Raw genomic sequence first — 61677 nt, 5'->3', positions numbered from 1 at the left:
GGTGTGTTTGAAATGTTTGAAATATGTGTGTTTGTGTGTCTGTCCATGTGTGTGTGTGTGTGTGTGTGTGTGTCTGTGTGTTGTAGCCCGCAGGGACCTGAACGTGGTGTCCAATCAGAAACGACTCGACTACCTGAACAACCTTGCTACAGGTGTCATCTTTGTCACCACGGTGGTTAACTTCTTCGTCAGCTTCTTCGGATCCAAGAGGACTGGCTTCTTTCGCTGGCTGCTGGCTCGACTCCACTTCTGACACACACACGCACACACACACACACATATAAAAATACATTTATACAATTGCATGCATTGACACAGCAAGTTCACCTGTTCACAGACTTAAACACATTTATTCAAAGTAAGGTTGTTGAAAGTTGAGACAAACAATTCAAATATTACATTTTATTTATTACTTTGGCTTTGAAAAGTTTTGTTTAAATGCTGACTTCAGTTTGTAATCTGACTAAAATATCTCACTTTAACCAACTGAACATCTCTGTGAATATGCATTACTATATATGCTGCAGTAACATGCTTTAATAGTCACTTATAAAATTGTGCATTTGTTCCATTATGTATATTTCAAACTGTTTTACACTTTGCATGTATTCCCTACTTGTTTGGTAATAGGTAGAATTATGAAAACCAATTGTTTTATAGAATTCATTTTCAAAACTTGCTTGACAAAGGAAATGTTTTTGAGGTTCAATTTGCCTCTAATATGTACAAACACATTCTCCTCCAGAAAGCTGAATAAATGTAGTGATTTAACAGATGCTTGTTTCATGTCCACTGTCTTTTTTTTGTACATGTGTGTCCATGCATGTGAGTTTGAAGGAAGGGAATCCATTGAAATGTTCTCCATTGCAACTAGAGGTATTGTATCTCTGCAGTGTGTCAGAACTAAGTGTAGTTTGAACCTCTCTCTTTCTCTACTGTGTGTGTATGTGTGTGTGTGTGTGTGTGTGTGTGTGTGTGTGTGTGTGTGCGTGTGTGTGTGTGTGTGTGCGTGCGTGTGCGTGTGTGTATGTGTGTCACACAGGTCGTCGGGACCTGAATAACTCTGCCCTGCATAAGCGTCTGGACTACCTGAACAATGTAACAAGCATCATAGTCTTCGTCACCACAGTCCTCAACCTCTTCATCAGTACCTTCGCCATGCAGAGCAATGGATACTTCCCATGGCTCATGATGCGCATTCACTGACACACACACACACAAACACACACACACACACACACACACACACACACACACACACACACACACACACACACACCTCTATGATATCTGCAGTAACACATAGATACACTCACCATAGCTCATAAGATACATATGTACATACATACATACATAAAGTCTTTTTACATAAAATCTTAACTAAGTATGCATCATTTTTAACAAAGTTATTGTACAGTAACTACATGCCTCATTTTATGATTAAATTACTACATAGCTTGTTCAAAATATATTCTCCATTGTGTTGGACTCTGGTAGAACAACCCAACTTTTCCTTCATCCTGAATTCCCTTTTCCCCCCCACACTTTGCAGTAATCAGTTAATGGTGCCATCTAGTGAAAGAAGTCAGGATTGCAGGAGCAGCCTTCAACTAACAGTCTCATTCAATAGCTGCTCACTTAAACACACAAAACCAACAAATACATTAAGTAAAGGAGGATCATGACTTATTGTTATGATTCAAAATGTCAGATTCATATGGAGAAAGTTTCTCACAATATTTTAGACTTGTTTTCACATTGACTAACTATACAGCAAATAAAGAGAAAGTAGAGAGAGGTAGGCTATCTATCAGGTAATACAACACGGTATCAGTTTTATATCAGTTTTGTACTATGCCCTTCATCTGTCTCTTATCTCTGCCCCTTATTTGGTTTGGTTGATTCTCCATAATTAAGCAATCACCAAAAGAGTCTATGGAGGACAAGAAATATGAACTGTGAGAGTCGATCAGTGTTGAAAGAGCAGCCTGCAAAATATTCATGCAGTCTATAACATTTACTGTAATGATTGATGCAGAATAGTGCTATTATTACATTGTGTGTAATGTTCAGCAGTAGGCCTACAGAGATTAATGACATAATGTAAAATGACATGTAATATAAAAAATGCCATAACAATAAAGAAAATGTCTAAAAACATGTATACCACAAAAAAACTGTTGTGCTTTTAATGACTGCTTCTTTGTGTTGTTGATTGAATAAAGGAAATATATATTTATATATATATAATAATTTAGTATTTTTCATTAAAAGAAAAAAAGTCTGATGGAGATGCCGTCTCCATGGTAACCATGATTAAAGGACACTTACAGACAAGGAAGTTCAGTGAAAACTACAATCTCCATGTCGTCTCCATGGCGACGTTAGTAACACTACCGACCAAATATGCACAGGTGCACAATATTAAAGGAAAGTTTTTCCTGTCATTACTACGTATGTTGAGCATCTTTAATAAAAGCAAATACTATATCACAAGTTTTGGAGCAGAAGTGGAATAATAATAATAATTGTTTACTTGTATACTGGCACTGTGAAACTTCAGGACCAAAAAAAGAAAAAGAAAAAAGAAAGGAAAACGTTGTGAATGTGGGCGGAGTTTGAAATGCACACCGCAGTGAGGGGTAAACCACCATTGAAGGCAAGGCAGACTTTATAAAGAAGTGTCCCACGACGTGTGCATGATAAGCTGCAGGAGTGACACACACCAACACACACAAAAAATGTCCCACAAAAAGTCTTCAGTGGTGACAGGTGACGTGGAGAGCCTGCGGAGGAGATCCGCGGCTGATAATCAAGGTGAGACCAAACTTTTTTTTTTATGAAGTCGCACCTTCTGTTTTTGTTTTTAATCCCACACCATCAAAAATGTTTACTGGAGTCTGTATGTGTGCTTCTTGGCATTTTTCTTTTTAAGTTTTTCGCGTGCTCATCAAAATCACCTGTGGAGCAGAGCCTCCCAATGTTTACTGAACTTTGTGCTTAAGAGATAAAATAGTCTTTCTTTTTGGCAATCTAAGCTCCATAGAAAGCTGTCTAGTCTCAGTAGGCTATTATTATTATTATTATTACTGTTTGTTTGTAAAAATGATTATAAATGTCTAAACGTCACAAAGGTGCCTTCATGACAGGTAACAGGTAGATGAGGAATGTGACATTTTAGTGGATGATCACAACTTTGCAATTGTGCTGTAGTTTATCCTTTCACTCAGCCTGCTAGTGTTGTGGTTGGTCTCATGAGGAAGAAAGCTCAGTAAAGATAAAGACAGTTTGACATCATCTCACAACAACAATAATGAGCGGGGAAGCAGCATACTGTGCTTCATTCCCCAGCCAAGTTCTTTCATTTCCCTCATAGTTTAGTGGGAATGCTGCAAGATTTTGGAAAATTGCTGCAAGATTTTGGAAAAGTTGTTAGCAGGAGGCTTCAGGGAAGATTTTTAATGTGCAAGTCCTTTTTTAAAAATCAGTCTTTAACTTGTACTGTCTATCTTTTATCAGACATAGAGACAGTTAAGACAGGAGTAGAAAAAGTTTCTCATCCACATCATAACCAGTTGGACTATATTCAGTATGAACGGCATGCTTCTATTTTTAATTTCAAAGCAAGAGAATCTGCGAAGTGATCTCTCTGTTGCAATGCATTGATAATGTGATCAGTCTTGGCAGGCAGCAGTGGACAGAATGGGGGGGAGAGGGGACACTGCATGACTCTCAGGAGGTTTTTGTTAGTCACACAGATTTATATGCGACAGCTGGAGGGCGTTGGCCCTAGGCTTGATTCTTTACTGTAAGGATTGTTAATTTTCCATTTGTATCATGTCAAAATCTTGCTTGGTGTACTCCATAAGTCTGTTCTCCGTGATGTTTTCTCATTCAGACAACTATGCAGATCCTGAGCAGCATCACCGGTTTCCAAGGCGACATTCCCATACTGATAGGCTCTGTGTTGGCTCGCAGCATCCAGAACTAGGCACAGCAGAGACGCCTTCCCCAGATGCTTCTTCCCACCACTTTTGCCAGTATACACCCAAATGTTTCCTCACTGTGCACAGAGGTGAGGAAGAGAGGCCTCACACAACCAAGTATCCTATATAGATGCAAAGATATTGATGAAACCACATCTTGGCATGTGGAAGAGTTTTCTAACAGTTGTAACCCACACAGGAGCCCATGGCACCTCAGCACGGTCAACTCCATCAATATATGCAGAGGAGGGTTGGGAGGAAGGCGCTTCTAAGACCACAATCAGAGCTGAGAATGAGGTGGAAGCCCACAGGGAGGCCAACAACTACAGGGTAATAATTTCTCTCCTACACATAATCAGTATCTGCTGATTTAAACTTTTTAAACGCTTGACTTGATTTGAAATTTGAGAATTATTCTAATATTTGACTGAGAACGAAACACTTTGTTGATTTAACATGTTTTTAATCCAGAAATACATTGTTTTCCCCCCAGTTTGGCTTCAGAAAATGGAAGGCCAATCTAACTGAAAAGCCTATTGAAGACAGATCAGACATCGTCAAGGAGCTCTACTCTGATCTGAGCATCGTTAAGCCTCAACAAGGTCTTTTTCTCTTCAGTTCAGTTTAATAGTAAAAAAGTGCATGCAGTTTCTGGAAAGCAATAACCTTTTTTGTGTGTCAATTTTGTCTTTCTTTTAGGCTCCATTATCACATTCGGGAACATAATTTATGTGTTTTTATTTGGATGGTGGGTCTCTTTAATCTACATCATCATGTGTCCTTTGATGTTTCTTACAATCTTCGGTGCCCCTTATGGTTTGTATTCTGTACTGTGCACACCCACACCACTCAGTGTTGTAGTCTTTCCTCTGAAATGTAGTTTTTTTGCTTCATTTTTTTTAGGCAGACTTTGCTTAAAAATGGCTTGGTACTTCATTTGGCCATTTGGGAAGTCAGTAGAGAAGGTAAACTTTTATTATTTCAAGTGTCCTAACTTTAGCATTATGTGTATCAGGATTCCAAAAGTCATGTTCTTCAGATGTCACCAAGAGGCAAATATTATCCATATCATGTTGTAATCTCTTTTTTTTTTCAGGCTGGTGACGTAGTGAAGAGATCCATTGTGAAGCCCCCAAAATGTGAGGTAATACCTGAAGAGAGGGACTCTGAAGACAATAACGATCTTGTCAGGAATAAGGACTGTGCGCCCCTTCTGATGTCTTCCCCCATCCCTGTTGAGATCCCTGTCCCAGAGCTACCAGCCAGAAATATTTCAAAGCACTGGGTGAGGAAATGAGAATCATTCAATCACTTACTGCAATGCAAAAGTGTGGTCATATTTATGGGTCAATGACGTGACTATGACATTTTCAGTCTAGCTGCATTTTTTTCAGTTAGAAAAAGGTTTAAATTGATTTAAAAAAAAATACCAAATATATATGTAGTACCTTTCCTTTATATGAAATCACTTTAACTTTTCAAAAACCACAAGTTATTAGTAATTTTTCTGTTATTTAAAGTGACAAAATATCATGTGGTGCGACCAATAAAACCAATAACTGTATTAAATATCACTTTTAATATTAATCACTGATACAGTATGCTTAACTGAATTGTATTTTTAAATTTTTTCAATCATTTTTAAGCAATTTACAGGAAAAATAAGTCTTACATACATTTAAGAAGGCAACTGTGACATTATAGAAACATAAATATGAGATTATTATTTACAAAAACTTAAAGGACATGCAAATACTTTGTTTCTAAACACTTAAATTCATTTATTTTAAGATAGATCACGGTCGCACCACATGACTTTTTTATTCAGTTCTAATTCATCGAGATGGAAAAACACATAAAACACCTAATTTACTATTTTAATATGTATTTATGTGTACTCAACCTTTCTTAATGTTTGAATTACTGCAATAGATATTCCCATATTTATTATTTTTAAATAAATCCTTATACGTCATTGACCCTTATACAGTATTTGATATGAATGATTTCATGTGTATACCTGTGTGCTCTGTCCTGTTGTTCCTGGTTACTCTCCTTCTCTATAGTGTCGCATAAGCACTTTTATTTGGCTGTTACTGGGCTATCCTGTCCTGGCTATGGTCCATGCCCTGGCCTGTGCACTCTCCTGGCTGCTGGTCTTCACTATTCCTGTATCCAAGATGAATGCTCGCACGCTGAGCATTGTTCTGCTCATGGCACCAGAGGATGTTCAGATACACACACTAGAAAAGGTAAAGGGGGCATTTTGTGAAATTACAGAAATGGTTTGTAAATGTCAAAATAAGGAGGAAAAGCATTTTTTCCCCCTTTCCTTTCCCTTACTGGTCATGCTTGTCGAAAAAACACCAACCACAAGTTTTTTAATACTACATAGTTTTCATCGCCTCCTTATTAGTTATGGTATTAGCTATGGCGGCATTTATCTGAAGTGCTCCATTTGTTCATGTGACTAATGGCTCTAACTTGCAGTGTGTAAATGGTCGTTCTGATTAATGTATCCTCTATGACTTTTTCCTTTTTAAAGGGTCAGTTCAGACAATTTACAAAACATAGTTCTCACTATTTGCAAAGGTTTTGAGATATCCGGCTCTAATAGTGTGGACAGTTTTTATTTGGACTTTGATATAAAATAGTTCCTCATGAAAATGACCAGAGTAACCGGGTCATTATTTAATGTAAAACCATATTGCTGATAAGGTTGCCATGTGTAGTTCATAAATGAAATTGACAAGGCTGGAAGATATCTAAAAACCTCTGCACAACCACACTATGTGCCTGACTCAATACCACTAGAGCGAAGTGGAGAAATGTTTTTTTTCTTCTGTTGATTTGTGTAAACTAGCCCTTTAAACCTTGTCTGTTATGTACTTTTACATTTAATAAATAGATGTGTTACTTGAAGTGTGTTTTATGTTGTCTTTTGCAGGCGCGTGGCTGTGAGACCAGAGTAATCTTGTGCTGTTACCAAGCTTTCAATGTGTATTACTACAAGTACACTATCCAAGGAATCAACATTTTTGCTCTCAGTATCCTTTTTATGTTGTTGGAGTTATGGGCATGAAAATTACAAAGAGCTATAAAGCAAAAAGCTCTAGTCTAATTATATATCAAAAATATATACATCCATCACATCTATCATTTCCAGTTTGCAATGGTAGCTTCTGTGCTATCACCTGAAGCTGCTGCAGTAACCAGCAGTCCACTGTCTGTTCATTGGTTCTCCTTAAATCTATGTTCCCTGCAGACCTGCTTCCCTTGGTATTAATGACTCTTATTATCGGCTATACTGACCACGAACACAATCACCTCAGTTCAGAAACAAAGTTTGTCATGGCCATCATCTCCATCATTCCTCTGTCCTACTATATTGGCATGGGCATAGCCAGGTACATTTTATTAGCATTTGTGTCATTGGTCAGTAGATGAATGATAATGAAATGTGAATTTACAGACAGAATTCCCACGTATTCCAGTGTGTATTAATACAAAAGGAGACATTCTGAAAAAAAAATACATTACATTGTATTTTAAAAGATAAAATAAATGGATGTTTAATCAATAACCGTATATGTCCCCTCAGTTTTTCTGCACAGAGTAACTTTGCAGTGGGAGCGGTGGTAAACGCAACTTTTGGCTCCATCACAGAGATGACGTTCTACATCACAGCACTGCTGCAGGGACAGCGTGCTGGTACCAAATGTTATGAAGAAATTGTCAAAGCGGCCCTCACCGGGACCTTGCTGGGTTGTATACTGTTCATACCTGTGAGTGTATAAGAAGTTCACAGTGCAGCATTATAATTATTTCTGTGTGTGAAATTGCATTTTATTCCCTGAGTTGTGTGTTTTCTCTGAATTCTTGTTTCCTGACGTGTTGTGGCTGCAGGAGAGCAGAGAGCCAGACGCTGATCTCAAAAGTTCAGTTTTCACTATGAGATTCAAGTCGGAAATGGGAAGTCAGATGCTCGTACTAATGCACCTACCTCTTGTTGTTTGTGTCAACCGCAAAGGGTATCTGCATGATCATCGGGGGCATAAAACACAGAGAGCAACGATTTAACAGTCGTTCGGCCGGAGTGAGCTCTGCTTTGCTCTTCATATCAATAGGAGGTATGTATTGCAACATTTTCTCAAACAACAACAATCTCCTGGCAAATTCATAAAGCTCTAAACTTAACGTTATATTGTCCCCAGGTGTGTTTGCTCCCACGCTCTTCTCAAAGACCTTTGGTAATCTGGTATGTGAGAGCTGCACCAATATTCCCGGCAATACCAGCGTGCCCTTCATCTGCAAGGATTGTCACTATGACACGGTGGGTAGCTTCTTCCACTTATATGTGTTGCAATGTGCTTGCAGAGCATAGAGTAAGCAACAAAGCAGCTTTGAGCAAGCTGAAGACCACTATCACTAATTCTAATTCGAAGGGGCCAGTAGTGTAATTCATATCAGGCAGTGCTTTCTCTGTGCTCCATGGCTTTAATGTTTTATATTAACAGATTTTAGATGCTCCCACCATGAAGAATTAAATCTTTATGGGTCCCACAGCTGCTAAATTCAGAGGTTTTGACAGGGAAACATGTTTAATTGCTGTTGTCTTAACCTTATTTTAGATCATATTTAAAACTTTGCTTGTATGGTTTTAATTTTCACCTTGATTCTTTGTTCTTAACAGAGTCAAACTGACCCACATTTGATTCTGTCCCATATTGAGTAAGTCCAGGTGCTACACATGTGATTTTTTTTTACTTTGCAACACTTTTCCAAAGCAATCAGGTCAGCAAAATACATCAAAGGATTAAAATAGTGTTCTGACTAATTATGTGATTTTTAAAAAAAAATGTTATTCCAGAGCACTGGTGTACACTATTTCTGTGCTGCTACCTGCTGCATACCTGATAGGCCTCATCTTCACACTGAAGACCCACTCCCACATCTATGACATCCATATCAGCGATGGCCAAGGGGGCCATGCACACGGTCAGTACGCTAAAGAGGGTACCAGCACCTACCACTCTACTGGTGAGCTCCCCACGGGCCTTCCACCTGCCAAGTCGAGCGTTAATGTCACCACCATTGACACAAGCCACGTTGCAACAGGTGTGTGGTGTGCATGTAGTCTTCCTTTGAATCATTTGGGTGGAGGAATGAGATATTAACGTGAAGCACGGACTGCCTGTTGCCTGCCTTACTAACCTGTTTGTGCATGTCAGTCACAGAAGGAACATACTGAGGTAAAGTTGCGCCTGTGCATGCCACTACTCTAAAGCATGAAGGGAGAAGTTTGATCCTGACGTATATGAAAGGAGAGAAAAACTTCCCTCAGCAGAGAAGAAGGTAAGTCATAAATAGTAAATTTGTTCCTGCTGATCAGCTTGAAGTGTTTCTTACCAGCAGGTCATCATGTAGTCCACTGGTCTCGTTGGAGGGCTCTTGGAGTGCTGATTGTTGCCACAGTGCTGATGGCCTGCTGCGCCGACCTCAGCACTGAGAACATCGAGCCAATTCTGAACAACTCCTCCATCTCCCAGGTATTCAAAATACGAAAATGCCTCTCAGATTCACACTTAGTTTCAGATGAATTCATGTTAAAATGGACTGCCTTGATAGAAATGCAGTCCTTATAGAGCCTCAATGTAACTGTGACAAAACACCTAGGGGGGCTAGTCTCAGGTTTATAATGTATTTTTGGCTTTTTCATGTCTTTGTCTGTGTGTTTCTTTGTACCTACTGCTATCCTCCTTTCACACAGTACTTCATCGGTGTCACAGTGTTGGCTATGGTGCCTGAGCTTCCTGAGATTGTCAACGGGATCCTGTTTGCAGTGCAGAACAATATCAGCCTGAGGTACGAGCACACTGTTCCGTCGTAGTATAATTTTAACTCCCTGTGATGAACCACCTGAATGTGGCTTCAGAATTCATGAAGTGTTTTAACATAAATTGATACATAGGATGAATTGAGGTTTTGTAAAGATGAGTATTAATGACATTTCAACTTGTAGATTTTTACTGTTTGCAGTCTTGAAGTGGGCAGTTGTATAGCTGTGCAGGTCTGCATGATTCAAATTCCACTGCTCATCCTCTTCAATGCCTTCTATGTAAGTAAAAAAGGTTTGCTCGGTTTTTGTAGACTTTTTCTTCTTGTGTAATGAAATTGTTTTACATCATGACTTTATGCAAACTCTTTTTCTTCAGGATGTCGGATTCGTGCTTGTGTTCAGTGACATTCATCTCTGGGCCAGCATCTTCAGTGTCATTTTGGTCAACTACATCTTCATGGATGGAAAATGTGACTATTTTCAGGGTAAGTCATAACTAAAAAGATATCTCCTCTGCAGTAAAGGGCATTATCACATCCAAGGCATCAACAGAGAATCTTAAAACCAGTCAAATGTATGTTTATCCCTCTAAAACCTTATTAGTCTGACTGATAACGTCCTACTAGAAAAATGGTAGAGTGTGAATTCACATGTAAATTTCTGTATATAATCATTGTGTTTTGTTTGCAGGCACGGCTCTGGTGGTGGTTTACCTCATCCTTTTGTCGCTTTACTACTTCGCTCCACCGCCACGTTCTTGTTGATCTGCTTGTCAAGAAAAATCTCAAAGCTCCAAAACCCTGATGCTGCCTTACAAATACACAAATCCTGCATCATCACTGTCACAAGTGGGAATACAGAACAACTGGATTGAGATTAGAAATGCCACAGTGGAGCTGTAAATATTGAATCTGAATGGTGTTTTGTGTGCTTGAAAATGGTTTCACAGTTCAAAGTAAAACTTTGATGATCTTTAAAATTACTCTTGCATTTAAATGTAACATTGTGCTATTTATTTTTGGCTGTGAGTCATTGTCATATGTAGTTAATATTACACATAATAAATGCATCAATTTACAAACTGTCTGTCAGATAAGGCCATCTCTTAACCAATGTTGCACTTTTTTTATATACACCACCATGATTTAGATTTGACTTTTCTTTGCGGCTACATACTCTATCATGTTCATTATCAGCATTTTGGCACCTTTTTTGTCAAATGTCAATAAGCATGCGTGGTATTATCATCCTGAGAGGACAAATGGGAACAGAAATCCAATAGCTCTTGTATGCAGCACATTTCATGCAGTAGTCATTTTAAAACAGAAAAAAAAAAATTTGGTTTTCCTTTTGTTACGTGTCATGCTAGACTATTAGTCAAGCAAAGGAAAAAGGGGAACGGAGAACTATTTACAGAATACTTTATTGACAGAACTCCAACACAACATTCACACAAGCCTATTGTACAACATTTTAGTTGTTACCTTTTTAAAACTACGTTGCAAAGTAAAGGTTTGATGACATTGATATAAAAAGCAGGTGATGGCATCATGCACCAAGTAGTTTGTTATGCAGAACAAAAAAGGGGCAAGGTAAAGAAGTGCAGGCAAATCCATGCATTTGTGGGAAGCATCAAACCATCAGACAACAGCTAATCTAAACCACAAGTATAAGGTTTCACCTAAGCTGTCATCATAACCCAGTTTAAGTGCAACATTATTTGGCATCAGTTAAATAATTTGATTAAAAGACGACCTTTATTCAAGACATCACCTTGACATGTTGAATAAGTGCTTTTAGGGTTAATACCAAAAAGACTCAATGTTGAACCCTGTCCTGAATCTACTGTCTGGCCGCTCACAGGAACAAAATACATAGTTTCTGCATCCTTGAAACAGGATACAAAATTGCAATTTTTGCCACCAACATGAGTTATAATATGTAATGGCTGGATTGTTCAAAGTGATTAAAATGCTCACTTACATAAACCTTTACTGTCTAAACATGCAAAGATTATTAGTTTTTGCCTATATTTCTTTAACCGCATTAAAAGTTTGAAAAAGGCACTGCAGTATGTTTGTGTGAGCCTGCTACTGAAGCAACTCCCCGTGCAAAACGATTTCAATGTCATCAACAGAGAGGGAGTAAAAGTCTGAACAGAATTAAGTCTTTATTCGAATAAAAGCATTTTTAAATTAATTTTTAAAGAGCACCAAATTCACAGTGATATGTTGCATGGTTTGGTTTACAAATGAAAACTGTGAGCAAACAGGATGGATGTGAAATTATTCCTTTTTAGAAAACTTATTGATGCATTTTGATCTTTGAGGATACCCACCTTTCTTGTTTTGTTTTTTTTTTGCAGAGAATTCTCAAGACTAGGTTGTAACATAATGTATGATGGAAAATACAGGAAATACAAAGGCTCAGACACAGGCAAAAATCAGCATTTAACATTTCTTTCACATCAATAGAAGGCATACAGTATTTGTGTATGTTTGAGTCAATTCACCACAAATCACATTTAGTTTTTCCTTGGCTCCAGGCAGACACTGGTCTCCATTAATTTGCAACTTGGAAAGACTTAAAATAGGTCATTCCTAAAAGTTAACACCATGTCTACTTTTATTTATGTAATCCAAGAATAATGCAACTTCAACAATAAATAAAACCCAGACAAACTAAAACTTGGTTGGGACTACCAAACTCAAGCAAATTTCAAGCTTCTGGAAGTAGATTTTTATACCGTGAAACTCCTAAGGTTGGAAAACAGTACAATATGCTTTGGAAAATGGTCAACAATGATTTAAATGATGTGATTTGTAGTAAATTGGCAAAAATGTGCAAAAACACTGGTACTACCTTTCAGCAAAAAACTAATTTCTGCCACTTTTGTAGACTAAAAACCATCACTATGGTTATCGTCGCTTATAGGATCTGTTTAAAAAAAATAATTAAATGCTGACAAATATGCAAGACAAAGTGTGCAAACAGCAACAACAGGTGATGAGAATACCTCAAGAAAACGGTTTGTCCTTCAAATAAATATGCATGCAGTCTTCCTTTGCACAGAATTCTTAAAAGTAGTGAAGAAGGCTATTTCTTTTTTTAAAAATTAGGAGAAGGGAGTCTTTGAAAACATGACATGGCAAAATAAAGTATTTCCAGCTGTCAGAAGGGCGAGAAGCTGACATCATACTTAGTTTGACACAAAGGCAACATGTAAGGAACGATGGTGGCGGAGAGGGGAGGAGCGTTGAGTAAAATCCATAAAACATCCCGCATTTATTTTCTGTATGTGTCAGAACTCTAACTGCAAAAAAAAAAAAAAAGGACTAAAACAACAAAAAGGCATCCCATTGTTTTTGGTTTTAAGGCGGGGCTACGTTAGGCGGGGTGGTGGGTGGTTGGGTGGGGGGGGCATTTTCCCGAGAATTTTTCTGTGGAATAATTTCTGTGCTCTGTCAGACCTCATCTCCTCTCGTTCCAAGCCCAGCCCTTCCCATCCATTCATCTGTCTGTCCTCCACTGTGTTGCCTATTTCAAGCGTTCAATGAGTTCCTGTGTGAGGCCCAGGTTGAGTAGCTGCATGGTGGAGAGTGATGTCAGGTGGGGAAAGGCCTTGAGGAGCCTCTCCCAGCACAGCTCCAGCAGACTGGGCACCGCCAGCCAGATCTTAAACAGAGAGCCAGTTCTCTTGTTCTCGTGGATGTTCACTACACCACCGTGAATGTACATGCAGCCAGCCTAGGGAAGGTTAGAGAGACATATACAGATCATTTAAAGTTTGCTTCAGAAATTAACAGGGTAAAAGTGCCATTTTTTAATTTCACCATTTTCAGGTTGTTTTTTTTCTATGCCTTCATTGTGCCTTTAATTGAGCGCTTTCTAGGTCAGAACTAACCATGCAATAGGTAGAAAATATTGGTGCCATGCAGTAGAATAAAATGATAAAAATACAGCTCTACAATGCAACATCTGTGTCAACAAAACTAATAAGGGAAGTGGGCTGTAGTATGATCTTAAAAGGTGTATTAATATGCATTGTAAATGTATTTTATAGATAAACATTTCCCCTAAACCTGTCGAGTGACTAAAGAAGGTAACGTTGTACTAACCGGGGTGACAGCAGCACAGTGGAAGTAGGCGGGCTCGGGCATCACCGCTGGTAGTTTACTCCACTGGAAAGTCTGCAGGTTAATCTTCCACAGATCAGCTAATATCAACTCCCCGTTGTAGCCTCCACAAATAAATACATCTACAACAGAGAGAAATGAATGGTCAGATAATACGTACTAGATACTGTAGCTATTTGCCGGCTAGGAATCAGATAGAAATCAACTAAATAAAGAAGGTTTAACATGTGAGAATGTGACATACGGTATAAATAAAGGCTTACCGTTTCGGATTTGCACGCAGCTATGGCATCTCCTAGGAGCAGGATATCCTGTCAAAGTCATAGGTGTTTTAGAATGACTTGCACAGGAAGTAATACAGATTTAACTGATAATGAGCTGCAGGATACAGACCTATTTTGTCATGAGGTTTAGTTGTAATCTCCTCCCAGGAATTGGTCTCCAGATTGTATGCATGTATCTATTCAAAAAAATCACAAACACACACAGACAGTATTTACCATGAATCTAAATGACTGATTTAATGAAAGATTAAGGCGGATTTGGATTGAATGCAAGAAAAGAAGTGATTTAAAAATTGTAATTAACTATTTAAATGGAAACATAGGAGATGTGTATGTTGTCAAGACTGTGACCAATTTTGTGGAAAAAAATAGCCACTGATGATGATCTGATGACTTAAATAACTGTATTGTCACCTTTTCGACATTTATGTACACATTGTGTATAAATGTATAAGTATTATTAGCAGTGTGCAGATCTTTTTTTACTCTACATTTGTAAAATCACTGCAGGAAATGATGTTCCCTTTCAAATATTCCCTTTGATCTACCTAAGCTAAGGTGTGCTAAGGAGGAAAAATCCATATTTAGATCAGCTTTTGCTTCAGCTGTCATGAAAAATAAAACTGAGGTGTTCAAAGAGGCACCCTTGAAACATTTCAGACTTTGAAATGTGACTTGCACAGTTTTGATGATTAATTAAAATGTGTTTGGTGAGTCCACAGTGTTGTAGTACCTTGTCCAGAGGGTAAGATGTCCAGGAAGTTCCTCCTCCCAGAATGTAGATCCTCTGTCCGTCATGTGCTATTTCATGTCTGTACCTGTGACACATGCAACGACACAGTGTGTCAAGTGTTTTTACAACACAGGATCCACAAATCTGTTAGATCTACAAGGAATTCAGATATGATATGATTTGACACACTACCGTTCCTCAGGCAGGTCGTCAGGAGGGTTGTTGGGCTTGAGGTGGATCCACTCCCTGGTGGTCAGGTCCAGCCTGTGCAGGTCTGTGCTGTATATGTAACCCGTTGTCCCTCCAAATACGTACAGGAAGCCATTTATAATGACCATCGCCTGGAGTTGGGAAGATATGACATGGCAGCTTAGTCAAGTTTTTACATCCAGCAACTGGTTTTTGAAAAGGATATTTGAAGAGGATCGTTATCCATCAGAGGAGAGACATGAAACATTACAACCTAGACTTAGTATGTAGTCCTGACACATGCTAAGGATTCATTTTTTGAGGGTACCTGTCCATAGATTCTGTTGGGCTTCTTCCCCCGACAGTTGAGCAGTGACCATCGCTTGTACTTCACATTACAAACATGAACGTCATTGCCATTATTTTCACCAAATGGGATCCCAGTGCCGCCAAACACCAGGAGGTTGTTCCCGTGCAAAACAGCTACATAAAAACAAACGCCAAACTCAATTTGCATGCATAGAAAACAGTGTTTTTTTATGCATAAAATATAAATTAAGGGCAAATACAATTAAGTGTTAAAATGATTAGATATACAATGTTTCACCTGACATAGATGCCAGCTCTGTGGGCATGTAGCCCTCTGTTCGAATCTGCTGCCAGCAGCCTGTGGCGAAGTGGTACCTCCAAAGCTCCCTGAACAGTGGATAGTCTTCATTCTCTGAGCCGCCAGACTCATCATAGTCAGGGTTGTATCCTCCAAACACATACAGGTTAGTGTTGTCAGCAACACAGCGATGTCCGCTGCGTGCAGGGGGATTACGATGACCTGGAAAAGAAGGCACAAAGCTTCATCAGATGAGCGTCAGGGATGACGGACAGATAAAATATTGGACCAACAAGAGAAAGCGTTATCACTGTCCGCACAAAGTAAGTCAAAATACAAGATAATGTCAACTTGAGTAGTTATCTCTGGGTTTTTTTTACTATGAAAATCTGACTGAACTGGCTTATCACAACATTAGAATCCCAGGATGGCCTCACAGAAAGCAGTCAGAGGGTCCATGCTCACATTTTTAGCGATGAACAATTCAGAGTCTCATGTGTCCCTGTGTCCCTGCATTACTCTGAGAGGAAATCTACTCTAAACATGGAAACTCGATAAAGACAGCCCCAAGATTTTCTAATAGTGACACAACAGGGCAAACAGTGAGCAGCCTTGTGTGACAGTCATCGAATTAAAGTTGAAAAGTCATCCAACAGGTAGCTAGGATTACACGCATGAACTTAATCAAGTCACTGCCCTAGTGACAGATCTAATACTGCTATAGCATTTTTTGTGCATCATCTTCACACCCAGTATATCTCAACATAGATGCATCTACCTGGATGCAACACGCTGTACAAACTTTTAATGATACTTCAGCGATAGACCTGTCCTTTTCCTCACACTGTATATAGAATGGGGCCCAAACTAAGTGGCAGACAGAGAAAGAAATCCATCCTCATTTACAACTTTATCTGCAAGGCTCATAGATTCACCTTATAAGGAAAACTATGCAAATAGCCTATAATATAATATAACATTACCATTTTAGATATCAAGTGGTTTGGCATGTTTCTACCTGCAGATACATGATGACAGACTACAGAGCATTTTAAACAAAAGCCTAGTAATGTAGCTCTGTTTAATGTACTAAGAATAGCACTGAGGCCCACCTACAACTCAACTCTCACGCTTCAGCCAACTAATACATTTTTAATCAGGGTTTATAATGGATTGGGAAAGCACAGCACTGAAGGTAGGCATACAGGGACAAAGCTAGTGACATGACTGATACAAATCTAATGCCACACAAATCAAAGAAAGTTCAATACTTTACAATACTGTTTTGTATTATTGTCACAAATACCTGATCATATATAGTCACATCAAACCCCAATTCAATGGCACACTTCTACTCAGTACTTTTAAGCTTACATTTGAGTCATTTGGCTCCCAATAAGTCAATTCAAACTAAAAAAGGAACAATAAACTAGGTGTTGTGAAAAGTTTGATGTGCAACCTCACCAAATAAACAGCTAAAAGCCTGTCCAGAACAGAAAAAGGGTTGATTTTAGGCCACGTATCTTTCTGTTAGAAACTCAATTAGATCTTTTACAACACATCAAAACAAAAAATACTCTAAAGATCTTCAATAACATCTCACAGCTTTGGCATCAGCTTGCTTTTAATATTTGTTAGAAATGTCAGTATATTTCTTAAAATACAATTCCATTATGATATTCAGGTAATTTTTAAATTTGAGAAGAAAAATACAAGAGCGTTGTATGTATGGTATTCACTGCTTTACTAGTCTATGGTGTTGCCATCAATCATCTAGGGTCACTAGACATTTGTTTGCATCAGTCACAGTGACCAGAGTTGACCTGTGGTCCATACATTGCTGGGCCCCAGGTGTGCCTGAATCTGGGACAAACTTAAAAAAGGTAAGCAGATCAGAACCAGGATTTGTACCAAATATAATGTAAACCACACCATTAAAATCAAATACCAACAGACATAATGTAAAATACTTCAAATCAAAGTTTTCCTAACAGTTACCAGCAAACAAAGTATTACAACCTGGCTTTTTCCCACACACATGGTGAAGTGTATCAAATGTGGATGTGAAAAATATTGAATTTACAACTACCAGGTCAAAATGTAACATGTCTTTCATACCAACTCAAAGAAAAGGGTGCAGTTAATAGCTTTATGATTCTCTTAACAAAGGGCAACAATGTGTTTTCAGAACAGCAGACACACTAATCAATAATTGTGCAAATGTGCGTAAGGCCACATATGAAACTGACTATACAGCCTAAAGACAAGACTAAAGCTGTATATTGAAGCATTGTAATATACATATTAGCTAGGTTGTGTTTGCAGAAAAAAGATAAACAAGCTGAATTGTTGGATGTTTGCTAGCTTGAGCATCGTACTTAGCAATGTCACTAGTAAGGGCAACGTTTAAAGTCCTAGCAGCTAAAGGTGACAGTAGGTGTGAAGCGGCTCTACTCAACCACACAGTGTTTGTTTGAGCAGGGGGAAATGACAACGTTTAAAGTTAAAAATCTACCGTTAGCATATGTGCTAATGTTGTTGACCAACCTGCTAACGTCTCACCGTGCGGCGGCCTGCCTGTCAACCTCTTGAATTTATTCAGCTGGTCTGCACTGCGAGCACCTTCAGCGTCCGACATCGTTTCCCCCGTTACAATCCAGTCCTGAACAATGTCACATCAAATAAAAACAACATCTGCTAAAGTGCTGATAAAACATTATAAACCCTTCCTTGTCTCAATCAGTTTGAAGCCATTCACAAATGTTACCCTCCCCTCAGCCGTGAGGCACTTGACCAATCAGAGGAGTTGTTATGCGGATGTTACGTCATTAGATATGGGGGCGGGACTACGCGTGTCAGTCTCCAATAACAAACAACATGTTTATTTTCTGACAAAGTCTACAAAAGATGATTCATGTGGTTAAATAGAAAGTGCAGCTTTCACACTATGAATCACTAACACTAGTAAACAATGTCACAAAACCCCTGGATAAAAACTACTAAATTTAAGTCAATTAATTCAAAAACCCGCCCATATTTTAAAAGAAAAAAAGAAAGAAAGTCTACTTCATTGCCATTCCTAAATCATAACTCCACAAAAATAACTTTTGCTAAGCACGTGGTTTTAAATGTTGTCTTTTCATACTGGTGGTTACAACTTTTTTTTTCTTCCTCTTTTTTAATTTTTTTTTTAAATTTGTCTTTTAGGGAAATATCAGGGTTAGGAAGGTTACTTTGGAAATGTAATAGATTACAGATTAGTAGTTACTCTATTTAAAATGTAATAATTAATGTAACTATTTCAATTACTTAATCAAAGTAATGTAACTTATTACATTTGATTACTTTTCAAATTTTCTAACGAATGTTTAAAACTGTTGGGGTAAGTGTACCCATAAACCCACCAAAATATAAGTTCAGCTGTTTTTCATTGATACTGACATGATTTATAAGGGAGATCATTTCTTATAAAGCTAGATTTATCTCTCATTTGAAAATGTATTCATTAGTTCATGTAGATTTTGGAAGATAAAATAAAGATATTTTATGAGATAAGTCAAAAGTCTGACATGTGCTTAATTGGTACTGTGACACCATTTAAACCCACGTGTGTTCAAAATAAGGTCCACTTCATGATTTATTTTCCAAAAATTTAAAAAATTATTGTTTTTTCAAAGAACTGAAAACAGCAATAGCCTATATCGTTTCAGTAACATGTTAAATATTTAAAACATGAGGGGAAAACCCTCCTCAAATCTTAAAGGTCTGACTTCAAATGAACCCCTTTTGTAAATATCAACATTTTCATGACTAAATGTAATTTAATTAGCCTACAGTTACAGCTACATTTTTTTCTTAGTAACTGTAACATATTCATTTATTTGCATTTATTTTGCTGCATGAATGTGGGCATGAATCTGTGCTCCAAATTGAATCCTATATTGATGAGAGCCATGGCAGTGCTAGAAGAAATCACAGAGGAAAGTGATCATGATCCAACATCTGTGAACCATGAATGTCTATCTGGCAGATTGGCTTATTTCACAAATTTGACCTGCTTGTGGCATTAAAGGAAGAATCACCAAAATGGCTAGGATTTAACTTTTGGGACCATAAGTGTTCATGGCAATTCATTGAGTGATTGTGCTTAAAAATAAACTAAGCGATCCTGTCAAGTGAGGCAGTTTATTTTACTTGCCAACGCCCTAATTATAAATAAGCTTTACATGAGGTAACACATTCTGTCAAATGAATTTATTCATATTTAAAAGTGTTGCTTTATTTGAAGCATTTTATACCACTGATTGCCTGTTCTGATATCATTCAATAATGAATGAATGAATGAATGAATGAATGAATAGGTGACGTCACTTTTAAGAACATTCGGTACTATTTTTTCCAGATATAATAAGTGGCTTTTAATTGTCAGCACATCTAGCAAAATTTCAAGTAAGTTGGTGAAATCGAGAGTGGTCTCGCCCAGTAGTACTGGTCGAGGAGGGGAGGAGGAGGGGGGGTGTTACAAAACGGAACCATAGATTTCAGGGTTTATTTTCCGGGGGAACCTCAGAGCCGATCATGGCGACTCTCGGCGGCAGTCGTGGGGATCGTCACGGCAACTCAAATCAACATAAGTCTTCTCTTGTATCTCCAGAGAAAGTTCGCGATATTCTCAACGAGGGGGTCTCGTCGACATGCACCGGAGCCAACAGGTGCGTTTTTTTGGACGATGCGTTTCATTTAAAGGGGCCGAAGAACAAGTTGAGATGAGCTAGTTTGGTTAGCCGCCTAGCCTTGCAAGCATTGCTACTTTAGCCGCCTCCAGTCAGAGTGGGGGGGGGACAAGTCTCCACAGATTCAAGAGCCTGTGGATCAGGAACGGGAATGTGTGCATACCATTGAAAGTTTATTTTGTCCGTATACCGTACAGGTTTTGCGTTATGTCATCACCCATTTTGCACTGTTGGAGATAAGGGGGGTGGGGACCTGAAAGTTTGATGGTAGCACTAGCAGCATGCCACCACGTTACTTTTCTATTATTCTCCAGTAAAGGAAGACTTTAAGCTGCTCTTTTTTTTTTCTTTTTTTTTTTTTCTCTCGGAGTTTTATTCATTTGTGGGTCAGATTCATTATTCCTGATCATAGACCTGCACCAAACACTCCATTCAAGATGTGCAAGTTGTGTTATTCATCAGCCAGGCAAACTGTGGAAACTTAATATGTGTTTTTGTTGTTTGTGACTTTCAGTGGAAAAGGAAATTTGAATGTTCTCGAGGCAAAAAGCAACACTCAAGCACCGTGCGAGGCAACCAACAAAGAAGCCTTCTTCTCAAGAGTGGAATCATATTCAATATCCTTTTCTTGTTATACGATACACAACCCTACAGTCCCTAATCTAGTTGATCTGTAAAGGCTTTTTTCTTGTGATGTGGGTTATATGCATACATATCCATTTTCATACTGAAATAATGAATTGGAATATACTGCTTCGTGTCTGGGTGATTTTTTTCCTTAGTGTAACACTGTTTGAAATGGGCAGGCAAGCCCCGCGCACTGTCCCCTCTGATGTGTGCCAGATATGGCTGGATCAACGTTGGCTGCGACATGCTCAAGTGCTCCAGCTGCCAGGCCTTCCTTTGTGCATCACTACAACCAACTTTAGACTTTGAAAAATGTGAGCTACACAAAATATCACTGTAAAAAAAACAGAATAATCTTTAAAGTTAACAAGGTTATGCTGATGTTGCCAAACTAAAAGGTCACACTTCTCCTCTTTCAAATAGATGAATCCCGCATCGGAGAGTTATCGAGGCAGCTTCAGACACAGCATGAGAAGTTTTGTCCTTGGCCTGACTTTCCATGTCCAGGTAAGAGCAACATTTTATATAGTATTTAATAAAAATGATCTTTAATACAAAATGAAATTTCAGCTGTATTAAGATTTTAACTTTGCACATGGAAGTCACATGGATGTTGCTGTCATTTCAGAGCGGTTCTGGTTGGTTCCAGCCTGTGAGCCATCAGCACTTCTTACTGCCTTCTTAGAGCGCTTTCAGAGCGCCTGTCTGCTTGCACAGCAGCTGCCAGCTATGAAGCCTGAGCAGCTGAAATCCATGGTGAGGAAGCATAACAGTCTTAGCCTTTGTGGATACAACAAAAATGCCCTCTTGAACATTATGGACAAAATTAATGTTGCAGTAAAGGCTTGTGACAATGCATCCAGGAGATTATGAAAACAGTTGTCAGATTCATTGTATAAAAACATAAACTTCAAAAGACATTGCATTATAGTTGTGCTGTTCATGTGTAATTAATGTCCACTCTTTCCTTGCAGTCATTGACTGAGGATGTTATCAGTGTTATACTGCAGCTGATTGAGGAAGAACAAAAAAGAAAGGGAGGGACTCCATGTTCTGAACCTTTGGCTGTCCAGGTGGCTGCATGCATAGTCTCTCTATGTGGTTGGGCTGGAAGGTGAGATGAAACTCCTGTCTTGCTGTGTTTGACCCCTCAATACAACTGAATGCTTTAATGTCACATTTTCCAGTACACACAAATTGATGCCATGAACTAGAGTAAGCACACGCACGGAAGCTCATTTACAGTGTCAAATGTATCTTCAATGATGATCTGCATGGCAAAAACACAATGAAAGGACAGGGAGGCAGTATAGAAGCTGAGAGAAACATGCCATAAAATGTATTACCATTCCTACTTGATCAAGAAGTCTGAACCATGAATTTCTTCATTTAGCCCAGCTCTGCGCGCCATGAACCTGCCCATCCTCACATGCTCCTATTGTATGCGCAAAGTGGGCCTGTGGAATTTCCACCAGATGGAGGGAACAGGAGGTGAGGGTGATGGCTCACCAAACAGCCCCTCTACCCAAACAACAGGTCTGGCCTCAACTGTGCCACACGACGGCCAAGGGGACCGCTCTACGACTGCGTCACCTACCCCCGCTACAACTCCAAGTCGCATGAAGCTCAGGAGCCAGGACTCCACCCGCTCTGATCAGGCAAGCTTTAACCAAACATACTCTTTTAAACTAACCCAGCTATGTTTATATGTGCATATTTAGAGTTTTAACCAGCATATCTTTACTCTGAGTGTAATGATGGCAAATTAAATCTTCAAAACTTGCTAGACTGATTTTTCACAAGGTTCTGGTGTTTATTACAGGGCGATGGCAACACCTCCCTCGTTGGCCTGCGTGCCCGAAGCAGAGACTCACCCAGCCCTAGTGAAGATCAGCCAAGTCCTTTGGGCAGGGGAAAGAGGGCCGCAACCCGCAGTCGAGGGCAAGGGGACAATTCTGGGGGAGATGGGCCTGCAACCCCGCACCACCCTCCCAAACGCCTGTGCCTTTCATCACTTGGTGGCCCCGTAAGCGCTAACATTACTGCTGATTTCACAACTCGTTTTTCACAATTTTACTAGGACCAGAGTCTGACTGTGAAGGTTAATGATCTCATCTCTCCGGTTTCACATTTATGACTTACATTTCCTAATCTATGACGCAGCACCTTGAGAGTAATGCATATAATTATTATATAAAACTCATTGTATTAAAATCACTATTTCTGTCATGCTTCAATGCAACGTTGGTCTTACCTGACAGATTCTGCTGTAGTGGCAGAAGGTTAGATAGAGGAGGAAGAAATTAAAGCTAATCTAACGTGTGAGAGAAAGACTGAAGTAAAGTTTCAGAAGAACACCAGAAATGAGAACTAAAGGAGGTGGGTGTCAAAATATGTAGCCATAAGTATGCTGATAGGTGCATATTCTGTTGAAACTTAGACGGTATCACAAAATACAGTATGACGCAACCGAGTTCACCAAAACTACCAGAAAATCCAAGCCCACCAACCACACAAATGTCCGTAATTGAAGAATCGTTAAGGGAAACTGGATTTAATATTTTGTCTACAATCATGCAGCCCTAATTTAAAACATGGGTGTATAACCTGAATTCACCTACAAATTGAGTTTTGCGTTATGTCTTGGTTTAAAATTTGATACCTACTTCTCTGTTTCAGGATGGGCTTCTGCACAAGAATGCTTTTGACCCCCTTGCTCAGCACAGAGACTGGTGTCCCTGGATCACAGCGGGAAAGGAAAACTTGGATCCAGGGGCCTTACCCTTTTTCGGTGGGGTTTCTTCACTTCATCAGCAGGGCTGGAAGGCTGCTCTCAACCTCCTCATGCCCATGAAGAAGAACTCTAATACAGTGGGAAACAGTCCAGTGCAGGCAAGTCTCTGAAGAAGGCCTTTTTTTCTTTTTATTTATTTTTTTACATTTTTAGTCATTTGGTTACTAGATTTTGGGTTTAGCACTCCATTAAGAATCCAATTGTTGAAGCGCAACCTCCTTCTAATACTATCTGACATTTCTCTATTCTCTCTTTCCCCCTAGGGCCCTCGTGACAAGTCTAAAAGGGTGTTTGATATATTCCGTCAGTGGCAGGTATCCTCCTCTCCATCTCAGTAGATTGTTTCCATCCAAACAGCATCGCAACACTGGATTGATGAACTGACCTGCCCTCTTTTTGTGGTACAGAGTTTGTAGTACCAGTGACAGGAGTGTCCTATCATATCAATGTATATGCCAGCCAGTAAAGTTGTCTCTGGAGGAAAATTTGAGTGTTTTTAGACAAATGGATGAGTGTCTTGTCTGTGAACAGTGAATTATGTGAAGGATGCCTGTGTAGCTTTCAAACACATGAATTCTGCTACATGAATAATGGGATGTGCAACTTATAAGGCCTTGGTTACGTGTCATGATATAGAACACATCTCTGTGTAAGAATTGGTCACAAGCAAGGCATCTTCTTTTAACCTCACATGAAGTCTGCTTTGGTAGACTTCATGACATCATGAAGATCCGGTTTCCTGTGGAAAACGAAACAAGGAATCCGTGATGCTGAGTAAGTGCCAAATGGCTCAACACTGGAAAGGCAGTGTTTACCTTCAATGTATGTTGAGTCATTTGGAGTGGTAAACATTAACCTCAAATTAACAAACTGTGAGGAAGTCCTTTTTTGTATGTGTACTGTGTTGCTTAAAAAAGCAATGTGATTACAAGTTCTCTTTGAAAAGAACTTATTCCTTTTTGGAGTAGTGAAATGTTTTTCATTCAGTTAGGAGTTAGTGCTGAAATCCTGATTAATGGCAGATAGAACCCTGTGCCATGAACGTCAAACATGTTTTCAATTAGATTCAGGATTGCCTGTACTTCCTTTCTGCCTTCCTGTGACATCTCATTTTTGATGCAGTCCTCACTATCCTGCATGTGCTTTTATCTTTGCAGAATTTCCTTAGGAGGTTTAATAAAATGCTCTTCTGAACTTTTTTTTTTGTTGACATTGCATGTTGTTACCCTGATGCATTTTAAATAAGAAATAAAGAAAAGATGAATTGGATATGAATGACATTATTGTATTGTAAATATAGTCTGAGGCATGGCTGTTGTAAATGGTTTACTACCCACTATTACATCTTACACAGTGACTCAGACTCTCTGCATTTATATGTTTTTAATATTTAAGGTAGCCTTATGACTTGATCATTAGTGAGGACATGGGGGGAGGACAGGTATTGTCAACATTGTCTTGATTTTGCCCAAAATATTTCCCTTAATAATGTATATTTCTAAGGCCTAATATTCAGCCATGTCACACCAAAAAAGATTTCAGATCATTCTACCCAAAAAGAGTCAATGATCTACATGTGGGAGTGTCTCTCACTGTATGATTGAGATCATCTTTAAATTGTTTCCAGCTGTGGTCCGACATTTTGAGGTATACACTCACTGGCCTCTTCATTGGGTAAACTATGCAATCCAATACAACAGCTCTGCTATAGATTCTACATTTTTGAAGCTTATACATTTTCAGTTTTTGTTGACATTGTCAAGAAGGTGATAATTCTACTTTATGTTTATTATTGGGATCATAGTGGGTGATGGTAGAGTATTAGGGTGTATTATATTGACTGGTGTTCCTAATATGTTGTCCACTCCATTAACATATACTTGTGACCAGTACACCAGAACCACATAGTACAACCTCAGTAACAAACATACATTAGAATCATCACTTTTTTGACAACGTTAACAAAAACTGAACATGTATAAAATTCAAAACAGTACAATTTATGGCAGAGCTGTTGTATTGGATTTGATTTAGATTGCACAGGTGTACCTCATGAAGTGGCCGGGGACTGTATATATCACAACATCAAGGCAGAGCAAGTGTAGCAGTGAGGGATTTTCTTCCTAATTACAAAAACTGAAACTTGAAAAAAATGTCTTCATATTAATATTTATTCCAGGTCATACCATTTCTTAATTCTAACTTCTTCAATGGAAAATAACAATTTGCTTCCCAACATGAAAACAAAGTTACAAAACTACAAATATTCTAAATAGAACTACAAAGAGGTTCGGTCGCGCGTATGTGACGTTGTCCGCGGAGGGATCCCAGCTTGTCAGAACCATGGTCAGAGCGTTGAGAGGCAGTGAACAGCAGAGGTCTACTAACGTTAGCTCAGCAGCACATTAGGACAGAGAGACATTCAACAGAGAAGACGTTATTTTGCGGTGAACATTTCTGAAAGCCAATGTTAACTTTCGGATAGTACAGTTTGCTAGACTGTCTAGCGTTTAAGGGGGGGCTAGCTTTCAGTTTACTCGCTGGTGTTCTGCGGTGGAAATAGCAAAAAATGTCGTCTCCAAGTCCGGGTAAAAGGCGAATGGATACCGATGTGGTGAAACTGTATCCTTTTCTGGACATAAACAACAGTCTCTCAATCGCTGTCTGTTAGTCAGCTATGTCCTAATGTATGTGGAAATGTGATATGAGCATACCCTATTTATTAACGCTGCTTGTTTTAGCTTGGTAACCTAACGCGGATAGAGCTTTCATTGTGAATGACTAGTGTTTTGTGTAAACAACATTTTGCTAGCAAAGCCAAGTGTTAGCTATTTCTGTCCTGCGAACCTTCAGTTGCTCATCGGGACAGCTGTATTAGATAATCAGATCGGTACTTTCACCATTTTGCCAGTACAATATTTTTTTGTGACACTCATCTTTTGTTGTCTAGCTTGCTGTCTATTTTCGAAAAAATACTGCAACAGCCCGAAAAGACGCTAACGTTATTCTGCTTTTTCCAGGAATGTCTTTCATCTTGTTGCACCACTGGCAGCGGTAGACTTAGATAAAGCACCTTTAAGGCCATTTTTGTGTCTCTATCCAGCTTGTTGTTGTCAGGGGACCTAAGTCAAATTGCCTTTTTACACGTTGACACAGGAGCTTGTTTACATAACGTAAGGCTAACGTCAACTCAAAATGTCTTTTGTTCTACACTCGTAAATGCGTTGACGTTATTGCAGCATGTGTAGCTTTCTGGGTCTAATTAGCTTTGCTTTGTAACCCTACTAATGGTTTTCCCCCAAAATTGTGTTATTGCATCTGTCACATGAAATGTTACCTTGTGAACGCTGCTTGAGCTGAGCTGGCTAGTCTTGTTGGTTAATTTCAACATCAAAATGGCCACCTGATCTGTGTCTCACTGTACTTCAGTTTCTGCAGGCAGATACATGGCAGCCTAAACTTGTGTCATTTAAACAATGTTTATAGTTGGGTTGTTTTGTTAATATCGGAATTGGACGTTATCGTGGCAGCTGCTTGTTTAGTGGCAGAGCAGGTGTCATGAGGCAGCAGTCCGATTTTTCCACTGAGGATTTTGCTTGAACTTTCAGGCAACATCCAGGGTGTTCTGTTTTTCAAGTCTTTGTCACCATGTTTACTTTTGTTGTCGTGGTGTGTTTGTTTAACTTCAATTATGTTTGACAGAAAGGAGCTCTTATAAAAATGAACCAAAACAACATATTTTTCAGTCCATACAATGTTCTAGAAGAACAGTATGAAAAAAAGTGGTTTTGTTTTTGTCCCAGCACAGTGAAAACCAGCTTAATGATTGGGTAGCCTGTTACTAGCCGGAAACCACCAGAGGGAGGGACTTAGAACAGCTGATGGGATGGCTGTAAAGCTTAGTCAAATATGGGGCTAGAAATGGGCTGGTCAAAATAAATCAAAAACAAGGGGAAGTTGTCTTTAAAGGAAGATTTTGAAAGGTATTGCTAATTGATTTTTTAATTTTTTAACAGAATTTAAGAAATACTGTATTCTGAGTTGTTTTGCTTATATATATATATATATATATATACTGTATATTTACAGTATACCTATCCTGTCTGACTTATGCAATACTGATTCTATATTTCATAACACACCCTGCCTCATACATCATATTAGAGTGGAATATCTCTAGCACATACAATTGAAACTACATTTGGCTGCAATATGTAAAAACACATCAACAAGAAGGCGTCAGCTAGTTATTCTCAAGCTACAATTCTCTTGGTTTTTGGCCTGTTGCCTGAGGCATTTTGTTGCGTCTGTTAGCTAGCAACAGTGCTTGTTTGAGCAAGTTAATTCTCCCCCCTCTCGACTCCACTTCTGTGTAGGCTATGATGTGGTGGTGAGGCAGACAGAGCAAGAGTTTTTATGGATTGCAACACACACACACACGACTTTGCAGTATTGGGGGGTAGTACACCCCCTCTCCTCGAGCTATTTCACTGACAGGCAAGAGCAGGTTTGCTGTATGCCACCTGCTCAATTCCATACAATGGTGTGTGTGTGTGTGTGTGTGTGTGTGTGTGTGTGTGTGTGTGTGTGTGTGTGTGTGTGTGTGTGTGTGTGTGTGTGTGTGTGTGTGTGTGTGAGACAGCACCATGGAAGAGCAGTGGTCAGCAAGTATTGAGATGTGTGTTTAAATGTAGGTCTACAGAATCGAGATTGTCAGGGTGACACAGCACAAGGGTTCGCTGCTGACTGGGCCATCTTGTTGGGTTAAAGGTAAGAAGGGGTCCAGGGTTACTGGTTTGGGCAAAAGTCCCTTCCTTCTGTTTGTGTCCCTAAAGCAAAACTAGCCGTAACAACCTCCTCTCTGTACTCCCTATCCCTGTTAGTGTGTGTGTCGCCCCCCCCCCCCCCCCCCCCCCCCCCCCCCCCCCCCTCCGGTGAAACCAAAACCCGAAACTCGCACCACCTTTTAGATAGGAGCAGCTTCTTTCTTATGGGCTGACACTGAGAGCCCTCACGCATTAATTTGCTGCGGCCACAGGAGAGCTGAGAATCTAGAGCGGTGGGCATTAGGGAATTCATGAAAATGAATGTCAGAATGACCTCGGCATGTAGTATCACTGGATTTAAGCTTTGAGCTTTGTCCTAAGCCAAGCCGATGGATAGCAGCCTGCTTTTGGTGCCAAATGTACAGCCTGTGTGTTTGCATGCCAATAGTCTGAAATCTTTGAACTATTTAATGAAATAGTCATGGAGAAGGCACAGGGTGTTGCTTTACTGTGAATTTTTCCGTCTGTCCCCTACTCCTTCACCCCTGCCATTTCAAACTTATAGTCCGAGGTGTTTATGTCTCAGGGATGGATCGTATTTTTGTGTCTTCTTGTCCAGTTCTTGCCAGGCTGTAGTCCTAAACCTGAGGTTAGCCTTATTCTTCAGTGACCTGTGTAACCTTTGGCCACTGGCTCTTCACCCTTGCTCTTGAACATGTTGCGTCAATTTTGGAACATGGTGTACTTGAACAGGAGTCTTAGCAGAGTGTGTCATTTGAAAGAGCTTTACATTCAGCTTGTTGTGTGGGGATGACTGCACACACTGTGTAGGTAGTTGTGCTATTATTTGCATGCATTCATCACTGGTCTCTCGCTTTACAAATGCTTTCAAGCAGTAAGCTGCTGGAATTTGAGCACAGGTAGATTACAAAAGACTAAGCCTATTGTGAATGCTAACACAAGCTCTTGTGGTGTCTGGGCATATGGATTTTAATGCAGAGAATGGGACAGAAAAGAAAAAGTGTGGATTACCTGTACTACAGTTAATACACAGTCAAGAAAAAATGTGTATTTTTATAATTCTTCTGTCATTACAGATGTGATACATGTTTGCAAGGTTATCAGGTTTTTCATGGACATTTATTGATTTGTTTTCCCAAAACAAGGCTGTTGTGTGTCATGCTTCTCTTCTGAAATTACCACTTACAAAAATCTATTTTATATGTTTGTTTAAAAAAAATATATAACTAGACTGGTAGCTTGGTAAAAATCAACAATTTTTCATGAGGCCTTGGATGAGCTGTAAACACTTTGTGAACATCATGGAATTTGATAAAAATGATAAATAAATTAAACCATATAGGCATCCTCCCAAAAGGCAAAGGCAAACTAACTAATGGATTCTAAACATCAAAGAGCAGAGTTAGAAAAATTCGGTCAAATCGGTAAGCCATGCTTGGTTCAGCTCTTTGAAACTGCACTTCTTCAGTCACTGCGGAGGCCATTGTAGCACAATATTTATCTTTGTAATAGCACGAAGACTTGAGCTTGACTTTGTTCATAGCAGATGAAGACATTTTATATAAACCAAAGAGCATTTCAGCTTGTGCTGTGCAACCTTTCAGCTGCTGCCGGAAGGTCTGAAAGTGATTGGATAGCAGTGCTGTGAAGCATGGCCACCAACAAATTATATTCAGCACAGTGGTGGAGTTGTTGGATGGGGTGGGGGCATCAACACCCGTCTTATATGGGTCTTTATCCTTTATCCTCAAATTAGCATCTTTACATGATACATATTTAGTGTTTCATGATATATTCAAGGGGATTTTTCTGTCAGTCATTTTTCAGGGGTCCTTTTTTTCCCCTTGAAGTGACTGTTGAATCAGCACTTAGCCTGCAATACGTCTGTTTCATTCAGCTGTCGACAGTCAGAGGGAGGGCTTATAGGGGCACTGTCCACCTCCTTCCCCTCTGCCTTTCTCACCACCACATCCTCCACCCTCCCCAAAAGGAATACCAATCCTGAGCTTTATCTGCCCTCCGCTTGGTGTTTCGGCCCCATTGTGCCCTTGTAACATGACATCCGGACAGCATCAGCAGCAGAGCCTTTTGTGTTTCCCGTTTACAGGAGCCCCTGTGACCTCCACCTCCCGCTGCTGGGTCAGACCAAGTCACACAGCTACAGGCAGCTAATCTGCGCTCAGCGCTATTATTGCGAGACTGAACCAACTAGATGCAGTTTACTGTAGGGAAGGAGCCAGCAGTTCTCTGCCTGCTTCTGATTGAGAGATTGATTGAATGAATAGGAGCATGATGAACCCATGACGAGAATGTGGAACGCTCTGGTCCTGTGATCCTGCGCCATAAAATAACAATGTGCTTTGTTGTTATGGTGTAATAGAAGTTAAGAAAATTACAGAAAACTTAACTTGCAAGCCCACAGTACCATTTTATGCTATTGCTGTCAGCAAAGACGGCATACTGTAGGTATAAACTTAACGGAAACAACAAAATACATGCTGCTGTTTGGAGGAGAATCTATGTCTAGCGATGAGTGCTTACCTGAGCCATGTTTTTTTTTTCTCTCTACTTAGCCTTGCTTTGATAAGCGTTGGCCATGCCGTTGCCCCTAAAGCCAAGTTATCAGTTTCTAGTCCATGTTCATTGTGGCTTGAGGTTAATATGTAATCTGTAGTAAGAAGCTCAAACACTGACTCAGATTATGTAGGGAACTGCCTATCTACTGTGCATGCAACCATTCATGGTATGGACTTATGAAGGCTAAACTGAAGTATCTATGGTGTCATTATATCCTAGGAAAGCTATACAACATCTTAACATATAATACCTACATCCAAATGGGTTTGTTTTGTATGCAGTCAAACAGAGACTTGTATGTTTTTTTTGCCAAACTGATATTTGGCTGGTTCCTGTAATATGACAGGAACATCATACAAAATAATGTAATAACAGGATGAGAACATCATGTCTCTTCTTCAAACATCTTTGTTTGCTAGTCAAGAGGGGAAACTTTGGAAGACACTCATTCTCCAAGAAGTTCCCTAATTAAACTTCTGCTCTTGTTCTTTGTTCATGAATGGAAGTTAATCTAGTAAACTGGGGATGGGAGGAAACTGCCACGATATCCCCTCTTACCGCCCCCCTACCCACCCTCAGTCTAGTCAGGGGGGCACCCCACCTTGATTGACAGTCCTGTTTTTGGGGTACAGGAGCGAGGCATCTCTGACAGTAGGATATTGGAGGCCCTCACTGTTAATCCCACAGTGCAAACAGTGAAGCTTCCTGCACGCATGGCTGAGTTCTCTTAGAAAAACAGATGGACTGAAGTTCCTCTCTTTGTTTCGCATGTTTTTTTTGTTTTTTTTTTCCTGGGGAGCTGGAGAGTTCAGCCTGCCTCTGCTGCTCACGTGCACTGCTCCTTTAATGTGGTAAATCAAAGGAGTGACGATAGGCCGACTGCATGCTTGATCATTAGGGCCTGTGGCACTGAATCCAGTTGTCTTTACATTAACTGACTTATTTGTGCTTCAGCTAAAATAGCCTATGTATGAGGCAAAAGAAGCCTTATCTATAAAGTGCAACCTACACTATCCACACCCTATACATATCTCTATCTGCCAATCTGCCCCTGCATGTTTCTTGTCTGCATCAGTTAGATAAAATTAGCTGTGTGTCTGCGTTTCACACTAAACTGAAATCGAGGTTTGTCTAAGTTGCAGTTTCTTCAACGTGTCGCTGGTGAAATTCAGGACTCATCTGGTTTTTTGGGGGGTTTCTTTGTCTGTACGACAGCAAATCTTGTCGTATCTGTTAATAGATTTGCTCATTAGACAGTTTCCTCAGATTCAGGTCATTGTATCTCCTGCCCCGGCTCAGTTTTGTGATCATTAATGATCATGTGTGTGTGTGCACGCACGCAGCACGCATGTACGTGCATACACAGAGAGACTCTGTGTTATTGCTGTAAATAGACTGTTGATTTAGTGAAGGGCTGAGAGGAGGAGCAGCTGAGGGATTCACGTTAGATTGCAGTGGGTGGGCTCTCATCTCGCACCAGAGAAGACAAAGAACTTAGCCTGTGCAGTATTGTGCCGCTCCGGCTCTCATACAGGGAGATAGCCACCAGCTAGCATAGTACTTTGATGCCTGTATCTTACAGAAACTAAATCTGTAAAGCAATTAGAATATCTGTGGAGTATTTGAGCTGGGTATTTTTGTGTTGTTGTGATTCTTTGTTTAAAGCAGTAGGCCCTTGTATTGTTTCACAGCTCTTAGTAAAATTGCAAAAATACAAAGACAGCTTTTATATTTATGTGCATTTTTTATTATTATTGTATTGTTGGTTTTAAAGGTACATCCCAGCATGTTTTCACCTAAGGGATAAATGGTATACCTCCGTGTTTATATGTAGGTTAACACTATAAGGACTTGAAAAAATGTACACAGATTCAACCTATTAGACTACCTGTTACACACGTATAGGTCTTATGTGGGCTTATCTGTTTTTTGTAAAGTAAGTCATATTTGCTGTTGCAGACGTAATTCATATGACATATCATATGTTTAAATATTTCCAAATTCTACATGTTGAACTTTAAAGCAGGAATGAAACTGAGGAATTCACCCAGCTAATTTATTTCCCATCCACCCATTCAGTGAGTGCAGCACTTAATCAGACATTTACATGTGGATTTCAGTGAGTCAGGCCTATGGGGCCATGTGTCCATTGATATGTAAAACTCGCCGCAAGGTTTTTCTTTTGCAGGGGCCGCACACACTGGCACTAAGCACTCCATCAGCAGAACTGACAGTTTAAGCCCAGTTTTGCTCAATAACACCACACTCGAGATGTTAAGACATTCATTTACATTCTTGAACGTAGACCTATATTTCAGTACCGTAAGAGAGAATTGTTTTTTTTGCAACATATCAAATTGATACTCACATTGTTTTGCTCTTCAGAACTGAACGAATGTCAGGATAATGGCAGATAAGATGTGATGATAGTTCTTAGTATTTAGTTTTTCAGTTTCGTTAAGTGTTCTCCAGACAATAAAATCAAATGTGAGGCAGTATTAGTTGACACGGTTAAGAATGATTAAGTCTGTTGAGGTTCAGGGTTAAAGTTTATCACACATACAACCAATTTATTGTGAGAGATCAATAAAGCCAATGTGTTCGTAGTGATAAGCAGAGGTTAGAGTAAGTTAATATGTCTCATGTCATCCTTGTAAATTTTTGACTATGACCTCAATATGTCCTCTTAAAATTTAGTAAACGTGAGTCAGCTTTATCACAACTATTCTAGTTGAGCCTTTGGAAGATTAAGTCACCCCATGTCGCTAATTGAGTTGTTTCTGTTCCAAATAGAACAATCACATGCTTAATTTGTTTGCAAGTACAAGTGAATTGCAGTCCAGGTTTATTAGTAGAGCTGATATACCGAGGTAGAGGGGAGATGGCTCGTATCTCGTGTGAGGTGTGGGTAGGAAAAAGGGGAAGTGAGAACAGCTGGCAAAAGACCGCAGGCCTGTTACTGTCCTACCCACACACACCACCTTTCAGTTATCAGTGTCTGCCAGGGCAGTCGCGGACAGGCAGGACCCCATTGCCTCAAAGGAGAGCCAGGAACGAGCAGGCCACATTGACAGTGATGAAATGAGACACAGGAGTGTTGGCTGTTGCTGAACTTCAGATTTGGGGGGGGCCATGAATAACTTGCAGCATTACTTTTTATGATTCCCTTACAGCAGAAGGTACCACAATTTCCGTCCAGCAAACATGCAAAGACGTTTAAGCTCCTTATTACTGGTGTACCTCTGGTCTACTGACATTTGTGACCCTTTAGTTCTGTCATGCTGGTTTGATGATTTGCTATTTTTCAGCTAAACTCTAATTAAGCAAGACGTCCTCTTTTAGAAATGTGAAAATAAGTATCGGGGTGACTATTTCTGTAGTGTTTTTTCTTCCACATATAACCAACTGTAACCACTATAGCTAAATTTACTTTTAATGCTTTTATGGTTGACTTTTGGTGGTTTCACTTAGTTGTCAGCTCTATCAGTAGTTGCCTGTAATTGTGTATTATTATTGTCGTTGGTTTGGTTGATATTGTCAGATGCTAGTGATTGTGGTATCAGTATTAGTAAATGGAGTTGAATGGGAGCTGTAATCTTTGTCCCCCCCCCCCCCCATCTTCAGCTCAACATGTATTCACAGGATTATCTATCTACAGAGTCAATGAGCTGGGGAATGAGGCGGTTTCTGACAGTTGGAATGGTTCGGTCCGGCTCCAAATCTGCATTAAAATTGAGTCGGGAGAGTTTCGCTTAATGAGCAATAAAAGAAAGTAAACAGCTGGGGGAAAATGTTAGCCTCAGTATGAGAGAGAGGAAGAGAGGGGGGGGGGGGGCAAAGAGTGGAGGAGTGGGTCAGTAGGTTTGGCTAGTGGCAGCTTCAGGGGAGAACTGTGTTTGTTTGGTTTTGAGCTGATTAAATCACACTCTCACAGCAGCAGTACCCTGCCTATCGCTAGCTCTGCCTTCTGTGGCAGGATGGTTGCCGTGCTACACTAGCTGCCTCTGTTTTCAGATGGCTGAGTGTAGTGGAGGTCACACAGTAATCCGCCTTGGCACAGTGCTGCACACTAATGCGAAGAAACCTATAGATAAAGGTGAATGCTGGCAGAGACGGCATACGAGAAAACATTTTACACCTAAGGTGACCTCGGTTTTTTTCACTTCCACTCATTTTGGGAGGAAGAAGGAACAGCTTTGTTGTTGGTGTAATGTTGGTATAGACTTTGTTGTCTGTTCCCTTTATTGTCTTTCAGCTGTACAAAGCTGCTTTCTGTCACCATTCTTGCAAAATGGAGCTTGTTTTTTTGTTTTTTTTAGAATGAAGTTGTCTTTTCTTTATCTCTTGCAGGCCATGAACCCGAGCTCGTGCATTTCTTTCGGTAGGCTATAGTTGTGTCTCTTTTGGTGGAGGAAGCCTACCCTTGCTCACACCCCGAGGATAGCATGTATATTTCCTGCCTTTCATCTGCAATGCATTTGACTGTACATTGTCGTTGCAATCTGATTGTGAGGGGAGAGAAAGTGAAAGAGAGGTTGCTGCTTTGAAGTTCCTCATATATAAATGAAGTTGTACTCTTAGACAGGTTACTCTTTGGAGAAGTTCAGTGTTTCTTTTTTTTTTCCTAAACATCAATTCCTATGTACTTGAAATACTTGCACTAAAAAAAAAAACACCCTCACACTACATTATCTATCCATCCTAGGCCACACTACTGCCGAAGGCAAACAAAGACGCTGTGCTGTCAGCATGTAGTTCACCTAATTTCGGTATGCAGCAAGCATTTCACCTCTCTGAGCATCAGTCTGTGGAATATAATTAGTATGTTTTTGATGTGTAGATAAATTCTGCAATAGAAAGTTTTAGGGGGGTTTATTACATGTCAACATACACAGTAGTAGACAAGTTATGCTCGATGCTCGATTGCTCTACATGCAGTGCATGTCTTTCAAACCGTGTCCCTAAACAGTTTGTAATTGTTAGTGGAAATGTTTTTATTTTGCTCCAAAACCAACTGCCAAAATATTAAACATTGAAAAGCTGCCTTTTAATTCACAGTTCATTTGTGAAGGTGTGCCACAAGGCTCTTAACTTGGCCCCACTCTCCTTGTTATTCACATCAATAATCCTAATATATTACATTTTTATTTTTATTTTATTTTATTTTTTACAGATGATACAGTTTTATATAATAATCTATAATCTAAAAATAGGTTAATTTTCAAAAAAAAATTTAGTCAATTGCAGCATCAGTGGATATTCATACAGTACATATTAACTGCATCCACCAGGGAATTTAGCCTTACAAAACTTTCAATTATCACCTTAAATAAATAATATTAATAGATTTGCTCAGTAAAGTTGTATCCAGAAATATTTTTTGTCTTTTGTGTCTACGTACACACTCATCATCGCTGGCCTGCAGTCCACAGCAATGATGTCATTCTGCCTGCAAGGCTGGATCAGCATTCACCAGGCTGAACTCTGTCTCTCATTTATCTCTCCATCACTATCTCTCTACGTCTCTTCTGGCGTCGTTCTTTCCATGTTTCTTTTACTTAATTCCTCATCGGCTCTCTCCGTCATCTTCTCACGCTCTCTCTTACTCCCTCTCACTGTCTCAGCCCCTCTTGTTTAGTTGGCTGACCTTGTTCTACCTTCTCTTTTTATGTTTCTCTTGCCTGTTGTCTTTTTGGGGGGTGACTGACTATTAGTGTCTTTCTTCTTGGCTTTGCTTTTGCACTCTGAAACATAAGCAGTGCTTCCTATGTTGCGTTCACACAATACGTCGAGCAGTCTTCTTCACTGGTCAGTACCATGGTTTACACTCTGTTATTGAGTAACCTTGCGCTCGCCCCATGTTTTTAGGGATTCTTTTGATTGGCTGTTTTTTTTCCTGTTATCTCAGCCCAGTCTGCCCAGAAGCTCTACACTTTCAAATTAAAAGGATCACTTGAAGCTGGAGGTGTCAACAGGTGGTCAGAGTATTTCTTGCTGGTTTTAAAATAGCCTAAACTGGTCTGTGGAGTCAGTGTGGTCTCTTCAGTACATGCCCAAGACATAATGATGTACAATATTGGAGGAGAAAAAAAGTTTTTGAAGCTTTTTGATTAATTTGTTTTTCCGGAAATGAGATAGAAAATAAAAAGTTAATGCTCAAAAATGCATCTACTTGTTAATACTGGATTTTAAAAATGTATTACATCACCCTGATGAAGAAAGAAAGGTGTGGGCTGTTCCTTCCCTTCCTCACCTCCAAAAGAAAGATGAGAGGAGCAGGGAAGTGCTTTGAAAATAGTCAATGCCTCCCCCCTTTTACCAGATCAACATGTTCCGTCTCCATAGAGGGAGACGCTCGAGCATAGTCGACACCGCATTGTTTAACAGAGTGCCGTTTATGATTCACCGCCATGTTTGTTTTCCATACTCAGGAAGAGGTTGGTCAGGATGGGATATTTTGATCCTGGGTCACACAGGGATAGAGGCCCTGAATGGACCAGAAGGAAAACAAGACATGTCTAGACCACAGCAGTAAACGCTATGTACAGCATATTTTTACACTTGAGTCTTTCTATGTGCTTCATAAAGTTTAAAAAATCAGGATATCATTGACCTTACTTGGATAAACTTTGAAACATTTTATTGAGGCTAATTAGTAGCCTGAAAGTAGCTCTTTTAGACCTTTCCCCTGTTTTTAAACTGTCAGCGGCTGCTTTAAAGGCAGTACGTCATGTATGAAGAAAGTTTGGCAGTGACACAGTGCCGTTTTTACACAGGAGACCGTGTTGCTGTTACAGTTCGGGAGTTGAGGATGTGTATGTGTCTGGATTGATTGGGCTTTGTGTATCAGATTATATGTGAGTGTAAAAGGATATTGACCCGGTGCTGTCCACAGATTATGACTTATCTATACTAATCCAAGGTGGGGGGATGGACGTACATGTAATGCTGATAATGGGGAACAAGTACATACGTAGCCTTGATGAAAACCCTTGTGGTAGTTTAGTTAATTGTACTGAACCTGTGAATCTTGTTTGGATAGTAATGAGTGTGTCTACATTCACATTAATATACATAAGATACCAAATATCTTATGATATTTATTGTATTTGGACTGCTCATTAACTACATTAAGGCTAGAAATGATTTTCAGGATATAGGTAGATTCAAGTCATCGTTGGTTTGTTTATCTTCCTTTCATGCCTGCTAAGGTGAAACCAATTGTCATGTCACCATTATTCAAAAACAGACAAAAAGACACTGCGGCTCATAATTAATTGGTACTGTATGTGTCCTGCCTATCCAGTTTTGTGACCGTCCACTTACCTGACTCTCTCTGTTTAGCTGGCTGAGTGGCTGTTTGTCATCCATGCTCCAATCCATCCTCCACCAGTTGGGAGTTTACAAGCTCCACTAGGAACTCCCTCGTGTTTTAACAGACCTGCCAAAGTCTTTCATAGTGGAAAGGAGTGGTTGTCGACAGGGTCTTGAAGTTATTTACCGGGTGGAAGGAATGAGTGCTTGGAGCTTTGGGGCCTCTCAGTAAGAAACGAGAGGCCAGCGGGTTAGACCATTGTGTCATAATAACATGGAAGATTGCACGAAACCCTTTTAAAAATGAATTCATACTTTTTGGGATTGGCCTCACTAAAGACACAGATAAAAAGACACAGAGTCAATCAAAGCCAGAGTTTATTCTTCAGTATCTTTGTGTCTTTTGTGGTTGTTGCTGCCACGTTTACTGTTCAAACCGCATACAGTTATATGTGACTCTTGACTGCACTCAAATTTGCTTACATGTGATTTTTTTCTTTTCTTTTTTTTTTCTTTTTTCTGTGTGTAACTTGCTCGTTCACGTCATCATCATGTGAGTGTAACAGAATGTGAGAAGTCAGTCTGTGCTGCAACATGAGCCGCTCCGTTTACCTACCTCCTCGTCCTCCTCTCACATGATCTCACTATGGTCACATGAGTATTTAACGATCACTAAGAACTCGACCATCTGCCTGCTTGTAATTTTGGTGTTTTTGTTAAGTAAACTAATATTGGTGTCCTGTGAACATGTCCACATGTGTGTCAACTAAATATCTCGAAGGTCTCACAGTAGGACCAGCTCTCTTCACTTGCATCTCAGTCACTACAGTCAATACAGTCTATTAGCCTGCTGCATAATCAGGGTTGATTAAACCCCTTTAATAGCTTTTCCCCCCACCCTGCTTCACTGCTGTCTTCCATAACATGACACCCACAGTCCATACCATCCCCCCGCCCCCCTACTCGGCATCGCTGCCCTTTTTTCATGTAGCCGTGCACACATTAACTCACACACGAGTGGTTTTACTGTTGGTTAGATGCATATATGGCCTTAGATGAAGGGCAGAAGTGGGTGAGCTGAAGAATGTGGACATAACACATGCATTTATGTATGATTGTAGTAAAGTATGGGAGTAGTGTTTCTGTAAGTGACGGTGTCTCCCTAAGGCACTGGGGCTGGTTGTTGTTTTGCCATCATGCGTTAGATAAGTATTGCTCTCGTGCTGCTAGTGGTTATTCATTCGGCTTTGGACTTTTTGCATCAGAGGGCCAACAGTCAGAACAGAGAGGTTCCTCTTCTGCCTCACAATGACACATTTCCTCGCCGAAGTCAGGGATTCAGTCTGTTCTTCGCAGACTCAACCAGAGCTTAAAATAACCTCTAGTTTGATTTAACCCTTTGGGGGGTCAGTGCTACTGCTAATGGGATACACACTCAGTCAGGATTGACAAGCCAGCTGCTACTGATTTTTGAGCTATCTCTCGTTCCCTTGTCTCTGTAACGTTCCCGCCGGTTCTCTCTGGTTTTGTGATCATTTTCCTCTCTTTCTTCGAAACGTGATTATTTGTTCTCTAGGTGTCTCTCTGCTTCAGTCTGATTTCCTGTGCTTATTTCCTCTGCTCGTATCAAAGAAAAATAATTTCTCTATGATGAATTCATGTTAGAGTAGGGATCAAAAATAATCAGAGTGAGTGTACGTTACATTACGCTATAATGAATAAAAAATACACTAATGTAATGCAGGGGTTGTTATTACTGTAATCCTGTCAGTAAGTGGAGTTGTAGAGGCAAACACTGGGTGCTTATTTTCTCCGCTAACCGTAATAAACGTAATACATATGAGGAAACGCTGTTTTTATAAATCTCGGCTGTCTAATAGTTTCCGAGGTGAATCACAATAAATAAGAAGAACACTAAAGTACTGACAGGTTAGAAACAATTTGGCCAATCAGTCATTTTTTTCCTAAGAATGTGTGTCATGAGCAAGTCTGGTGTTATCACTTACTTGCACTGCAGCTGACAGAAAAGCATTTGTACATTTAAACAACAACCGAAATTACATCATCTGCTCATCTGCAGTCGGAGATTTAAGTTAGATTCAAGTAATTATGAAAGTTTCTTTCTTGACAGATCGATGGAGCATAAGGCTGCAAATGAAATGTTCAGATATAAATATTCTAATAATTCAAGTTAGGCCTCAACTCAACTATGTAAGACTAAATGAGGAAAGTATAGAGTATCTCAATTAAGTAACTTGTCCGTGTTGACATACCTTGTCAAAGCCTCTCTGTCACTGGCTGGTTATGTAGTCATTTGGACTAATGGAGCCACTTTGGTCGTGCAAACATAATTTAATCTGATCTGATGATAGTGTTAAGTGTAGAGAAGAGAACTACATTTACGTAAGACTGATGTTTTGATTGATTTCGGAGAGAAGGAGATTCTATCAAAAGCTGAATACTTCAGTAATAATGTTTATGATTTAATTTAATCCTGCACTTCAGCCAAGGTAGAGATTACAATGAGTTGTGTTAGCAGTATGCTGGGTATTTGCAGGGTATTAAAAGTCACTTATTTGGTTTTCTAAAAGGCCTTAGAAGGTGTTAAAAATGTACAAAAGTCTTCAAAAAATGGGAATAATTATTAGTATGAACTGCTGAGAAGTACTGAAAAATATGATATAAAGGATTCTAGGCCGTATCATGCTCTCTGGTTATGATTGTGAAACAAGTTTAGTATTAAAGAGGTCTTAAAGAGTCTTTCTAACTTGGTGGACCCTGCACAAACCTGGTATGGGTGGTAACATAAACTAGTAGGAGTGCAGAGTGTCTTTAAGGAGACAGACTCCTCTCTGCGGGGACTTGTGTTTTATGTCCAAGAGGGCTATTAGAGAGTGACAGGTGGAAGGAGGCCTGTGTGTGTCTGTGTGTGTCTGTGTGTGTCTATGTCTGTGTGTGTGTGTGTGTGTGTGTGTGTGTGTGTGTGTGTGTGTGTGTGTGTGTGTGTGTGTGTGTCTGTGTGTGTGTCTGTGTCTGTGTCTGTGTGTGTGTCTGTGTCTGTGTCTGTGTGTGCATGACTTTTCTGTTTCTTAAACTTGACAAATTGGCTTGCAGCTATCGATTGTTACTGAAAGTGGGTCTCCAGGTGCAGGGGTCAGAACAGGATCCAAGTGTAATTTTTCCCCCATTGATTTGTTTTCATTATGTGTCAGGAGCTATAATTCCTCGTTAGTCTTCATAACTCTGTGATATCAAAGAATGATGTCGGTTCAGAGGAGGAAGAGGTCAGACTCTTCTTGTGTCGTCTTTCTCTCAACAGTTCATGTAGCGATGTGTCAGACTCGAAACAACCAATATAAGGAAGCCTAATTGTTTGTGACCCCAAATCATATTCAGTACTCATTAATCATTTAATTTCCACAGGTTGTGTGTTATTTAAGGGTTTGTGTGTATGTGTGTGTGTCATCATGTGAAGCTCTTGTCCTTAACAGTCTCACAGCATCGAGAGCAAACATGAAGTCACCATCCTCAGCGGACTCAATGAATTTGTAGTGAAGTTTTTCGGACCACAAGGAAGTAAGTGTTTCTCTTTTCTGATTTGCCAAAAAGATTCTTTTTTTTTTCTCCTTTGCTGAATGAATCCTCGTTGGGCTAATTATCGTGTCCCAGAAAGTGTCCCTAGGGTGTAGTGTGCGTGTGTTCTCCCAGGTTCTGAAAGTATGAAACAAATTATGAAACGTTTGTTTGTGCGTAGTCCACTTGGGATCTTGAACGCTCTACAATTTACGCCCCTTCCTAAATCAAACACTTAGCATTTTTTAGAACCGGTCGTAAAACTAGATGAAGTGTTTTAAAATGGGTAATTTGACCGCATCAAGATGTTCATGAAGTGACAATAAATGTTGTCCTGAGGGCAGCCAGCAAAAGAATCTCAGTCGTTCTCCTGTTTGGAACATGAAGAGAGGTTTGTCACAGTGGACCAGGAATGTAAAACGGATTGAGAGCAGGCCCGAGGTTTACAAAGTGTAAAAACAAGAGAAGAGCCAGGCATTTTGTATGAGGGAAAGCCGCCTCATTAGCAGGAAGTACTTGTTACTTACACTTTTTGCAAAACATCTGTCTCGCTCAAAACCGCTCCCACTTGCATCACCAAAGACAGGAAGTGGGTATTTGACCCTGTTTGTGATGCCTTGAAGCAATGCCGGATAAAATGGCTTGGTTGTGTGTGTCTGTGTGTGTCTGTGTGTGTGTGTGTGTGTGTGTGTGCGTGTGTGTGCGTGTGTGTGCACATGCTCGCTGCCATACATCCTCAACATGAGTATTTTTTGTCATTAATGTGCTGTTCAGTTTAAGCACATGAGGGGTCCTGTTACACACTGCTATTCTGGGACAGAACCCCCCCCCCCCACACACACACACACACACACACACATTCACTCTCTTCCTCTTTGATGTTAGCATATTATAAGAAGTGATTTTGAGGAAAATAATTCTCCAGGGCAGAAATACATTACTGCATGAAATAAAAGAAAATGGCAGAGGGAAGAAGTGGCATGTGTAGTTCATTTCTCAGCTGGCGTTCTTTCTGTAGAGTTTCTGAGAGGACGAGAAAAGAAGTGCAGAAAATTGACACAACCCCACAGCGTCATCCTTCATGCGCTCCACCGGGAAGTCTCTCCTTTATCCTTTCATTGTTTTTCTGTCTCCTCTTTACTTACAGCGCCGTACGAGGGAGGCGTGTGGAAGGTGCGAGTAGATCTTCCTGACAAATACCCTTTCAAATCGCCATCAATAGGTAGGAGCTCCACTGTCACACGCAGTATTACTGAATGTATGAAATGCATTTCTTGAAGTCGCTCTTCATCTCTGCCTTTCTTTTTCAGGATTCATGAACAAGATTTTTCATCCCAACATCGATGAAGCGTAAGTTCATCACTCTCACGCGTTTGTCATTGTCAGTGTCTTTGATGGGTGTTTGTTACTTGAGACCATAATGGCAGTATAGACTATTGGATTATTGGTTCTTAACAGTCATTTGAAGGCCTTGTGTCTTAAAGCTCATCAAGTGGTATTTGCTTGCTGTTATGTCATGTTTTAAACAGCTGGCTCGTCATATTGTAAACTAATGTTCTCTGTTGATTTTTCATGGCTATTTCAAAGCAAAGAAATATTAACAAAAACAAAATATTAGCATAATCGGCTAACATACATAGCAGCAAATCAAGCAAATTACAAACCTGGCCAAGCGCTTTGTTCCTCTGTGCCCATTAATCCACTGCTTAGAGGCAAGATCCTCTGAAGGACGCAGCCTATGAAGGTGGGTCCTTGGGATAACTGGAAGGACAGGCTGAACCTGTGCCTGCTCCCCAAATGACACATTCACACACCAGTTTCAACAAAGGCTGAAACTGGTGGTTAATTTGGGTGCTTCCAATATCAGAAAGTTTAACTTCTAGCATTAGGAAACTGCTGACAAAGGTTAAGTATTAGTGGTAAACTTGAAAGATTAATAATACCCATGTTTATAGTACAAGTTGTGTAATTTCAGTTCAACATACAATGGACAACAGGCCAATAATGTGTAAGGTAAACTGTAAATATATGGATACGACGTTAATTCTCCTGTGGTGAAAACACATTTAGTCAGCTGACAAGACAAACAGTGGTGTCATATCAGGCTTTCATGATTCAAACCTTGTAGGTGCTTTTTCAGAGGTGACATATTTATGAGTGGGCACCATTTAAATGTAAATACCTGGTAAATCTGACCTGGTCACATGATATTTCACAACTTTACAAGTTGACAAGAACCTCAATTGCCTGCCACCTAAGCTATATGAGATACTGAGGACTGCAACAGATATATCACCGGTGTCCAATTTTGGGGCCACATTTCTCAGCTGCATTTGAAAAAGGGACAAATGCAGTTGTCTAGCTATGGTGTTTTACATGTAGAAATGCTGACTTAGGAAGATCCAGTCGCTCCACTGAGATCCCCCACCCTCTCTCTCTCTATCTCTGACCTTTGGCCTTGCCACTCTAACTCTGTTTTCTTCTCGGTTTCCCAGGTCAGGAACAGTGTGCTTAGATGTCATCAACCAGACATGGACAGCCCTTTATGGTGAGTGGCTCGGCTGCGTCGTATGTGTCCATATTAAGTTTCCTCACTGTGGTCTGTGATTATGTGTGAAGAACTTGACACAGTGCCATCAGCACCAAAAAGGTGGCTGCCGGGACCCCTCGCCAGCAAATGCGGGCACATTAAGCAGTGGTGCAGAATTGTCCTTAATCTACTTACTGGGGGGGGGAGAAGTGAACACTAACGAGGTAATACCCTCACCCAGCAAGGTCAGAACACATTCAACTTTGACAGGAATGATTTACTGTCAGTCAGCTGTGAGGGACAGGGACATGCTCACATACTCTCAATGGCAGTGATTGTACTTACTGTTTCTTCTTTCTGTGTATAACTCTGCTGTTCTCCATGTCCCCGCGCCCTTCCCCGTGTACATTTCCCCATTAATTCCTCATTACAGCCCCTCCACACAGCTAAGATAGCTGGTGAGCAATATAAACAGTTTTACAGTAATACCCTTGTAAGATATTTCAGCATCCCACCCTATTTATTTTTAATGGTGTTCTGGGTTTAAATGTGAAAGCCCTTAATAACGTTTAAGTAATTTCACTCAGTAAATTAACTCTGATTGGGTGATCTGAGATAATCAAGTGAGGTAGGTTGCACAATCTTCTTAAATCAGGTAAGACCCTTTGGGGATTCACATTTCTGTATCACCTTTGTGTAAATGTTGCAGATGTTGTTGTGGGGAGTATTTTTTTTGTGGGGGGGGGGGGGGGGGGGGGGGGGGGGGGGGGGGGGGGGGGGGGGGGGGGGGGATCAGATTGGACAAACACATGGAAAGAATAGGCTAATCAACCCAACATTGTGTGTAATGACTCTGCATAAGGAAAGCAAACAAAAGGAGCTGATTAAATCATCTAAACATGATAATACTGTACAATAGACTGTAGGAAGTATTTGTTTTCACAATTCGAATGGGTCCAGTGGTGACACCTAGGAGTTGGGAACAGAACTGCAGGTTTCTGACTAGGCCTCAGCACTAAGAGAAAGCTGAGGCCTGCTAGCAGAGAGCTAGTGAAAGGGATTAGTCTGTTTCTAGCCTCTGTGAGGTTATCGGGCTGAGGATTTTACATTTGTAGCCAAAGATTCTTTTGTATATTTCTGTATTGGCATCGATGACTGACATCCATGTAAATTGATTGTGATCTTCAGCAGTGCACTGGAACACTTTTTATGTGGCAGATTAACAGAAGCAGGTGTTTCATATTACACATGCAGCACCACAAGTTTGGGCACACTCTCTGGTTCAAGTGAATGGGATAGATTACTGGTTAGATTTCAGACAATCCTGGGTTATATTGTCTATTTTTATAAAGTTTATTTCAGTAGGTAAAGTTTGATTTTGTTGTCTCTCTCCTCAGATCTGACCAACATCTTTGAGTCGTTCCTGCCCCAGCTGCTGGCTTACCCAAACCCCATCGACCCTTTGAATGGAGACGCAGCTGCCATGTACCTTCACCGGCCAGAGGAGTACAAGCAGAAAATCAAAGGTTCAGTATAATTTAACAAAATCTGTTGGGTGTTGATCCCAGATATCTTACATTCTTAATTAATTACACAGCTTGAAAAAAACCCTGCTTTTTCTTCTATTCTCTAACAACAGCAACAACAAAAAATTTCCCTTTGGGAGTTTTGGCTGTCTGATGACACTCTCCTCTTTTTTCTCCTCCACAGAGTACATCCAGAAATATGCAACAGAGGAGGCTCTGAAGGAGCAGGAGGAGGGGGCCGGCGACTCTTCATCTGAAAGCTCCATGTCTGATTTCTCAGAAGACGAGGCCCAGGACATGGAGTTGTAGTGAAAGGAGGGCTCCCCCATCCCGCCCCCTCCTTTTAACCCCCACAGAGACTATATTTGATTTCCTAACCATGAGAAAGCAGACTTATAATATTCATATTTAAACAAGTTGATTTTTTTATTATTATTATTATTACTACTAAACAAGGATTTTTATGGATATCTAGCCTTTGGTGTGTTTGACAGACACCCCTCCCATTCTGTAGCTGTTTCTCCCCACACAGATGTCGCGATTGCTTTCATATTCTCTCCCTGTCATCTCTGCATTTTTAAGGTGTATCACGTAGTCATAGCCAGAAAAAAAAACTCCCCGTGAACTGCTCATTTTGTTTTTTCAAATTTCACTTTTTAAAATATATCTTTCCAGTTTGACCTGAATTCTGATTTTTTTTTCATTGTCTTTTTCCATTATACCAATAGATTCTGACCGATGATTTGTTAGTTGCTTCACTGTAGAGCTGCTTAGGTCTTGCTTGCCTTGGGTGCACAGCTCTCAAATATCATCCTGTAGTCAAGACAGTATTTATTAAGATGTACAAAGACACAAGATATCTGATTATACTTAACATAAAAATAAAAAAAGTGTTACACCAATAGACAGTGTAAAAGGCTACCCTAAATGCTGCGTAAAGCAACTTTTTCAACATATTGATTGAGGCATGTCAGGACAAAAAAAAAAAAAAAGGCTTTTCAGTTTGCTACCTTGGCTGTTACTTAACTTTTTGTTACTCTTTGTCGACCTGCTGCAGCTGCCTGTCAATGTGTGCTACTGCAGTGCAAGATAAATACTGAACAAGGTTCATGCCTTAGGGAAAAATATACACACATATATACATACATACATGTCTTATTAAAGGGTGGGAGATAATATGGTGAAAAAGACATATTTTGGGTTCTTTGAGTGTTGATCTGTTTGGACGTACACTAGTTGCACAGACTGTACTGAAGAGTTGTGCATGAAGGCAATGAAGATGGCTCCACTCTGAGGCATTTGTGGAGATTCTGGTCAGACTCAGTTGGTATTATGGGAAATAAAAAATAGACCAGAGCTACTCTTTAACCATTGGACCATATGAATTTAATAATTCATTCAACTTGCACTGGTTTTCTGTCAGGAGGCACCTTAAAACACGGGTAGCGAACGTTCTCATCGTGCAGGATTCAAATGAATTACAATCATCTGTACTCCTGCTATTAAACAAAAATGTATCCTCATTATTGGTCATTAACAACCTTCATGGCTGAGTGTTGAAATCACCTATTCAGGTGACACTGGATTTAGGAAACCAGCACCAAACTCTGTTGTAATGTTGGTGAAAAGAAACAAAAATGGTAATATGGTTATTGAGCGGATCTGAGTGAAAATGAAGAGTGATATGTGGAGCTAGATTCGGGTTAGTGTTGTATCGGTCCTCCTTACATTCCGCCGTTACCTGGAGTTCGCTCCAATGCATGCCCCTTCATATTGGTCTGACCTGTGGTATGTACACCGACTGCATCGACTGGACTGCCTACCAGAATTGCTATTTGGATTACTAGTTTGAAGAAATAGGACCCGATATATGACATTTAGGCTTGTAGCAATTTTTATTGAGGGGAATTATTTTGACATTGATTTGATATGTACAGATTTGACTTCTTAAAAAAAACAAAAACTCTGGTGTCATTCATTGTTGATTCAATGTGAAAGGGGGAAGATGTAAATCCATGATGAGTGGAAAGAGATCGCAATCGCAGCTTTTTTTTTTTTTTGACTGTTTTTCCTACTTTATTTCTTGTACTCTCACTTTTTTGCCCGATGGGGGGGTCAACACGTTTGGATTTTTTTTGTGTACAGCATCTACCTTGTACAGTGATAAAGACACCTCTCTGTAGCCTCTTGGAAAAGTCAGTGTTGAACCCGAAACACTGAGCAGGCGTCGCTTGTTGAGGCGAATATGGCAGTCGAACTACCTAGAAAACCTTGAAATGTATTCACTTCAGAGATTGCAGTAACAAAACAAAAATCACTGGCTGCTTTGTGGCAGATTGTGGATCCCAAGTAGGAGATTCATAGCTGAATCATAGCAGGGGGGGGTTACCTTATCACCTCTGATTTCAACTCCCCTCTCCTGTGCCTCATCTCTAAAGGAAGGTGACCATTGAGGAAATCCCCGAAACCATGTTTTTCCAAAAAAGCCATGAAGGTGGGAAAAAAAACTAGAAAAGCACATTTTTTTCACAACATACTATTCTTCACCTCCTTCCGCAATTTGATCCTGTATTACAGTTGTGATTTGACATCTCAATCTTCACTCTGTTGCAGATTAGGGGAATAACCCAGGGCTGAGTGGCATTGGGTTTTCTTTGAGCTAATGTAGGGTTGTTAGACTTTTATGGCTCAGGTTTGAAATACATGAGTTTGGTTGTATCTTGCATAGTGATTAACATTTAGCACCCAAAAAAGGTATTGAAAGGATGGATATCATGCTAATATTTGTTGAACTGTGTTTTTTGACATGTCAGGATAGTTAGTTTTGCTGGGTGGTGACTTCAACTAAACAACATAATATGCTATATGGCTGTATTACAGATAGAGTTTAGCTAGTTTGGTATACTTACCTGATAAAAGCATTCATTGCTCATCTGACTTTTAGTTAGTGTCTGTCGTGTGATAATATGTAAGATACTCCATAGACATGCCTACTTGTCCTCCTCCTGCAGATTCAGAGTTGTACAGATTGAGTGTGAGTGATTTCAAACTAGGGTGACGTTTGACTTGTAGAGAGCCTGATAGATCTAACTGTACAGAAATCAAAAGTGTGGTTCAGCCCCCTTACAAGACATTGGATTTTCTACAAAAGGCCATGACTTAAAACACGATTCTGTGCTCGTAATTCTCACCACATTTGAATTTTGATTTAAAACCGAGATGCGTCCTTGGTTTTTTTTTTTTTTAATTTCCAGTATTTATCAGAAGAGTTTGACTGTTAAAAGCTACGGGATGATAAATTCTCTCCTTCAGCTTGGGGGAGCGTTCGGATATTCGCTCATGGTTAGCTTCCAGCTGTACGCGGCCATTTTTAAGAGTTAACCTGTGTGATATTAGACATGTTCTAGGCAGTATAAAGCTATGTGACTGTTTTACATGTGTTCAGAGTGGCTGTGGTGAAGTTTGTGATCCGCATCCAATCGAACAGAACAAACCTGCAAAGCTGAATACAGATTCCATGTCTCACAATTGAGTTTTTCTCCCTAAGCTGCCCTTAAATGTGTATTTATTCCTTAAAGAGATATCTTTTTTTTTTCTTTAAAAAAAAAAAATCTTAATCAACAAGCGCCACTGATGTAAGTTATGGTTCAGATAAATAAATCACACAGAGGAGAACTTTATGTTAAGTAATCCAGATTGGAATAATTGTTTTACTTTACACCTGTGCAGTATTGTACTTGAGTGCTGAAAATATAGTATATCCCAGTTGAGAATTTTAATTAAAAAAGAAGCACATTATGATATCAACTAATGATATTTTTGTCTTTTTCAAAAACACGACCCTTGGTTTGGTTTTCAGCACCGTGCATCTTCTAGGCATTAAATTGATGATATACTCAGCTGTGGCCTGGTGTTGCTATGGTAACATGACAACTATGTGATCTTTTCAGTGGCCTCCTTTGTTCTTTTGTTACTCCCCAGACTTACTTCTTCAACGTCAAGAGGAAAAATTACTGCCTTTTGTTTTTCAGGTTTTCTCTAACCTGAGTCAAGAACTAAAGAAAATGTCCTCAAACCAGTGAATGATAATACTTACCTTCCTAAATTATTTTTTGAAAAAGTATGGAAATACATGTTTATTGTGCTTTTTATTTCATTTCCTTTTGGCTTTCCCCCCTCCTCCTCTTCTGCTTTAAAACCACAGAATTACAGAGAACAATGTCTTAACTATCCAGAGTTTTAAACAGTGACTCAAAACTATTAGACTTCACATGATGGGATTGATGAGGTCTAACTGTAGACCTGCAGAAAAAGTCGAGTCCAGAGCCATAGCCCTCCAACCACACTCTCACAGCCCCCCCCCCACCCCACCCTCCACACACACACACACACACCGCCGGACACAATAAGGATGAAGGGCCTCAGCAAAGTGAATGGACTGGACTATCATTAATCCATAGACAGGACGTCCAGGGCTCAATCTCCATTTATCAGCACAGCTGCAGAGAGCCAGCACCCTGATCCTGTAATACCACCACCCCCCCCACCCCCCAGTGTGTTGACCGTGTCTTCTCGTGCACTTGCATGCTTCTGGTGTGGAGTTGAGGCTCGCTTGGTGCACACCATCCCATTCTGTCTTGTGCTTGTGTGGATATGTGCCCTGTGCTGGCCTACTGCTGCCATCAGGGGACTCAACAGGCACACACAGCATGGAAAATAGCAGTTTTTTTTGAATAAAAACAATGTATTTGGTACCTAGTGTGTGATACTTGAGGGTTAAGAAGTCAAAGGTTTTTTGTTTTGTTTTGAAAAGTCCATCTTTGGTCTTATTTTCTTCGCCCTCAATTTGCCCTCCTCTTGTTTTTTTCTTTGCATTGTGAAGTGGGCATGCTTGTCAAAACGACAAATGCTCTCTATTAATAGGCTTATAACCTCATAAATAGTTGTGTATAAAATAAACTGTTATAACTTCTCTTTTTTAATAAAACATTCAATGTGTATAAATGGTCTTTTTGTGGCTGATGATTTTTATCTTTTTGAAGCTGTTTTACATAAGAGGAACTCAGTTTAATTAAACCTGCTGAGGTACGCTGTGTACTCTACAATCTGTTATTACATTTTTATGGAAGACATCAGGACTTTGCAGCAGAAAACATTAAATAACATGTAGCATGATTAAGTTAGTTTTATTTCTTTTTAAAACATAATGCTTGATATCACTCTAACGATCCAGATATTTGCACATGAGCATGTACAAATTTTACTCACAACTGTGATACATTGTATGTTCATTTTACATTTTTATATACCGGAAAACATGCACAGCCCTCTCAAATACTATGCTCACATAACTTTTAATGCATGTTACACATATTATAATTTTCTGTTTGAAATGTTATCCTTTATATTTTATTTTAATTCTTATTCGTCTTACTATTTATTGCACACTGGCCTTTTAAGCACAGGCTGAAGAGAATGCCGCTCTGCATTCACTGCACATGCTGTATGAGCATGTGACAAATAAAACCTTTTAATCTGGAGTCCAGAAAAAGGTTAAATCACTACATTTGTTACATCACTGAAAATCCCAAGGTACCCTATCTCTATAGCATCGACTCAACTACATGCACGGCTTCAAGATGAAACAACTGGCAGCAAATTTACTCAAAATCTCCAGAGCATGAACATTTTTGAATGCACAATTTCTATCAAGATCGATGACTGAAGTTGTTTTAACAGGTTGCACTAATAATCCAAAAAGATGGCAGTAAACACTTTGATTTTATATTAAATATCATGCATTTTGTGCTCTTCAGAAAACAAGCTTGAACCTTCCCTGCAATAGCAGCAAATCCACAAGGTGTCAGTGTGGCACAACACTCCTCTGTCAGACTCCTCACCAACCAGTCTCAGGGAGCTACAATATGGGCCACTGTCTGACATGATCCCCGTGCATACTGTGAAACTCGAGAATGAGGTTAGTGCACCAGTCCTTCCAGTCTGCAACAGTGGTGATGAATGACCACAGCCATCAAAAGACAGCACTGGTTGCAGAGTTTTCCTCCAAAGCCAACATATGGAAGATTAAAGTATGCTGTCTTTGATTCTTGTTACATTCAGTGACTGATGTCTCAACCATTCAAAGTGCTGGTTGGGTTTACATAGCAGTGCATGAGTCTTGTATACTGCAGTGATCTGTGCCAAATCTGCTAAGCATCTGAGCCACTGACTAGGGTTTTATTTTAAAGGGGACATTGGACTGTGTGAGATTAACCTTGCTGTGAGGGCAGCTTCCACATGCAATGATGGATGCAATGTCATCATTGAGTCAGATGAGGGCGCCGCCTCATCTGTCCTCAATGCTCAGCTGAAACCCCCCCTTTGTATAATCACAGCAGGGGGAAATAAATTATGTGACATAAGGCTGTTTAATCTCTTCTCCTCTGAAAAATGTATTCTGTCACGCATCAATCTGCTCTCTCTTCCTCTCTGTCTTTATATCTGCAGCAGTCTGCACCAAGACACGAAAATTTTGGATTGGACGATCATTGCGTTCAGGGATTTTGTTGCTTTGTGTTTTCAGAATCATCCTCATCAGAATCACCTCTACTTGCCAACTATGTTAACGCATACAAGGAATTTGACTCCAGTTCAGTGGCTCTCAATGTATTTACACACAACACAACAGGAAACAAACAGTGCAATGAAGTGAATCGACATGTTACTTTCTATACATGCAGTATGTGATTATATGCAGTATGTACTGCCTGTTCACATATGCAATAATGAATTAAATGTATTGCATATTTTTGTTGTGTTGTGATGAAGTGGAGGAAATATCGTAACATAATCAATGCTGTCACACACACACACACACACACACACACACACACACACACACACACACACACACACACACACACATATATAAAACGGGTGGACAAAATACCAAGAACGCCATCAAATTGAATGCCCTTAAAATTTGTGCTTAGTCATTCTTGACATTTTTATCAGGGTGTTGTTGATTAATCTCTCTTGTAATTTTTTAACAATATCAAGTTGTGAAGTTGCTTTTCACCTACAGTACACACGCCTCTGTGTTTCTCTGTAATGTAGAATACATACTGTGCCAGGCCACAAGCTACAGCGTGTCCAGATCAGAGCCCTAGAGGGTCTTCATCTTGGCCAGGAATGTCAGTCAGCTGATCATCTATGTGCCAACAAAAGGCCTGCACAACAACAAAAGGTCTCTGCAGAGAAGGGATGACTGCCGATATGTTTATAGCTAATATTTCCTCCAACTGAATCACTATAAATGTAACTTGATATTAAGCTGCCATTTTGCAGCAGCACGATCGCAGCCTCACTGGTGAGTATTCATTAGTCAGTATGTGAAAGCAGCAGCTGATGACTGACAATCCCTCACTATGTACCTCATTTTAAACCTCATGGTAGAAGATTATTGTTCATAAAACATTCTTTTAAAATCCCAACTGTCGGTTTTCACCCTGCATCCCCATCTTCCGCATCCAATGAGGAGGAGGAGGAGGAGATGGAGGGAGAAGAGCACGAGGCAATCAGTCTCTTCGCAGTCCTGACCTCCAGAAGTCCAGCAACCTGAGATCCTCAATGAAATATTTAAAGCTTCTGTTTTATCCGCAGTGCGTTGGTCAAGACAAACTGCGGGCCTTCATGACGTAATGCCAAAGCCAATACGCCAGCTGTGTGATTGGTCCTCACAGAGCAGGGTGGTCAGGTGACCTGTGCCGCTGTGGCCTTTTAAGGTATTACAATGCCCCGAGGCTCCACATTAGGCTCATGGACTGTCTACTGCAAGTTATGATCAATCACTCTTTGCTGCAGGGTTTTCAATTGCAAAGCTTTTAGCAGCAAATCTGCCATATACGTGAATTCTTTAATTAAGGTCCTAATAGTAAAGTTCAAGTTATGTATGTTTATAAGAGTTTAAGAGTTTAGAAAATTGTTAACATTCTCCATCATGCCTAATTTTATGACATGAGGCCTCCACAGCTTTTTCGTTGTAGCTTTTTCTGTTATTCTGAATGTTTTATTCACGTAAGATGGTGCAATAGTATAAAATAAAAAATGGCATTAGGTTTCATATGACTGTAGACACCTAAAGTATGCTTGATTTTGCTTCTTCTTTCGTGTTTTTTCTGCTAATTCACTAATTTTATATCATTTAAATACACACAGCTGTTTGCGAGCAGACAGCCGTCTGAGATGCAAACCACTCTATGAGCAGACACCAGCATCCAGCCTAAGTGTGTGTGTGTGTGTGTGTGTGTGTGTGTGTGTGTGTGTGTGTGTGTGTGTGTGTGTGTGTGTGTGTGTGTGTGTGTGTGTGTGTGTGCGTGCGTGTGTTGGGTTTCTCAGACTGGGGCTGAGTGGCAGGCAATGGGATCTCTTAGGTTACAGGCTCTGTTTCACCGGCACAGTGGGGGGTGGGGGTGGATGGTAGGGTGGATGAGGTAGTGATGGTGGTGGTGCAGAAGCAGAAGCAGTTACACAATGATCCCTGGATCTGGATCTTTACTAATAGATGACCCACTGATTAACATGCCCCCCCACCCATCACCGCAACCACCACCCCTCTGTAGCAAGGGGTCCAAAGCAGGAGTGACATGTGGTGGTGGTCGTAGTGGTGTGGGAGACCCTGCAAAACGTTGTTTTTAATGGACACAATCACATGCATAAAAGTATCTACATCAATTTTCATAACTATATAAATTGACTGTTGGTAAGAAAAGCGCCAGTGGTCAGATGTGTATCACTCCTGGACTTATTTCACATTTTATTTGCTTGAGTAACATGCAGCATATGATGAGAGGCCCTGAATAATCCCATATTTAGTAATCCCTCTGTAGAAGTAATGCTAGTTGGATTGAAAATGTAATTTCCTATCAAGAAGGGTTATGATTAAAATTTGTCGACATAAATTACTAATAAACACTCTGGTCTTTTTTCCATTTGATATAACTGAAAACATTTTATTTTTTTAAATCAAGTATCACGAATATTTAGAGGAATTTACAGCACACGTGCCTGTGATGAATAAAACAACAACTGTTTAGCACGTTCTCTTTCTTTTAACATAAGCTTATAAAATCAGTATATCAGGAGCGTTGATCCTTTTCAGCAATTATTTTAAATACGTTTTACGGCTTTATGTGACACTGGGTTCCTGCCTCTTTGTATCAGGATCATTGCCTTGCTTTAATAAAGTGATATCTATTGTTGCCATGTTTTTTTTTTTTCTTTTTCTTTTGGAGCAGCAGACTAAATCTTGCCGCATTATTATTTCATCCAGACGCCTATCATATTACCTGGATCTCTTCACGGGAGACTGATGGCGGCACAACGCACAGAGTCCATCTGATCCCTCCGTTGGCACCTGTTTCATCTGGTTTCCTGCACGACAGCACAGAACCAAATGAGTATTTATTTAAATATTCATCGAGGGCTACTCATCTCCTATACACGCCTGCCTCTCAAACAGATGATCTGCGGCTCGTGTTGCAGCTTCTCCAGGTGGAAACCACGTCAAGGCCTGGAGAGCTTTGGCTCTGCGGCTCTCCAACGCCGACGAGTCACCGCGGATTGATTTCACTGTCGCTATTCACTTTGAAAAGAGTGTAACCAAACCCAGTCCCATCACCTCTAAATATTAGACGAGTTTTATCCATCTATAGTTATCTGCCTAATTATCAACAGCAGGTAAATGGACTCTGACTGGCCATCGGAGAGGAGCATGGGTAGAGCTCGCCCTCATATATTAGGCATCCAAAAGTGAACTAAGGACATTGCTCAGGCCCCTCACTTCAGCTGTGGCCTTGTCTGGTGATGGGCAGCTCTGCGTAAAACCTTGAGAGAGGATGAGGAGCCACACTGAGGCCCCTGGAGGCCCGGAGAGATGCTGCTGCTGTTTGCCAGGACATCAGGCCCACATCAGGTTGTATGGGTTTGACTGTAAGAGTTTTAGGGGCAGAATAATGGAACAATAGATGGAAATAGCCAAAATATAGACAACCGAATAAGAAAACCTATTTCCACTTCGGTGTTATAGCAAAGGTATTTTTGCCTGCTTCCCTCATACAGTAAATGTTATGCAGTATTTGATAATCATTAGCCATCTGGACGTGGTCATTTGATCCTGCAGCATCTCGACCCAAGAACTGCAGCCTCAACAGCATCAGCCGACTCAAACTAATCCCGGGATGGGGGGCTGGGAAGATGCGCCAAATAGTCTATCTGATGTATGCTCGGTTTAATATCTAAAAATGCAGCGGCAGCCTTGTTGCACTGGACATTAATGAGCTTTCTAATCTTCTGTTAATTTCAGAAATGATAGCCTGCAGTGCTTTGTTTAGTGGTCTGTTGCCTGTTTTGAGAGACGAGAATAAAATTGCGTAACACAGGGAAAATTATTTGAATTCACCATTTTCTCTTTTTATCTCTATAGACAATATTATAGTGTGTAGGTGCTGGTGAGGTGCACGTGCATACACTACAGGCCTGCAGGCCTCCTCTCTGTTGCCTCTAAAGGAATTTTAGAGCACTCAGCTCTTTTGAGACATTATAATTTATAAATGTTATATAGCATCAGGATATTTTTTTTACTGCTTTCCAGCATGCAGTAAATGTCTGAGGAGGAATATAGATTTATATTATAATATGTTTTATATATCTGGAATTAAGCCTATTGCAGAGTCTATTATAGAAATAGGCTATAATTTAGTAATATCATGCAGCAGACTGAACATTTTCATTTATTTAATACAAACTGAGTAGGCCCATTTCTTTTTATTCCCGTTTTTGTATTTAATTGGTGAAACAGACAATTTTAATGTCTAAAATTGGACCTACTAAAAGAAACAGGCCTTATCGTTAAAAGAGAGAGACGTGGATGCTTCAAACCGGTGAAAAGTGTTTGTCTTTTTCTGTTTTCTGGGATTGGAACAGCCTAAAGAGGGGGTTGGTCCAAATTATTCGTCAGGAAATCGTTTAATCCGGAGAGACAAAACCAATCCTTATCCTCTCAGACTGCAGCAGTCTCCGGGTTTAAACAGCACCACTTTTTTACGGTCTCCTCGCCTCCAGAAAGATCCTCCTAAAATCACTAAGCAGTCCCCGGTACCTGCAGGGCCTTGAACGCAGCACAACAGGAGAGACAGGCTCGTTGGATTATATTGCTTTTGGTGCGGGGGTTAGATTGCTAAAAAATGGGGAAATCTCTGGACTGGCAACCCAAAACCAGGTGGAGGAAGACTGGATGGAAGCTGTTTGGATCCCGCTCCCAGAAAAACGTCCACTATTATGAACACAGGTACAAAGAGGTATGTTTTGTATCCTTTAAGATTGCGTAAAGGCAGTTTTTCTAAGTAGTCTAACTATTTAAATCGTAGCATTACTGTACATTTCATGCATTTTAAAAAGTAAATGGTTTATTCAAACTGGGGATATAATCTAAAAACACGCATCTGTTAAATCTAAAACTTCAAAAAGGAAAAAAAAAAAAAAAGAAATGTTCCCAGTTGTAGTTTTCCAGGTAAAATATAGAATATTTAAATCTTTGCGCATTTTTGGGGGGACAGTTCTTCTATTTTATATCCATTCTGTTGTGACCTGTTGTTGCTCCTTTTTGTGTGTCTGCGCCTTTAAAAAGGTGCACAGAGTACCTTTCTTTTTGCCAGTGTGCAGTTTCAACGCGCAGGTAAAAAAAAGGGAGGAGGTTGAGTTTGGAGAGGGAAAGAGAGAGAGAGAGAGAAAGAGAGAGAGAGAGAGAGAGAGAGAGAGAGAGAGGAGAGAGGGAGAGAGAGAGGGAAGAGGTAGCTATAGAAGAGAGGGTAGAGGAGAGGAGAGGAGCGCAGGGCTGAAATTGACATTTGATACTCAGGAAGTTCAGGACGCCGCTTGGATTTCTTTTGTTTCATTGTAATTCTGCAGTCCTGCTGCGGGCAACACAGACTGGAGGCTTGTGTTGATCCAACGCAACTTTAAAAGTGGAAAACCCTTAAAAAAAATGTTAAGGCTAGTTTAAAGAAGGAAAAATGTCTGATGGGCCGACTTCAGTGCACTTTGTAGCCTCAAACATGACGCACAACGATGGACACGGAGGAAGGTATGAACTATATTTTATATTTTTTTCAGTTTAGCTCTAATTAGACTTTAATGAATTATAGTGTTATATCTTAAACCATCTCACGTGAAGTCAGGGACATGTACGCATAAAAAAAAATCTGAGAGATGGAATTTCATTTATAAATAAGAGGCCATGTTTCTTCCCTCAAATAAGATATTTATGAGATTAATACTCGATTCTACAGCTCATTCATCCCTAAAGAAATCCCTGCAGGAGTGTAGACTGTCGAGTTTATCCAAATGAAAATCAGAAACTAAATGTAACTGCATTGGAGGAAATCAAATCTCATGCAAGGTGGGACTTTTTTCCCTCTCTCTCTCTCTCTCTCATTCTTTTTTTTTTTTTTTACCATCCTCTGGCCTGGTTCTTAAATGCTCCAAACAGGTTGAATTCGCTCAACAGAAAGATAAAACACAAAACAATTAAAGTGTTTCGAAATCAAATTGTCCACCATTAAATTAATTTTAAATGAAACGATGTTGAGCTAAGTCTTTATCACATTGCACCTGCTTTTTCAATCGCAATAATTACCAAGGGAATATCGTCGAAGTTGTAATCCTGTTGATTAATGTTGAATTTGGCATCTTTTAAATTTATATTCACTTCCGCAGATGATAATCAGAATAATCTAAAACGCGTTAGTTGGCTCTAAGTGTTATACAATTAATACATTTTAAGGGTAATAATATTTCCAAATATAAAAGCAGTATACAATCTCGCAATTTTCGTTGAATTTAAAGGTCTTTTTTTTTCTTTTTCAAACCAGGCTTAGAGTCAAATATTCCAGGTTGCATGGCTGAATTTGGACCTCGCTGCAGGATTTAGAGGAGTGATAAATCCTCCTGAAATAACCGTGAAGTTGAGGACTTGTAGACTCCCTATTCAGACAAATGCGATTAACTGAAGGGGCTTTGGAGCTGCTCTGAGGTTAAATGAACGATGGCAGAGACAAAGAGACCATGCAATGTTAACATTTCAGTAGAATAATTCACTTGTTGCTTTAATGACGAAAGGGGGGGGAAATGATTATTGCTTTTAAAACATCCATATAGAATTGTGATGTTTCTGCAATGGTCAGTATCCTTTTTAATCATTTATTTTAATCTCACTGCACAATAGACAAGTATAAACACTTTAAATAATTACAGGTAAATAATTACTCAAAATAGAGGGATTCCAGCTTATATATAGGTGAATGAAAATATGCTTTATATTTTGACACATCAAAGCAAGATGACTTTTTATTGTCCAGACTAAATAAATTGTAGATGTACAGGAAAAACACTTATTATGAAATAATATATATATATAATATAATATGTTCCTGAAGTATGCTACTTTTTTGATCCAAAAATAACAATTTATACTTGTTTTTCCACTGTGCTACTACCATGGGTTGTAGACTCTTACGTGCCAGTACATTACAGAAAATCTCATCTCATTATTTACTAATTAAGGTATTGAAAAACAGGACACAGGCAAACCTTTAAAGGACACAGGTTCTTCTCGACTTGGCTTTTTAGTGCTATTGATTTCTCCAGGAAATGGCAATAGGAGTCTTGCTCAGGGAGCCATTTGGGCGTCTGAGGAATCACTTAGTACATGGTTTTGATCGCTAGGAATCAATGGGAGCTCCGTGCACTGCAGGGTCCAGGGTGAGGGAGCTAATGGCTGATCAAAGGGTGGGGCGTCTGGGGGCCCCCGGCAGGCAGGACAGAGCAGAGCAGAGCTGAGGACGGTTAGCCTTCTCCAATTCCAATCATCTTCAGCAACGAGATGCATTTGACAACACATCCAAGGTCAGAAGATGAACTGAAGGTTTATCACTCACCTGCAGTTTATCATAATTAGCATGGACATGGACTTATTAGCTGACAAGATTGTAATATTTATAGATTTTGTATAAAAGGCCCGGCATGCTCCTTAGAAGGACATTTTGAACAGCAGATGATTTGCCGCAATGTCCCCATCTGACTGATGGCAGCCATTTTCTGGGATTTGTAGTTGATAAGAGATAAATATCTGTCAACTGCACTGAAAAGTTCTGCTAAATTTCAACTATATTTTATAGTTTAAACCATATTTTGTGGATAAGACAACAAATGCCTGCATGCTGACTAGTAGTGGTACTTGTATAGTGAGATGTTTACCATTAAAAGCTTCCTACGGATTAAGAATAGATTGGTCTGTTACCACAAAAGAGAAGAAAAGAAATTATCAGGATTTAAAAGCTAAAACTAGAATTAGGATGTCTTAAACATTCAGTCTTTCCAATCTGTCATTTGGACTGAAACAGAGATAATACACAATTGATTCAGTCAACAATTTGCCTTCCTCCTTAAGTTCTTACTACATATTTTTGTGATAATCAGCGAATATGAATTAAGCCTGCTGATGTGTTGTGTAGAGGAGGTGACAGCTTGTATTGATGCAACAATGCTAATCTACAGAGAGAATTAAAAGGTCAAGTTTAGGGTGTTACCCTTTGGACAAGTTGTGTGGGTGTAGGGGGAATCCAGAGACATTTTTGAATATATATTTGATTAGTTGCATTGAGTATTAGCCCACTGTATTCCAATTAGAAAAATGATTTATGAATGAAAAATATTTTTTAAAATGTATTTTTGTTAAATGAATCTTGTAAGTCCTTCTTGCTGAGTCATAATTACGTCAATTTAAATACAACATATTCAACTAAAGGATCATTATTATCCAAAAATATAAACAATATTTTTCTGCTAACTACAAATAGGATTTATAATCATATTACCTGCTTAATAACATCTAATAACAGAATAGTCTGTACATGATCACCTGCCTTATAGTTTCATTCGTCAGCCTTACATACGCTTTCCTAGAAATCTAAAGATGGCAGTGTGGGCGATTAGCGGTCAACAATTAGATGCTCATTCTTAGGATTGACTTGGACTTATATTTAGTTGCCCACATGGAAACACACTAGTCTTTGACCTGTTACTCAATGCATGGATCAATCCACTGCAGTGCAGTGCATCTTGAGTTTCAACTGCGTCACTGCAACACTGTGGGTGTACTGACAGCCATGGATGCTCCTCTTCCTGTTTCACATCATTTCTTCACTTGCTCTCATATCTTTTATCCCTCCTCCTCTCCTCCTCTCTCTCTCTCCAGGCTCTCGTTTCTGCTCTCCTCGTGTGGGTCGGTGGTCTATTTTGCATAGTTTTGCTTTGCTTGGCTGACTATCCTCACAGGCTGACTGGCTGACCAAGGTGTTGGGGTGATAATGACTCCTGTTCTGTG

At 39.8% G+C, this 61677-nt stretch overlaps 4 protein-coding genes across 5 annotated transcripts; 3 read left to right on the top strand and 1 right to left on the bottom strand.

Moving 5' to 3' along the window:
• Positions 1-2741: 2741 nt before the first annotated feature.
• Positions 2742-10589, top strand: cax1 (cation/H+ exchanger protein 1). The gene is made up of 20 exons (XM_062443991.1): positions 2742-2817; positions 3899-4075; positions 4186-4316; positions 4480-4588; positions 4686-4802; positions 4890-4951; positions 5083-5271; positions 6053-6238; positions 6934-7033; positions 7252-7393; positions 7588-7771; positions 8017-8116; positions 8201-8319; positions 8680-8717; positions 8857-8984; positions 9402-9535; positions 9757-9851; positions 10026-10104; positions 10202-10310; positions 10516-10589. The coding sequence occupies exons 1-20, from the start codon at positions 2742-2744 to the stop codon at positions 10587-10589; spliced, it is 2349 nt and encodes a 782-aa protein (XP_062299975.1).
• A 2183-nt stretch (positions 10590-12772) lies between these two features.
• Positions 12773-18555, bottom strand: klhdc10 (kelch domain containing 10). Of its 2 annotated transcripts, none has more exons than XM_062443752.1 (9): positions 18322-18555; positions 15775-15996; positions 15496-15650; positions 15171-15319; positions 14979-15063; positions 14355-14421; positions 14225-14272; positions 13944-14083; positions 12773-13572 (listed from the first exon to the last, which is right to left on the bottom strand). In XM_062443752.1, exons 1-9 carry the CDS (start codon positions 18410-18412, stop codon positions 13363-13365), a joined length of 1167 nt encoding a protein of 388 aa, XP_062299736.1. In that variant the 5' UTR covers positions 18413-18555; the 3' UTR covers positions 12773-13362. The 2 variants fall into 2 exon arrangements, with proteins under 2 accessions (XP_062299736.1, XP_062299737.1); XM_062443753.1 differs by having other exon boundaries at positions 18337-18555.
• A 1797-nt stretch (positions 18556-20352) lies between these two features.
• zc3hc1 (zinc finger, C3HC-type containing 1) lies at positions 20353-25152 on the top strand. The gene is made up of 10 exons (XM_062443781.1): positions 20353-20486; positions 21022-21124; positions 21298-21448; positions 21558-21641; positions 21763-21890; positions 22109-22248; positions 22528-22792; positions 22957-23160; positions 23814-24026; positions 24192-25152. Exons 1-10 carry the CDS (start codon positions 20353-20355, stop codon positions 24264-24266), a joined length of 1497 nt encoding a protein of 498 aa, XP_062299765.1. The 3' UTR covers positions 24267-25152.
• Positions 25153-26304: 1152 nt separating this feature from the next.
• On the top strand, positions 26305-50964 carry ube2h (ubiquitin-conjugating enzyme E2H (UBC8 homolog, yeast)). Its single transcript, XM_062444173.1, has 7 exons — positions 26305-26550; positions 42106-42182; positions 43327-43401; positions 43490-43529; positions 44675-44727; positions 46107-46235; positions 46420-50964. Exons 1-7 carry the CDS (start codon positions 26498-26500, stop codon positions 46542-46544), a joined length of 552 nt encoding a protein of 183 aa, XP_062300157.1. The 5' UTR covers positions 26305-26497; the 3' UTR covers positions 46545-50964.
• Positions 50965-61677: the final 10713 nt, after the last annotated feature.

Source organism: Scomber scombrus, chromosome 22 (genome assembly GCF_963691925.1).
Source record: "Scomber scombrus chromosome 22, fScoSco1.1, whole genome shotgun sequence".
NCBI classification, from domain to species: Eukaryota; Metazoa; Chordata; class Actinopteri; order Scombriformes; family Scombridae; genus Scomber; species Scomber scombrus.
Note: the sequence above shows the minus strand (reverse complement) of the source record. Positions and strands in the feature narration are given on the sequence as shown.

Excerpts from the sequence above, each read along its gene's own strand:
- cax1 (XM_062443991.1), top strand. The coding sequence starts at position 2,742 with ATGTCCCACAAAAAGTCTTCAGTGGTGACAGGTGACGTGGAGAGCCTG. Across the intron at positions 4,589-4,685 it reads CATCGTTAAGCCTCAACAAG|GCTCCATTATCACATTCGGG; the intron begins GTCTTTTTCTCT and ends TCTTTCTTTTAG. Across the intron at positions 9,852-10,025 it reads CAGAACAATATCAGCCTGAG|TCTTGAAGTGGGCAGTTGTA; the intron begins GTACGAGCACAC and ends TACTGTTTGCAG.
- klhdc10 (XM_062443752.1), bottom strand. The coding sequence starts at position 18,412 with ATGTCGGACGCTGAAGGTGCTCGCAGTGCAGACCAGCTGAATAAATTC. Across the intron at positions 14,422-14,978 it reads CATCTTACCCTCTGGACAAG|ATACATGCATACAATCTGGA; the intron begins GTACTACAACAC and ends TTTTTTGAATAG. Across the intron at positions 14,084-14,224 it reads CTGCGTGCAAATCCGAAACG|ATGTATTTATTTGTGGAGGC; the intron begins GTAAGCCTTTAT and ends TCTCTGTTGTAG.
- zc3hc1 (XM_062443781.1), top strand. The coding sequence starts at position 20,353 with ATGGCGACTCTCGGCGGCAGTCGTGGGGATCGTCACGGCAACTCAAAT. Across the intron at positions 21,449-21,557 it reads AACTTTAGACTTTGAAAAAT|ATGAATCCCGCATCGGAGAG; the intron begins GTGAGCTACACA and ends TCTTTCAAATAG. Across the intron at positions 21,642-21,762 it reads GCCTGACTTTCCATGTCCAG|AGCGGTTCTGGTTGGTTCCA; the intron begins GTAAGAGCAACA and ends CTGTCATTTCAG.
- ube2h (XM_062444173.1), top strand. The coding sequence starts at position 26,498 with ATGTCGTCTCCAAGTCCGGGTAAAAGGCGAATGGATACCGATGTGGTG. Across the intron at positions 43,402-43,489 it reads TTTCAAATCGCCATCAATAG|GATTCATGAACAAGATTTTT; the intron begins GTAGGAGCTCCA and ends TTTCTTTTTCAG. Across the intron at positions 46,236-46,419 it reads GTACAAGCAGAAAATCAAAG|AGTACATCCAGAAATATGCA; the intron begins GTTCAGTATAAT and ends TCTCCTCCACAG.